The sequence below is a fragment of the Sturnira hondurensis genome, unplaced genomic scaffold (genome assembly GCF_014824575.4).
Source record: "Sturnira hondurensis isolate 20B ecotype Veracruz unplaced genomic scaffold, ASM1482457v3 Scaffold0007401, whole genome shotgun sequence".
Classification (NCBI taxonomy): domain Eukaryota; kingdom Metazoa; phylum Chordata; class Mammalia; order Chiroptera; family Phyllostomidae; genus Sturnira; species Sturnira hondurensis.
In genome coordinates, this window is record NW_028080032.1 from 1,998,003 (window position 1) to 2,070,091 (window position 72,089).

General features: G+C 37.5%; 1 long non-coding RNA gene across 1 annotated transcript; it reads right to left on the reverse strand.

Annotated features, from left to right (window-relative positions):
* Positions 1–5,585: 5,585 nt before the first annotated feature.
* LOC118990865 (uncharacterized) lies at positions 5,586–37,594 on the reverse strand. Its single transcript, XR_005067303.1, has 2 exons — positions 37,422–37,594; positions 5,586–9,916 (listed from the first exon to the last, which is right to left on the reverse strand). It is a non-coding gene; the product is annotated as an uncharacterized LOC118990865 (long non-coding RNA).
* Between the last annotated feature and the right edge of the window lie 34,495 nt (positions 37,595–72,089).

The window sequence follows — 72,089 nt, forward strand, 5'->3', positions numbered from 1 at the left end:
TGTTCTGATTGCCTTTTTTTCTTCCTTGTGTTCCAAATCATTGATGTGATTCTTGGCTTCATCCCCTCCACTGTTGGTTCCCTGTAGATTTTTCTTTTCTTTTTTTAAAGCATATTTTATTGATTATGCTATTACAGTTGTTGCAGTTGTTTTATCTCTATTATCTCCCTTCCTCCCTGCACCCCCTACCCTTCAGCATTCCTTCACCCCTTCCTGCATGTCCATGGGTGGTACATATAAGTTCTTTGGTTTCTGTATTTCCTATACTATTCTTAATCTCTTCCTGTCTATTTTATGCCTATCAATTATGCTTCTTATTCCCTGTACCTATTTCCCCCCATTTCCCCCTTCCCTCCTCTCCCCACTGATAACCCTCCATGTGATTGCTATTTCTGTGACTCTGTTCCTGTTCTTATTGTTTGATTACTTTTTGTTTTTGTTTTTCAGGTTCAGATGTTGATAGCTGTTTGTTTTCATTTTACTGTTAATAGAGTTTTTCTTATAATCATCTATTTCTTAGGTAAGTCCCTTTAACATTTCATATAATAAGGGCTTGATAATGATGAACTCCTTTAACTTGACCTTATCTGGGAAGCACTTCATCTGCCCTTCCATTCTAAATGATAGCTTTGCTGGATATAGCAATCTTGGCTGTAGGTCCTTGCCTTTCATGACTTCGAATGCTTTTTTCCAGCCCCTTCTTATCCGTAAGGTTTCTATTGAGAAACCAGCTGATAGTCTTATGGTCACTCCTCTGTAGATAAATCTCTCCTTTCCTTTTTGTTTTTAAGATTCTCTCCTTATCTTTAATCTCAGGTAACTTAATTATAATGTGTCTTGGTGTATTCCTCCTAGGGTCTAAGTTCTTTGGGATTCTCTGGGCTTTATGGGAACTTGCTGGTAGTCTGTTTCCTTCACCAGACTCCAGAAGTTTTCCCTCATTACTTGTTCACATAAGTTTTCAATTTCTTACTCTTCCTCTTCTCCTTCTGGCATCCCTATGACTCATTATTGGAGCACTTAAAGTCATCCCAGAGGTTCCTAAGCTTCTCATTTTTTTTGAATTCTTGTTTATTCATTATGTTCTAGTGAGATGTTTATTTCTTCCTTTTGCTCCAAAGTATTGATTTCAGTCCCTGTTTCCTTCCCTTCACTATTGGTTCCCTGTACATTTTTCTTTATTTCACTTTGTGTAACCTTCATGTCTTCCCTCATTTTGTGACTGAAATCAATCAATTCTGTGAACATCCTGATTACCAGTGTTTTGAATTCTGCATCAAATAGGTTGTTTATCTCCTCATCACTTAGATTTTTTACTGGAGTTTTGATCTGTTATTTTATTTGGGCCATATTTCTTTGTCTTGGTGCACCCATTACATAGTAAGGGGCAGGGCCTTAGTATTCATCAGGGTGGGGCAACCCATGTTGCTGCGTTGTGGTGCTCTATGTGAAGGAGGGGTCAGAGAGGGTACAGTGCCACTTCATCAGCTCTTAGCCAGCTTTCAGTCACTTCCCCCACTACCTTCAAGGAAACTAGGCCCTTTCAGGTGCTCATTCCCAGGCAGGTGGATTTGCATACGTTCTAGGACCCCGTGAATCTCTCCAATGAACTCTTCTATGAGGCTGAGAGTCTCCGTAGCCTTTGCAACCTCTACAGGATTTTACTGCTAGGGGATTTTAATCTTTAGTTTTCAGGTCAACCAGACCCAGCCTCACCCTCACAGGTTTCTAATTTTTAATGCAGAGAAAACTTTTTTGATAAGTGATGCTGGGATAACTGGATATCAGTATGTAAAAAAATAAAGTTGGTTCTTTACTTCACATCTTTTATAATAAATTAACTCAAAATAGTTCAAAAACTTAAGTATAAAAGATAAAACTCTTAGCTAACAACATAGGAGTAACTCTTTATAACTTAGATCAGTCAATGGTTTCTTAGCTATGACACCTAAAGTAAAAGTAACCAAAGGGAAAATAGACTTCTGGCCAAGATGGAGGTGTAGATAGATACACTGTGCCTCCTCACACAACCAAAATAAGGACAACAAAAAATTTAAAAACAAAAAACAACCAGAACTGCCAGAAAATTGAACTCTATGGAAGTCAGAAAACCAAGGAATTAAAGGAAGAAACATTAGTTCAGACCAGTAGGAGGTGTGGAGATAGGCAGTTGGGCAGAAAGGACCCATGGCAAGGTGGTGCCTGGAGGAATAAGCAGTCACACATTTGCATCAGATAAACCAGGAGGAACAGCTGGGGAGTGAGACAGCCCACACAAACCAGGGTTCCACTGCAGGGAAATAAAGCCTCACAACCTCTGACTGAAAAAATCTTGTGGTTGTTGAGGCAGTGGGAGAAACTCCAAGCCTCACAGAAGAGTTCACTGGAGAGATCCACAGGGTCCTAGAACATACACAAACACACCCACATGGGAATCAGCACCAGAAGCCCAACTTGCTTGTGGGTAGTAGAGGAAGTGACTGAAAGCCAGCAAGGAGATGAGAGTGGAGCAAGTGGCCTTGTTCCCTCTTGTACCCCTCCCCCACATACAGCGTCACAAGGTAGCAGCTGGGTTGCTCAGCCCTGGTGAATACCTAAGGCTCCTCCCCTTATTACATAACAAGTGTACAAAGACAAAAAAATATATATATGGCCCAAATGAAAGAACAGATCAAAGCTCCAGAAAAAATACAACTAAGCAATGAAGACATAACCAACCTGTCAGTTGCATAGTTCAAAACACTGGTAATCAGGATGCTCACAGAATTGGTTGCATATGGTCACAGAATAGAGGAAAAAGTGAAGGCTATGAAAAGTGAAATAAAAGAAAATGTACAGGGAACCAACAGTGACAGGAAGAAAACCAGGACTCAAATCAATGGTTTGGAGCAGAAAGAAGAAATAAACATTCAATCAGAACAGAATAAAAAAACGGGCCAAGATGGAGGTGTAGGTAGACAGTGTGCCTCCTTGCACAACCAAAAGAAGGACAACAATAATTTAAAAACAAAAAACAACCAGAACTGACAGAAAATTGAACTGTATGGAAGTCCGACAACCAAGTAGTTAAAGAAGATGCATTCATCTAGACTAGTAGGAGGGGTGGAGTCAGGCAGCCAGAGTGGAGAGGGCTCACAGCAAAGTGGTAGCTAGCAGACCCAGTAAAGTAGAGGATCGTGGAAGGGGGTGCAGTGTGCAAGGCAGCTGGAGGACTAGGCAGTCCCACCTTTGCACACAGATAAATCAGGTGAAACAAAAGGGGAGAGGGGTGGACCATACAACCAGGGGTCCCAACATGGGGAAATGAAGTCTCAAACTACTGATTGAAAACATCTGTGGGGTTTGAGGTACCTGGAGAAACTCCCAGCTTCACAGGACAGTTTGTTGGAGAGACCCACAGGGTCCTAGAATGTACATAAACCCACCCACATGGGAATCAACACCAGAAGGGCCCAATTTGATTGTGGGAAGTGGGGGAAGTGTCTGAAATCTAGCAGAGAGCAGAGCAAGCGCCATTGTTCCCTTTCGGACCCCTCCTCCACCTACAGCATCACAATGCAGCGACGGGGGTTACCCCTCTTGGGTTGGACACCTGAGACTCCACCCCTCACTACATAATAGTCACATTAAGACAAAAAAATTGTCCCAAATTAAAGAACAGATCAAAACTCCAGAACAAATATAACTAAGTGATGAAGACATAACTAATCTATCATATGCACAGTTCATAACATTGGTAATCAGGAGGCTCATGGAATTGGTTGAATTTCATTGAGAATCAGAAGAAAAAATGAAGGCTATGCTAAGTGAAATAAAGGAAAATGTACAGGGAACCAAAAATGATGGGATGGAAACTGGGACTCAATCAATGGTGTGGACCAGAAGGAAGAAAGAAACATCCAACCAGAAAAAAATGAAGAAACAAAAATTTTTAAAAATGAAGAGAGGCTTAGGAACCTGGAGGACATCTTTAAATGTCCCAACATCTGAATTATACGGGTACTAGAAGGAGAAGAGGAAGAGCAACAAGTGGAAAAGGTATTTGAACAAATAATAAAGAAAAACTTCTCCAATCTGACAAAGGAAATAGACTTCCAAGAAATCCAGGAAGCTCAGAGAGTCCCAAAGAAGTTGGACCCAAGGAAAAACACACCAAGGCACATCGTAATTACATTACCCAAGATTAAAGCTAAGGAGAGAATCTTAAAAGCAGCAAGAGAAAAGGAGACAGTTACCTCCAAAGGTGTTCCCATAAGACTATCAGCTGATGTCTCAAAGGAAAGCTTGCAGGCAAGAAGGGGCTGTAAAGAAGTATTAGAAGTCATGAAAGGGAAGGACCTACATCCAAGATCATAACAAAGCTATCATTTAGGATAGAAGGGCAGATAAAGTGCTTCCCAGATAAGGTGAAGCTAAGGAGTTCATCATCACCAAGCTCTTATTATATGAAATGTTAAAGGGACTTATCTGTGAAAATATGAACAGTAAAATCACAACAAAGTCACAACTATCAACAACAGAACCTAAAAACAAAAACAAAAAGCAACTAAGCAAACAACTAGAACAGGAACAGAATCACAGAAATGGAGATCACATGGAGGGTTATCAGCAGGGAAGGGGAGGAAGGGATGAGGTACAAGATACAAGGAATGAATAGCATAAATGGTATGTACCAAGTGGGGGGGCGTTAAGAATACTATAGGAAATGTAGAAGCCAAAGAACTTATATGTACGACCCATGGACATGAACTAAGCGAGGGGTGGGGAGGGGGGAGGGATGAGGGTGGGAGGAATGTGCAGGGGAGAAGAGAATAAAGGGTGGAAAATGAGACAACTGTAATAGGATAATCAATAAAATATATTTTAAAAAAGAAAAATAGATGAATTTGTTTTAGTAAAAAATTTCAAAATGTATGAATCAAAGGACATCATTTAAAAAGTAAAAACACAACCCATGAACTTAGAAGAAAATATTTGCAAATGATATATCTGATAAATTTACAGTATCCAGGATTATATAAACACCTCCTATAACTCAACAACAAAAGACAAGTGACTCAATTAAAAAATGGACAGAGGATTTTGATTATCTTCTCCAAAAAACATGTTCAAGAAGAAATGTTGAAGAAGAAAGAAAAGTTTGTTTTAAAGAAATGTTCAAGAAGCACAGGAAAAGAACGTCATTAATTATTAAGGAATGCAAATCAAAATTATAATAAAATACAACTTCATACTTACTAGGATTTCTATAATCAAAAATATGAACAAAAACAAGTGGTGGTGAGGCTGTGGAAAAATTGAAACCCTTAAACCTTAATGAGAAGAATGTAAAATGATACAGCCACTTTGGAAAAGTTTACACTTTCTCAAAACCTTAAACATAGAGCTATCATATGATCCAGCAATTTCACACCTAGTTTTATACCCAAGGAAATTGAAACATGTGTTAACATGAAAACTTCTATACAAATTCTACATAAGTGTTGAGAATAGCTGAAAGATACAAACAATCCAAATATGATATACCTATAAAATAAAATACTCAGTTGTGAAAAGGAATAAAGTACTGATACATGGCACAAGACAGATACATCATGCATAATTTATTTTGAGTGAAAGAAGCCAGAAACCGAAGTCAAATCTTATAGGATTCTTCTTACATAAAATGATCAGAATAGGCAAATCCATGTTGACAACAGGTTAGTAGTTGTCTAAGGGTCAGGGAGGAGGGAATAAAAAGTGACTCCTCATGGGTCCAGGATTTCTTGTTTTCACTTCTCAATTACGTTTGGCATATAGTATTTTATTAGTTGCAGGTGTACAAGAGTGATGAGACCTGTATTAGCTTACAAACTGATCATCCCAATAAGTGTGCTTTCTATCTGACACCATACATAGTGATTACAGTATTATTGACTACATTCCCTATATTTTACACCCCCCATGACTGGCTTTATGACTGGATTTTTTTTTTTGGAGTGTTGAAAATATTCTGGAACCAGATAGTTTTGATGATTGTGCATTTCAGACGAGATCGGGCATGTTCAGGGTGGTGTGGCCATAGACTGAATTGTACACTTTAAATGGTTAAATTTGATGGCATGTGAATTATAAAAATGCAAGATTGGATTGTGGCCCAGAATTCTCATTTTCTTAAAGCTCTCAGGTGATGCTATGCACCTGGTTCACAAACCATACCTGGTATAACCAGAGTTTAGAGACTTCTTTCTGAGATCTGGGTGCGGCATACTTCTGCAAGTAGTATTAGCAGTGTAGTTGTATTTTGCTGGAAAGAGACATCACTCTTGTATCGTCTGTGTTAAAGTGGTAACTGAGCAACAGATATTGGGTTAATGTGTGACGTACATTCTCACAAGAGACATCGTTCTACCTCCTTAAGATGGTGTGTATATCACACATCTTATCACCCCACCCACCCCTACTCCCTTAGGGGCAGAGTGGGCTCTAGTGGAACAAACATCAGGGATGCTAAATCGGAGAAACTAGACAGTAGGTTGAGAACTATATCAAGCTGGGACCCACCAGGAAAACAGAGTCCATTCAAAGCATTTAACACAGGGGAAATTTTACTGGGAATTTTTTGCATAGCCGATGAGTGAATAAGATGACAAATGGAACAGTGAGACACCCTAGATTTTAGTAACAGTAGGAACCCCCTAACATGCCTTGGCTGTTAAAGAAAGAGCCTGTATTAACAAATTCCATGGGCCAGATCATACCCAGGAAATTGGAAACCGTGAGTCTATCTCACTCTCTGGCATGTCAGGAGCGGGAAACAGACACAGCTAGAGGCTGTGAGTCTGCATTTGCGTTGGCTCCACATTTCATCCTGAAGCCTAAGCTAAAGCTGAAGAAGAGAGGTTACTTGGGATGTGTCCTCTTCATAGAGGATCACAATTGCCAAGAAGACAAGTGCAACATTCAGATTAATGTGATGTCTGCTAACTTTGTTTAAACAAGTCACGTGGCCAAGCCCAGAGAATCCAAGATGTTCACTCTGTCAACCCTAATGCCGTGGCAGAAGGGTGTATTTATAATTTAATTAGAAGAAAATGAAGAATTGTGAGTTTTTAATCTACGAAGCCATCGAGACTATTTTCTTTCTAGCCTCTCTTCTATGTTCTGTTCAGCCTTCTGTCCCTTGCGAAATCAATTTCATTTAAGTCAGATTTTCATAAATTGTCATTGTCCTTCTGTCAGAAAACACTGGGTGGGAAAAAAGAGGGTCACAACCCTTCTCCTCTTTGAATGACTCCACCTCAGTGTCAGTCCAGAGCAATGACTAATGACAGAGAATCAAAAAATCCCCAATGGTTTCCATGTGTTCATACAGGAACAGAGCAGAGCAGTTACTTAACATAGTTTGGGGAGGGCCTTTGTTTGTAGGGTAGAGCAATAAGCATGTTGGTTTCTTTCCTAATTTGTTCTTCAGCCACAGCCAGTGAGATTTTCATTAAGGGGCTCTAATTCCACTTTGAAGTTTTTGTCTGCAAATTTTGATAAATAATCTCAGTTTCAAAGCTATTTTAGTTGCCTCTAACCCTTTAATAATTAAATATTCTTCATTCCACCTACATACCAGAAAGAGGTATTGTTTTTCTCTGTGTTTGAACATTTTGACCTGTGCAAAATTATCTCAGGGTGCACAGTAGAAGCCATGATGCTCCAATCTATATGCCCTTGGCCAATGTCTGGCCAATTCACTGCAGCCCTATGTACACCCATCCCCTCTACCTCAACCAGCTGCACGTATCTGCTTGCTTCTCTGTCTGTATGCAGGGCAACCTGGAAGTACCATAGGGTTGTGCCCGGGAGGAACCTTCAATATGTGAGGAACTGGAGCCTGGGCATAGACACCCAGCTCCAGTCACTCAGTGGTGCACGTGATCAGAAAGACTGAGATCTGCTCTTGTACACACACTGCCTTTCCTTCCCTGCTTTACTCCCCACTCCCTTGCAGCACTCACTTCCTGGGGTCACCACCCAAATAAACTACTTGTACCATGCCCTTGCCTCAGGGTCAGCTTTTGGAGAAACTAAAACTAGGGGTATAAGTATTAAAGCCTGAGAGGTTTCCCTAAAATTCACAAAACTCAGAGCACCTAAAGAGATAAAACAATTTATATGCAGATAAGAAGTAGCTGGCAGACGGAATTGTTTTGTGAAGGCTGGCAAGTTAAAATAAGTAGTAACCAAATACCAAAAACATGAATAGGAAGGAAACCTCCCACCCAGGTGTTGGTCTTTGTTTGAAGCAGAGGGAAGGTGAAGTTTGGTTCTTAGCAAGGGCAATGCCCCAGAGGCCCTGGTGTCTTCTGATCTCTAATTTGTGTCTCTTGCTGGCTGCCCCTTGGTCTGAGTGCCCCTTTCTCCAAAAAAGATGGATATGATCCTGTGCTCATTATTTCCAGAGCAGACAGACTCGCATTTGGTTCGTGTACTACTAAGAGAGTGGTCTCAGTCATTCTCTTGTGCCCCAGATCACCTCCTCTGGCCCCCCTGTTTACAGTAGCCAGTTTGATGACTTCACTTGGCAATACCCATCTCTTGCTTTCTGTCCTGGAACTTCTCTTTTGCCATCTCTTAAGATGCCTTCTGGAAATCATTCAACTGTTTCAAAGCATGGATTAGATACAATCCTAGAAGTTCAAGGTCATGAACACCCTGCAGAGAAATTCTTGACCAAAGGGAGAAGAAAGCTGATGGATAATTTCTCTTGTTTGTCCTTCTGGTGGACAACGTGGAGGTGTATTCTTATGCAGCTTTTCAGAGCACCCCCTGGAGGATTGAGCCAAAATTGCCCATGGTGTTTAGCTGGACAACTCGATGTCTTCCAGCAGTTTGGGATGAAGTGCTCAAGGTAAACTTTCTGCACACATATGCTGTGTCCCGGTCAGTTCTCCAGGGAACCAAGTACAGCTGAGTTCCACATTCCAGAATGTCAAGCTTCCTTTGTTTCTCCTTTCCCAAAGACTCTTCACAGACCTTTCCAGCCCAGTAGCTCTTCTGTCGCTGTCGGGGTTCTCACCTTGGATTCCCATGAACAAGAGTGTGAATGTCTGAAAAATTGGAATTTTGCTGCTGATTAGCTACTCTTAAATAATTAGCCATTTGTAAAAATATGAACAAATACTTAAGATCCTAACTTCTGGACCTTCTTGTTGAATTTCGAGAATTCTGATAAGCTCATTCCTCTGCTGATGGTCCTCCATTAATTTTCCACAATTTCTTTGAAATGTACAGCATTTATACTTGTGGATTAAGGTTTGGTGGGTTCATTGACTCAGAAAAATATTAATATTCATGGCATTTGGGAAAGCACTATTGAGAATACAAAGCAGCTGAGGAGAAATTGCTAGAATTTAGGGATAATTTGAAGATGAATTAGGAATACTTGACAAATAACCAAAGCAAGTAAAATACAGAATATAGTAAGTGTGGCAAGCTTTGACAAGGCGTTATGGTGAAGAGAGAAATCACATACAGTCAAACCTGTAAGATAGCAAGCAGAACCTTTGTACTGTTTCTCAGTGAGCTAGTGAGGGATGATGCTTCTCCTGGACCACACTGAGACCAGCAGAGGCAATGGCAAAAAATGTTCTGATTGGCTAAGGCAGTTTTGAAGGAACATTTTTAAATTAAATCTGTGAAACATTTTGGTGAGTCTGTACAGTTAAAGCTCCAAAGGCATTTCAACAAGTTTTAGTGCTCTGCCATCAAATAGCTTGTTTATCCTTTCCACAATTGAGTTTTTAGAGTTATAAAATGTATCTTTTCTGAAGTCGTAATGTCATAATGCATGAGTTTTTGAAGAATTCCAACTCTTCGTGCCTCCTGGGTATTCTGCTCATTTATGAGAACTTCATTGCTATTCATGTGTAGATGGTAGTTTGACCTAGAAAGAACAAAACATTAAAAATAATGATTACATAATCCATGCCATCCTTAATGAAGTATTTATTATTTTCTGAGAGCTACAGATGTTATATTGCTAACAGATTGTTCACATATTAATTATGTCTCCAAATAGGATATTTGTTAGCTTGAAACTCTTAAGCAAATTCTGTTTGTTTCTTTAAATTAAAAAGGTTGGTATTAGAATATGTTAATGACATTTTTGTTCCTATAAAATGAAGAGCTAAACTAGCTGAGATGTAAGACCACCCTGACACAGAGCATGGTCTGCAAACCAGCAGCATCCATGCCACCTCTGGGCTTTTAGAAATGCAGAACCCTGGGCCCCAGCCCAGAACTACTGTCTCAGAATCTGAATTTAACAAGATGTCTAGTATTCATAAGAACTTTAAATTTTAAAAGACTCTGAAGCACTCTTTTCTACAACTATAATTTTACGAGTTTTAAGAACTAACTTTGGCTTTAATTGCAGTAATACCTGACACACAGGATACTCTTGAGACACCTGGTGACTGAGGTATTTGGGTTTTAGGAAACATAAGTATATTTTGAAATATTAATTTCTAGTAAAGATTTTCTGCTCCTCCTAAAAAACAGCCCAGTTCTGAAGGATCTTTCATTACAATAGTGCTTCTTTCATGTATCGATCATTTATGTACTACTGAATCTCTAGGAAAGTTGGGTTTTAGAAACTTAGAACCACCTTAGTAGTCACTTATCGAACGTATCTCGTGGGATGAATAACATGTTTTATATTTGCCCAAATGGTAAATGTCCAAGTAGTATATTCAGTTATATTAAAAAATATGATGAAATTCTATGCTGTTTTTTTAAAATATGTTTTATTTATTTATTTTTAGAGAGAGGAGATGGGAAAGAGAAAGAGTGGGAGAGAAACATCAATGTGTGGTGGCTTTTCATGTGTCCCCTACTGGGGACCTGGCCTACAACCCAGGCATGTGTCCTGACTAGGAATTAAACCACGATCCTTTGCTTCACAGGCCTGCGCTCAATCCACTGAGCTACACCAGCCAGGGCTTATGCTGTTTCTTTTTTTTTAATTTTTTTCTACGCATTGAACTGAGTAAAGAATGGCATCATTACTCCAGGGTTTGGGAGGTAAACCCAGCCTGAGGCACAATTGGTAAAGATGTGGATTGACATAGACTCTTTGGAGGACATATCTACAACTTTTCAGTGTGCATACATTCTGAAAGAAAAGTTTCACTTTAGAAATTTATAGCTACATTCCCATGTGTTTATAGAAAAATCTGTACTAGAATGTTCACTGAACCATTTTACATAAACATGAAAACTGGAAATTACCTGAATGCCTATTAATACTAGTAAAGAGATACATTGCTGTCCAAGATATGTAATTAGATTCAAGTACTTATACAGATTACAAAGACACATTTAGATGAGCTATAGATATAGGTATATGCATAGACAATGCTTGAAAGAATAAATAGCAAGCTTATCACAATGGCTGCCTCTGGGAAATGGCATGGTGAAAAAAATGGAAGACTAACTTTTCAGTTATTTATTGTTTGATTAAAAAGTAAATCTATACTTTAGAAATAATGATTGTTTTTCTTTTGAATATCTTCCTGCTCGCCAAAAATTATATACAGTTAGATTAAAAATATAGCCTTATGACACTGGCTGTTGTGGCTCAGTGGATTGAGTACCAGCCTGTGAATCAAAGGGTTGCCAGTTCAATTCCCAGTCAGGGAACATGCCTGAGTTGCAGGCAGGGTTCCAGTTGGGGGCATGCAAGAGGCAACCACATATCGATGTTTTTCTCCCTCTCTTTCCCTCTCTCTAAAAATAAATAAACAAGATCCTTTTTTTAAAGAAGATAGGCTTATAAGTTTTACAGTGTGTGCAAGCTAAATAAATTAAAAATAAAAAAAATTCAAAAAGAGTTACTCAGGAAAAGATTTCTTAGCAATTCTCAGCTACAGGGTTCTGAGAAATCTTAATTCTGAATTAATAAGTTTTCTACTTTTAGTTTAAGATATTTTGTTATATGAACAACACTTAAACTCACTTAGATATTTTTATCTTTTAAGGCACCTAGCATATTTTAAAAAAATGAATAAATGACCAAATTAGATGAAATATTTGGATATATTTTCAACATTTACTTCCAAATACCATTTGAGTGGTATTATCTATCATTCAACCCCTCAGTTTCCCTCTGTGATTGTACATGTAAACTGTGAAAACCACATCAGAGCCCAAATATGAGACCCACTAGAAATGTCAGCCCGAGGCCTGTTCCTCCCCCTCTGTGACTCAGGCCCTGAGAGAAGAGCCTCACTATTTCTTCCACCGTCAAGAAATAGTCACACCTGAATGAAAGCAGTGAGTTCAGCAAACTGTGCATGTTTATGCTTAGGAAACATTTGTCAGTGTCGCTTTCCATATTTGCTATGATTATGAGACAAATTGCATCTCACCGTCCCAAAGTAACAAATAAAAGAATATACAAAATAATATTAAATAAAACATTCATTGTACAAGCAATAGCCTATATAGAAAACCTCCTTCCTTCCTTCCTTCTTTCCAATTGAGCTATGATATTAGTTTCTGGAGTACAACGTAATTGCAGATTTTTTCACAGATAAGCCACAAGCTTATCTGTGGGGGTCAAAGCCGTGATGAAACTATAAAATAGTTTCACTTTTCAAAACACTAGCCAGTGTCTATCTCTAGCAGAGCGCCTATTAAATTGACAGGTATCTAATACATGACTGTTGATTAAAAAGATAAATGAAGAAGTATATAGTGCAATTTGGGAGAAAACCCTTGATTAGCATTCAAGGGAATCACACTCCATGTTGGAATAAGTTATTAAAACCTTATTTTAAATACAGTACACTTATAGGGCATTTATTATTCCTATTGGGTAGGAAGAAAAGCTGCACTAGTTATTATGGCAGACAGATTATCCTGAGGCGGTGCAATTCATTCTTTTCCAATATTAAATACTTTGTTTCTCTAATTACTTATTTGGAACCCAAATGTGCTCATATATATCCATGTGCTAGATAAAATGAGGAGTGAGCTGGCATACTAAAACCTGTGGCTCTCTTCAATAAAACTTAATGAGAAAATCTAATTAATACTCATAATAAGGAACAATTATTTCCTTTAGAAAGATAATCACCTTGACACATTAAAAGTATTTTAGTTGACTAATATTTAGGGTTGACCAAGCAAAGCCAGGTACCATTACCATCACTGCAATCCAAAATTGAACACATGTACCAAAGTTTATAATGTGACCAAATGGTTTGATCTAAAAACATTGAAGTATTTAATTTCCAATACATTTATCCCAATCTTTAAAAAATTTTATAACATTCTATGGGCTGCAAATTTCTGGCCCTGGCCTGGCCCTTGAAGGTCCTGTTGTTTAAGGGGAGGAGACAGGGGCATAAATACTGTTACAATATAAAATCAGTGGTATGCTCAGTGGTATGAAAGAACAACATGAACTCACAGTGACAGTAGAGATTTAGAGATTTGTTGGGCCTGGAGTCAGCAGGAAAACCTTTACTAAATTGGAGGTATTTTAGTTTGAAACTTGTTTGTAGTTTGTCCAGTAAAGAAAAGAGGACATGAATAAATGAGTAAAGAAATGTCCTGCCCAGATAAAACAGCAAGAGCAAAGTTAAGGAGGAGAAAACACTCCCTGTGTGAAAATCGGAAATAGGACACAAATCATGTATTATTTATCAATGTCAAGTTACTGACAAGCTATATGGTACCTGTGTGTCTTCTTTTAAATGTACTTTCAAATAGAAAAAAGAAAAGAAATTGCATTTCATTCAGTTAACTTGCTTCTTTCTGACTGAGGAACATGCCTTTCTAATCTACTGTAGAAGGAAAAACAGGTTTGCATTAGTAATTATCCTGTTGCTGTGATAAGTGTGTCCAAAACAGTGATACCAGGTCAAAGAGTGCTAATGCTCAATTGAATTAAATAGCTCCCATTGGGATATTACTCCCAAAATAAATTTCAGTAAACATTGAAAAACAAACAAACATAGTGATTTTTAGAACAAGAAATTCTGAGTGACGGCCAATAGGGTGCACGGGGAAGTGTACTAAAAATGAGGCTGTTGATTAACGCCGGAGCAGGCCAGCTTGGATGTTCTGAGAAACTCCTTGACCAACCCTGGGTCCATTTTCGTGCAAGAACATTGTTATGGGTTCTCCCATTCCTTGCTTAGCTCGGCTGCTGACCCATTGCCAGTTGCCTTTTCCGTTGCACTAGACCTAGTGCCCATCCCTTGCTTCCAGATAAAACTTGTTCAGAATCTTCCCATACTTTCCACCCAGCACCATACCCCTGACTCCTTAATCTCCACCCTATACACCCTGTTTGCCGTTGTCCCTTTTATTCTTTTTGTTGTTTTTCCATTTGTGGTAATATAAAAAAATACAAACTCATTTCCCAGAAAACCCAGATTAAAAAAAATGTGGATATGACTAGAAAATTCAGACAGTTCAGAAAGAGATGACATGAACAGTGAAATTCTGTCCTTTCTCTACAGATCTCTTCCCTCAAAGGATGTGTTATTGTTAATTTCTTGTGATTTCCTTCCAGGAAAACTAATGTGTAAATATGCTTTATTCTCTCACTGGGGTAAATTTTATCAATTCTATTTTCTAAGGCCATGCTCAATGTCACCAAAAAATTCAGTATATTTGCAATTTGAAAAATTGCAAAAATTGCAAAAAAGTACTTTCTTTGAGTAGTTTTAAGTTTTTCTTGTTTTTTGTTACTTGTCTTCAAATTTTAATATTGTTTTTCTTTCTTTCTCTCTTTCTTTCTTTCAATTTGCTTCATCAGTAAGTTACCTATTCTATTACTTTGCTTTTCAACTTAATCTACTTTTCTTTCTTTCCAGTTCATCAATTTTGTTATCTTTATTTCCTTACTTTTCTTTGGGTTTACTTTGTTATTGTTTTCTAATGTTTGGTTTTGAGTAGTTAGTTCTTTGTTTTCATTCTTTACTTTTAGTTATGTAGCTGTATAAGGCTATGTATTTTTCTGTGCTTTCAGGTTTTAATGTTTTTTTGCTTTAATTATAATAACTTTCTAGATACTCTGCAACTATAATTTCTTTTTTTTCCAATTTTTTAATTTAATTATTTTTCAAATACAGTTTTCTGTCTATTACTCCCATCCCATCCTACCCCCGTGCTCCCCCCTCCCTCCCATTTCCACCCTTCTCACTTGTTGTCCATGTATCCTTTATATATGTTCCTCTAAATCCCTCCCCTATTTCCCCTGAAATTCCCTCCCCTCTCCCCTCTGGTCACTGTCAGCCTGTTCTCTATTTCAGTGTCTTTGGTTATATTTTGCTTGCTTGTTTGTTTTGTTGTTTAGTTTCCTGTTAAAGGTGAAATCATATGGTATTTGTCCTTCAACACCTGGCTTATTTCACTCAGCATAATGCTTTCCAGTTCCATCCATGTTGTTGCAAAAGGTAGGAGCTCCTTCTTTCTTTCTGCAGCATAAAATTCCATTGTGTATATGTACCATAGTTTTTTGATCCATTCATTTACTGACGGGCACCTAGGTTGCTTCCAACTCTTGGCTATTGTAAATTGTGCTGCTATGAACATTGGGGTGCATAGGTTCTTTGGGATTGGTGTTTTAGGGTTCTTAGGATACAATCCCAGCAGTGGAATTGCTGGGTCAAAAGGCAAGTCCAATTTTAGTTTTCTGAGAAAATTCCATACTGTTTTCCATAATGGTTGTACCAGTCTGCAATCCCACCAACAGTGGACCAGAGTCCCCTTTTCCCCACACCCTCTCCAACATTTGTTGTTTATTGCTTTGTTTATGATAGCCATTCTCACCGGTGTAAAGTGGTATCTCATTGTAGTTTTAATTTGCATCTCTCTGATAGCTAGTGATATTGAGCATCTTTTCATGTGTCTCTGGATCCTCTGTATGTCCTCCTTGCAGAAGTGTCTGTTCAAGTCCTTTCCCCATTTTTTAATTGGGTTAGTTGTCTTCTTAGAGTGAAGTCGTGTGAGTTCTTTGTATATTTTGGAGATTAAACCTTTGTCTGAGGTATCATTGGCAAATATGTTTTCCCATACAGTTGGTTGTCTTTTTATTTTAATGCTGTTTTCTTTAGCTGTGCAGAAGCTTTTTATTTTGATGAGATCCCATTTCTTTATTCTTTCCTTTATATTCCTTCTGCAACTATAATTTCATTATTTCTTTGATCCCAGATATCTTATGGGAGGAAAACTTAAAATTTGCTAGGTAGTTGCAGTTTTTCCCTTTGATTTGGTTATTATTTTTTTGGCTTACTTCATGTGCATATGTGTACATCTAGAATGTAGTCTACTATTTCTACTTTCTTTTCTAATACATGGAAAATTTTATATATGAGGGATTAAAATAAAATACTTTATTTTTTATAAAAATGTGCTACTTAATATATTTTTTATGACTTCAAATCAATTTTTGTTCAGAACTTAAAATTCTTACATATGTATAGCTATTTTTCTAGCATTTTTATAGTTTATGATTCTTTTTTTGTTATGATGTTTACTGGTTAATATTTTTTGCTATCTTATTTAGGTAATTTTTTTGCTGTGAATTAGACTTTTAACCTTTATGTGTTTTGTCTTTTTTAAGCTTCTCTTCTCTGATACTAATATTATACCCTCAACTTTATATTAATATTTTACTGGTCTGATTTGTTTATTCTTTAAAAGTTTGCCCTTTTAGTATTCCTTTATTTTCTATTTCTGTGTTTTATACAATATGTATTTGTTGCTATTTACTCAATCCATGGTAAATGATTTTTATTCACTTTAATTTTGACATTTTTAAGAGAAGAGATATTTTTAGATTTTTTTGTCATCTTGATATCTTTTCTGCTTTCTTTCTTTTTTTAAAAAAAAATTATTTATTTATCTTTAGAGGGGAAGAGAAGGAATGAGCGAGAGAAACATCAGTGTATGGTTGCCTCTCATGTGTCCCCTGCTGGGAACTGGCCTGCAGCCCAGGCATGTGCCCTGACTGGGAATGGAACTGCGATCCTCTGGTTCACAGGCCTGTGCTCATCTTTTCTGCTTTCAGTATTATAAATTCAATTCAACTAGCTTTAAATTTGTAAACTAATATTCATTTTACTAGACTTTTTTTAGATTTGGACTTTTGGAAAAATTATTTTGATACTTCTTTGCCAGTGGCAGATTCAGTCACAGAGTTGTCTCAGGTAAAGGACAAAAAGACATTAATTACACAGGACTTTCTGAGAAAATTGCTTAAGCCATTGATTCTTCTTAAAATCAATGGGAGTTTGAGGAAATCTAGCATGAGAATAGTTACTGTGAAAAAAACAAACAAAGCAAAAAAATACTTAGATCTAAAAGAATGCATTTCAACATTAGTTAGAGTAACCCAGAAGTAGTGACTAGAAATACTGAGTAGACATTCCCAAGAATACTAAGTAGGTATTACTGCTCAAAAATTTATGGGTCAGCTGGTTGGGTCTTCTGGTCTCAGTGTGCTCCCTCATCCTTCTGTGGCCAGGTGCAGGTCAGGTATGTTGTTCTGCTGATCTCAGGTGGGCCCTCTCATGTTTGGGGGTCTGTGGCTGAAGATTGGTCTGGTGTGGCCTGCACTAGGACAGTTGGGCTCTGCTGTATATGTACTCTCAGCCTCCAACAGTCTTACCAGGGCTTATTCCCAAGGTGCTGGCAGGACTCCAAAACAGAGAGTGAAGTTTGAGGTACCATGAGTTCCAGGCTGGCTCACTCTCACTTCTTACACATTCTATTGGCCTAGTCAAGTCCCAAGGCCAGCCCAGATTTAAGAGGTAGGAAAACAGATGCAGACACATGCTGAAGAGAATAGTTATGAAGTCACCATGCGAAGAGCACTCAGGGTCAAAGAATCGAAATACTTTGGCAATCAATGCTCCATATGTTACTACTTAGGATTAAAATCCTTTGCATTCATACTTTCCACTTTGTGCACTCCGGGCTTTCTTAGAGTCTTCAGTATTCTTCATTAGAAGACTATTTCATCACACACAAAAATGAAATGATGTCTATTGTGCAACAATTCATTTGGGGACTCTCATAATGTGCTGTCCTGTGCCCTGAGGTCAGCATTTCCATTTTGAAGTTTTGAGCTTTTTCAAATTCTGGAAATATTTAAAATGTTTATGTGACAACATAAGAACTTTCCATGAATCTATAGTTTTTAGACTAAAAATAATTGGAGAAAATAAATATTTATTTATGTATTGGCATTTAAAAACACTAGTACAAATGTAAAAAGATGGATTTTTTAAAAGATTTTATGTATTTATCTTTACAGGGGGAGGGAAGGACAGAAGGAGAGAAATGTCAATGTATGGTTGCCTCTCGTGAGTCCCCTGCTGGGAACTGGCCTGCAACCCAGGCATGTGCCCTGACTGGGAATTGAACCGCGATCGTGTGGTTCGCAGGCTTGCACTCAATCCACTGAGCTACGCCAGCCAGGGCAAAAGATGGATTTTATACAGCTGCTGGTAGATCTTATTATAGTCATGTCTATATGCACATATTATGCTTTTTCTCTGAATGATTAATTATATACCTGAGATTTGTGAGCACACAAATACAGCCCCATGACTCCGTGAAAGTTCTGTTTATATTATTTTTCTCAGTCATACTACTAGAACTCTCCAGTTAAATAAACTGAGATGTAAACTGCACAACCCCAAGAAACAAGAGATTTTTAAAATATATTTGCCTAAATTTAGCAGGTCTACTTCAGAAACATAAATTTTGTTTTAAAAGAAATCTGTAATTTGGTCCTTTTGAACTTGTAATAACTAACAATGACATCAAATCATAGTGTCAGAGATATTACTTAGTAAAACTGCTAGAGATAAAAATTTGAAGTAAAAAAAAATTATCCAGAATGCATACATCATTATTTTTTCTTATTCAGCAAACCATTCACATGTAAAGTGAAATGGGGAATTCAGGCATTCTCAAATACTTCGAGTGCTACTTGATTGAATTTTAGTTACCCTGAGAGGTATATTGGGATAATTATTACATATGATGAAAAGAGGGTAAAGTTACTTGCTCCGATAAGTTATCTCCTTTGTGATCAAATCTATTAGCTAATATGAAATGGAAATTTTGAAACAATTATAGTATCTCATATTATTAAAACCAAATTTAAATAATTAGCTAATTGATCATCTTTAATACAATCTATTTCTGTCAGTGGTCTTTAAGAACAATTAAAATAGGAATGCTATTAGCTATTTATCCATAAATGAAAAATTTTGCTCTGCTCTTAATGATTCCTGGCTACTAATTAAAGACATATTAAGTTAATTAAATAAACACAATGAAATAAAGCTAAAACCCAAAGAGACTGTAGTCTAGACAAATTATAAATAAGGATATCTATTTTCTGGTAAATATTTTGAATTGTATTTCCATATTTAATCTCATTTAATCAATACAACAACCTATTGGTCAGTTTGGGCAAGTTTTATTAAATAAACTGTGTACTTGTAAGTTTACATGACTGCCCAAGTTCAAGCTAGTCTATGGTGGACCCAGGATGTCGCCCACCCCAAAACGCCTGCTCTCTCTACCATAGCAGCACTGACATCTGGCCCTATTTGTGTACACTTTAGGAAGTTGAGACACAAGCAATGTAAATGGAATTAGAAAAAAGAAGTCAAAGAACACACAATTAAACAATTTCCCACCCTGAAAAATGCCACTGAAAGGATGGATTCAGCTTCTAAAAACTATTTTCCAGCAAATAAGCCCAATCTGTTTCATTGAAGTCATGGAAAATCTCAAAAAGTAAAGCATATGGATTTCAAATCCTATATTAAACTTCACCCTGTCAAAGTTAAGCTTGCACTTTATTTTATAAAAAATAAGAACCAATTAATAATAATATTGGTAATGGTATTGATTATAAAGTTTTGTATTCTCTTATGCCTTGTGGGCATATTAAGTTACTGTTCAGCACCTACTCACTCTCCTTATGACCTCCATGGAAGGAGTGCACTTCTTTGCCCTAGTGATGTCATGTCACTTTCTTTGGCCAAAGGAATGTAACCCAAAGTGACAGAATAATAGTGTGCTAACGCCAAGCCTACATCTTAAAAGTCAACACAAGTGTCCCTCTGCCCTTGTGCTCATGCCTTTGCCATGAGAAGATCATGCCTCAAATAGCTTCCAGTCCAAGGAGGATGAGGGACTTGTGGACCAGACATAGACCCAACATGCAGCTCAGAGCTCAGCACAGCCATGCCCAGCCTAGATCAGCTGAATCTCAGCCAGACCATCATAGAATCATTGGTATAAGTGGGTGAAAGGCCAAGACTAATGGAGGTATTCACATCACTCTTCTCCAGTGAGTGGGAGCTATAGCAAATCTTTAAGCTTACAGACAAGTGCCCACATTACATCTTACTAAGATTATTCTTGCATTCATGTGCAGGAAAAATAAAAACATGATTTCAGTTTGGTGCCAGGACTAACATGTAATGAAGCAATATGAAAATTAGCTAGAACTACGTGGAGAACTCCATGTTGGAAATTTGTCCAAAGGAAATAACAAACCTAAACCTCTGGAAATATGGTTGCCACCTATTTGGGGATTTTTTGCATAAGAACAAGCATACAGAGAAGTTTGTAGTTGTTTTCTATTGTCCTTAACTTTGGTCTCTCTTGGTAGGAGTCTTCAGATAAGGCCATCAATTCATTGTTACACTTTCTTAAAAGTATGTGAATGGCCTTCCTAAGAATTAATTACATCTGAACATCAAATGAATTTTTGACTTATCTGGTTCAAGACTGAAAGCAAATTGAATAAATGTGCTGTTATGAATTGCTTTCAAATCATATAAGAACTAGCAGTACTTATTTGTAGGATTTCTATGCTGGGGTCACCAATCTTAAATTCTTCATTATGAAAAGCTAGCTAACTACTTGGGACAGGCCATAGTTATTAGTGTCAGATAGAAACCAAATAATCACTGTCTAATAAAGGTAATTCAATGGTAGAGAGCCTAAGGCAGTCATTTTAAATCCTGCGCATACATTATAATCGCCTGGGAATATTTACTTAAAAACATATCCTCTGGTGAGGATTTAAAAAATTCCATGATTTTAAAAAAATATACCAGGGTATTAAAAAATACCCCAGACCAAAAAATTGCCATTTTTAAAAGCTTTTCTGGGTGATTTTACTGTGCTATTGGAGTTGAAAGAGGTCATGTATGTTTTATACAATTTTTAAAAAGCCAAATAATCTCAATAGTTTACCTACACAAAATGCCCATGAAAAGCATCATTCCTTATAGCCTAACCAGTTCAGTGTCATTAAGTATATACACATTGTTTTGTTACTATCACCCCCATCCATCCACAGAACTCTTTTCATTATGCAAAACTGAAACTCTGTACCCATTAAATCATAAATCTCCACTGCTCACATGGCCAGTTTCTGTTAACTACCATATCACTTTCTGTCTCTATAAATTTTACAATTCCAGATACCTCATATAAGCAGAATCATACAATATTTGTCCTTTTGTGAATATATTCTTTCACATAACATAATATACTCACAGTTTATCCATGATGCAGCATATGTAAGAATTTCTTTACTTTTTAAGACTTAATAATATTTCACGGTATGGATATTCTACATTTTATTTATGTATCCAACTGTCAATGGACATTCTACACTTTGGCTGTTGTGCGTAATACTGTCTTGAACATGAGTGTACGACTATCTCTTTGAGATATTCCTGCTTTCAATTCTTTTGGGTATATACCCAGGAGTGGAACTGCTGGATCATATGGTAGTTCTAGTTTTCCTTTTTTAAGGCATCAGCATACTGTTTTATATAGCAGCTGCACCATTTTACATTTCCACCAACAGTACACACGAGATTAAATTTCTCAATATCTTGACTAACACTTGTTATGTTTTGGTTTTAATAGTAGTCATTCAAGAGATCCAAGATGGCAATGGAGTGAGTAGAAGCTACATTAACCTCCTCCCAGGACCAACTGGAATTACAACTAAATTATAGAAAAATCATCCTGAATAACCAACCAAACACTAGGTAGAGAGAAGCCTTATATCCAAGGACTTGCGGAAGAAGCAACACCACCACGACAAGACTGGTAAGAGCTGTAGAGGCATGAGAGGGCTGGATAGGCTCCCAAGGGTGGCAACTGAAGTTCTGGAGGGATATTTCAACAGTTGGGGAGTTCTCCCTAGAAGTGTGGGTCATAAACCCCAAGCTGGGCTTCCAGACCTAGAGCGCCAGAACTGAAAAAGGAACCCAAACAACACTTAGCTGTGAAAAGCAGTGGGAGAGAAGGGAAGAGATGCAGAGATCTTAAAGAGCCAATGCACAAAATCTTATTAGCAGCCACTTACTCTGGGCTTGGCAGAGTGAGGGCAGAGTGGACTAGAGCCATGAGAGGAGAGTCTGGGGTTGGTGGCTCTGTGGAGAGAGTTAAAGGGTCAGCTACAAGGACCCCTGTGCTGAGTCAATCCCCATACTGCAGAAGCCATCTTTCTTGGACAGAGTACTTCCCTTCTTGCAGCATCAACCTGGAAGGAAGTAGTAGCACAACTGGCAGGGACTGCTTTCTCCCCATGCTGTGGAGCTTAAGCCCAGCTTCTGAGGAGTACAGCTGGAAGAACTTTCAGTGATTAAGCCTAATAGAAAGCCTGCAGGTGAAGGCAGATCACTGCGAGCTTTGAGACTTTACCTGACCCTCCCTCAGGCCCATTGCTGGTAAAAGCTGACTTTGGTGTTCAGCTTGTTTCTTTCTGCTGAAATACACTCAGGGCCAACAGAGGGAGCCACAAGCTGTAGATCACTGATATCGCCAACAGGTTGCCCAGGGCCAGATGCAGGCAGTATCTGACATAGGCCAGACATAGGCAGTATGAGAGTCTTTGCAGATCTACCTAATACACAAAAGAAACAAAAACAAAGAGGTAGCCAGAATGGGAAGACAAAGAAACAGGCCCAAAATAAAAGAATGAGAAAATTTTTCAGAAGAAGAGCTACCAATTTTGCTATGTATAATACACACCCAGGTTTTTGTGCCAATTATACACGAGCACAAATAATGGGCAATTATTATACTCATAAAATGTAATCATTATATCCATGTATAATGCTCATCCTTATTTTTCCCTCAAAAATTTGATCAAAATTGCACATTATATATGATAAATTAATTGTAAGCAAGCAATTTATCAGATATACATGATATTACTTTCTATTTAAAGTAATGATTATAAGGATGTTCAACTGCATTTAAAAAGACATAGAAACCATAAAAAGGACTGATCAGAAATACAGAATGCAATAATGCAATATCTGAAATAAATAATACACTGGAAAGAACAAAGTAGGTTCAATGAAGCAGAGAATCGAATGAGCCATTTGGAACACAAAGTAGAAAAAACACCCAAGCAGATGATCAAAAAAGAAAAAATAATTTTAAAAATGAGGAGAATTTAAGGGACCCTTTGGGACAATGTGAAGTATAACAAGATCAGTATCACAAAGATACCAGAAGAAGAAGAGAGTGAGCAAGGGATCCAGACCTATTTGAGGGCTTCCAGCCAAGATGGAGGCATAGGTAGATATTCATGTGCTTGCACAACAAAAACAAGGGTAACAACCAATTTTTTTTTAAAAAAAACAAATAACCAGAACTGCCAGAAAATTGAACTGTATGGAAATCTGACAACCAAGGAGTTAAAGAAGGAACATTCATTCAGACTGATAGGAGGGGTGGAGATGGGCAGCTGGGATAGAGAGGACATGTGGCTGCAAGATCAGAGGACCCACATTCATGTGTAGATAAACCAAGAGGAAAACTGGAGAGTGAGACAGACCAGCAACACAGGGTTCTGGTGCAGGAAAAGAAAGCTTCAAAACCTCTAGCTGTAAAAACCTGTGGGGGTTGTAGCAGAGGAAAAAATTGCTAGTTTCACAGAAGGGTTCATTGGAGGGGCCCACAGGGTCCTAGAACATACACAAGCCTACCCACCTGGGAAGCACACCAGAAGGAAATATTCACCTTGTTTGTGGGTAGCAGGGAAAATGACTAAAAGAAGGGTAAGAGCTGAGCAAGGGGCATGGTTCCCTCTCTGGCACCTCCTCCATATACAGCACCATAACACAGAAAAGTGGGCTCCCCTGCCCTGGCAAATACCTAAGGTTCCATCTCTTAGAACATAACAGGAGTGCCAAAACAAAGAAAAATGGCCCAAATGAAAGAACAGATCAAAACTCCAGAAAAAAGTACTAAGCAATGAGGAGATAGCCAACCTATCAGATGCAGAGTTCAAAACACTGGTAATCAGTATGCTCACAGAAATGATTGAGTACCACAAAATAAAGGAAGAAGGGAAAGCTATAAAAAATTAAATAAAGAAAAATATACAGAAACCCAACAGTGTAGGGAAGGAAACTAGTGCTCAAATCAATGATTTGGAACAAAAGAAAGAAATAAACATTTACCTGGAACAGAATGAAGGAAAAAGAATTCAATAAAATGATGAGAGGCTTATGAGTGCCTGGAACAACTTTAAACATTCTAGCATCTGAATCATAGGGGTGCCAGAAGGAGAAGAAAAGTAAGAAACTGAAAACTTATTTGAAAAAATAATGAAAGAAAACCTCACCAAGGAACCTCTGGTGAAGGAAATAGACATACAGGTCCAGGAAGCTCAGAGAGTCCCAAACAAGTTGGACCCAAAGAGGGCCACACCAAGACACATCATAATTAAATTGACAAAAGTTAAAGATAAAGAGAATCTTAAAAGCAGCAAGGGAAAAGTAGAGAGTTACCTACACAGGAGTTCCTGTAAGATTATCAGCTTATTTCTCAAAACAACAACAACAACAACAAAACCTTATGAGCAAGAAGGGGCTGGAAAGAAATATTCAAAGTCATGAAAGACAAGGACCCACAGCTGAGATTACTCTATCCAGCAAAGCTATTGTTTAAAATTGAAGGGTATCTCTTCTTGGCCTTTTGGCCAAGATAAAGTATAAAATTGAAGGGCAGATGAACTGCTTCCCAGATAAGGTACAGCTAAAGAAGTTCATTGTCACTGAGCCCTTATGATATGGAATGTTAAAGGAATTTATCTTAAAAAAAACAAGATCAAAACTATGAGCAGTATAGACAACAAACTCACATCTATCAACACCTGAACCTAAAAAAAAAGAAAAAAACGAAAACAAAAACACACTAAGCAAATAGTTAAAACAGGAACAGAATCACAGAAATGAAGATCACATGGAGGGGTATTAGCAGGGAGGGGGAGAATAAGGGACAAGGTACAGGGAATAAGAAACAGGAATGGTAGGTACAAAACAGACAGGGTGAGGTTAAGAATAGTATAGGAAATGGAGAAGCCAAAGAACTTGTATGTACAACCCATGGACATGAACTAAGAGGGAGGAATACTGGAGAGAAGGAGGTACAGGGTGGAGGGGAATAAAAGGGAGAAAAAATGGAACAATTGTAATAGCATAATCAATAAAATATACTTAAAAAACCTATTTGAAGAAATAGTGACAAACAACTTCCCTACCCTGGTGAAGAAAAAAGACACACAAGTCCAGGAAAGTTCAGAGAGACCCAAACAAGAAGGACCCAAAGAAGCCCACACTAAGACACATCATAATTAAAATAGCAAAGCTTAAAGACAAGGAGGGAATCTTACAGACTGGAATAGAAAAGCAGTTAGTTAACTACAAGGGACTTTCCCTTAGATTGTCATCTGTTTTCTCAACAGAAACATTTCAGGCCAGAAGGGATTGACATGAAATATAAAAGGTGATGAAAAGCAAGAACCTACAACAAAGGTTATTATACCCAGCAAAGCTATCATTTAAAAATTGAAGGAGAAATAAAGAGCTTCCCAGACAAGAAAAGTCTAAAGGAATTTCTTACCACCAAACTAATGTTGCAATATATGTCAAAGGGCTTCCTTTAAGAAAAAGAAAAAGTAAAGGAAAAAAAGAAACAGAGGAAAATATTTTTAAATGCAATGGCAATAAATGCATATCTATCAATAATCACTTTAAATGTAATAGGCTTAAAGACTCCAATCAAAGACATAGGGTAGCTGAATGGATAAGAAAACAACACCCACATATATGTTTTCTCCAAGAGACACACCTCACAGTGAAAGGTACACACAGACTGAAAGTAAAGGGATGCAAAAAGATATTTCATGAGAAGGGAAGAAAAGAAGTTGGGATAGCAATACTTACACCTGACAAAATAGACTTTAAAACCAAGGCTATAGTAAGAGACAAAGAACACTACATAATGATTAAGGGAGTAAAAAAATAAGAGGATATAATGCTAGTAAACATTCATGCACCCAACATAGGAGCACCAAATATGTAAAGCAAATATTGATGGACATAAAGGGAGAGATTGACAGAAAGATAGTCTTAGTAGGTGATTTTAATACCTCATTGATTTCAATGGATAGTTCTTCCAGGCAATCAAAACAAGATAGCAACCTTGAATGCCACATTAGATCAATTGCATTTAATTGATATCTGCAAAGTATTTCACCACAAAGCAGCAGAATATAAATTCTTTTACACATGGAATATTTTATAGGATAGACCATATGTTAGGACACAAAACAAGTCTCATTAAATTTAAGAAGATTGAAATCACTTCAAGCATCTTCTCTGACCACAATGCTATGAAACTAGAAATCAATCACAAGAAAACTGAGAAATGGAAAAAAATGACATGTTATTAAACAGTAAATGAGTCATCAAAGAGATCAAAGGAAAACTTAAAAGATACCTTGGAATACATGAAAATGAAAACACAACAATCCAAAATCTGTGGGATGCAGGCAAAACAGTGCTAAGAGGGAAGTTCATAGAATTACAGGTCTATCTCAAGAATCAAGGAAAGGCTCAAATAGAACCTACTTTATACTTAAAGGGACTTGAAAAAGAACAACAAACAAAGCCCAGAGTAGGGGGAAATAATAAAGATCAGAGGAGAAATAAATGAAATAGAGTTTAAAATGTACAAACATCAATGAATCCAAGAGGTGGTTCTTTGAAAAGATAAGAAAGATTGACAAACCTTTAAACAAACTCATCAAGAAAAAAAAGAAGAGAAACAAATAAATAAAATCAGAAATGAAAAAGCAGAAATAACAACTGACAAAAGAAATAAGAAAAACTGTAAAAAAATAGCATGAACAACTATATGCCAACAAATTGGACAATCTGGACAAAATGGATAAATTCCTAGAAACATATAATCTTCCAGAATTAAATCAGGAAAAATCAGAGAATCTGAATAGACAGATTATACCTAGTGAAACTGAAGCAGTAATCAAATACTCCCAACAAACTAAAGCCCTGGACAAAATGGCTTCACAGGTGAATTTTACCAAACATTCCAAGAAGAACTAATACTTCCTCTCAAACTATTCCCCAAAAATTCAAGAGGAGGGAATACTCCCAAGCTCATTTGTCAAGGCCAGTGTTATTCTAATTTCAAAATCAGGTAAAGACACTACAAAAGAAAATTATTGGCCAGTATTTTTGATGAACGTTGATGCTCATATCCTCAAAAACAACTAGCAAACTGAATACAGCAATAGATGAAAAAGATTATACACCATGATCAAGTGGGATTTACTCTGAATTTGCAAGAGTTGATACAACATTCACAAATTAATAAATGTAATATGTCACATAAACAAAATGAAGGATAAAAGCCACATGATCATATCAATACATACAGAAAAAGCAACTGATAAAATTTAGCACCCATCTACAATAAAAACTCTCAGAAAAGTGGGGATTAGGGAACATACTTAAACATAATAAAGTCCATATATGACAGACCCACTGCCAGAATCATACTCAAAGGGCAAAAACTACAAGTTTTCCCCTTAAGATCAAGACCAAGGCAGCAATGGCCATTTTTACCCCTCTTATTCAACACAGTACTGGAAGTCCTAGCCACAGCAATCAGACAAGAAATAAAATGCATCCAAATTGGAAAGGGAGAAGCAAAACTGTCATTATTTGCAGATGACAAGATTCCACAAAGAAACTACTAGAACTGATAAATAAATTCAGCAAAGTAGCAGGATACAGAATTAGTATCCAGAAATCTGTTGCATTTTTATATGCTACTAATGAACTATCAGAAAGGGAAATTAAGAACACAATAACATTCACAATTGCTACAGAAATAAATATCTATAAATAAATTTAATCAAGGATATAAAAGACCTGTACTCAGAAAATTCTAAGACGCTGAAGAAAGAAATTGAGGAACGTACAAATAAATGGAAGCACATACTGTATTTGTGGATTTGGGCTAATTAACATCACTAAAATTTCCATACTACCCAAACAATTTATAGATTCAATGCAATTCCTACCAAGATATCACTGATGTATTTCACAGAAGTAGAACAAATATATCAAAAATTTATATAGAACTACAAAGGACCCTAAATAGCAACAGCAATCTTGAGAAAGAACAACGTTTGAAAAAATTGTGCCACCTATACTATATCAAACTATACTACAAGGCCATAAGGGAACAAAACAAATCAAAACAGTATAGTACTGGCATAAAAACAGAAACTTAGATCAATGGAACAGAATAGAAAGCTCAAAGATAAATCCTTGACTTTATATTTAATTAATATTTGACAGAGGAAGCAAGCACATACAATGGGCTAAAGATAGTTTATTCAATAAATAATGTTTGGAAAATTCTATGGGTATCTGCAAAAAAATGAAATGAGCCTTCTGATATACAAGAGTAAACTGAAGTCTTTAACCCAATTTACACAAGAGTAAATTGAAATTGGGTTAAAGGCTTAAATGTTAGACTAGATATCATAAAAATCCTAGAGGAAAACACAGGCAGTAACATCTCCAATGTCACTCATAGCAATATATATATATATATATATATATATATATATATATATATTCTTAGGCAAGGGAAACAAAAGAAAAGAATAAACAAATGGGACTACGTGAAACTAAAAGGTTTTTGCACAGCCAAGGAAATCATCAAAAAAGCAAAAAGATAAGTCACTGAATGCAAAAACATATTCATTGATAGATCTGATAAGGGGTTAATATCTAAAACTTATAAAGAACTTATAAAACCAAACACCAGAAAAACCCATACAATTCAATTTAAAAAAAAAAGAGCAATGGTCCTGAATAGACACTTCTCCAAAAGGACATGCATACAGATGGTCAACACACATTTGAAAAGATGCTCAATGTCACTATCATCAGAGAAATGCAAATTAAAACCACAATACAATATCATCTCACACCTGTCAGAGTGGCTATCATCAATAAATCAAAAAACAACAAGTGCTGGTGAGGATGTGGAGAAATTGGAACACTTTTGCACCATTGGTGTGAATGCAGATTGGGCCAGCCACTTGGAAAGTAGTATGGAGTTACCTCAAAAAATTAACAATGGAACTGCTTTATGACCCAGAAATTTCACTTCTGGGAATTTATGTGAAAAAATCTGAAACACTAAGTTGACAGAATATAAGCACCCATATGTTCGTTGAAGCATTATTTACAATAGCCAAGATTTGGAAGCAGCCTAAGTGCCCATCAGTAGATGAGTAGATAAAAGAACAACGGTACATTTACACAATGGAGTACTACTTGACTATAAAAAAGTAAGGAAATGTTACCCTTTGTGACACCATGGATAGACCTGGAGAACATTATGCTAAGTGAAACAAATCCTTCAGAGAAAGACAAATACATTATGATTTCATTTATATGTGAAATCTAATGAACTGAAAAACTGAAAAAACAAAGAAAACAGGCAGTTTTATAGATAGAGAGGAGTTTGACAGCTTGGGGTGGGAACTGTTGGGGTGGAGGGATCCAGCAAAAAAGGAAAATGGGCTCATGGACAGGAACAACGGTGTAATGATTACAGGGGACTAGGGGTACATGGAGGTGGAAGAGAATATAAGGGTGATACATACTAATAAAAATTCAATAAAACTTTAAATAAATAAAAAATAAGAAATATATCGAGCCATTAAAAATAAATTTTAAAAATGTTTCTTTTAAAAAATAGTAGCCATGCTAATGAATGAAAGGTGGCATCTCATTGTTTTGATTTGCATTTTCCTTATAATTATTGATGTAACGCATCTTGTCATGTACTATTTGTATAAATTTTTAAATTTATTTTTAAAATATATTTTATTGATTATGCCATTACAAGTGTCCCATTTCCCCCCCTTCATTCCCATCCATCCTGCACATCTTCTCCCCCCATTCCCCCCTTTAGTTCATGTCCATGTGCCACAAGTTCTTTCGCTTCTACATTTCCCATATTATTCTTGCCCTCCCTCCCATCTATTTTCTATCTACCATCTATGCTACTTTTTCTCTGTACCTTCTCCCCCCTTATTCTCCTCCCACTCTCCTGTTGTTAACCCTCCTTGTTGTCTCCATTTCTATGGTTCTGCTCCTGATCTAGTTGTCTGCTTAGTTTGCTTTTGTTTTAGGTGTGGTTGTTAATAACTGTGAGTTTTCTGTCCTATCACTGTTCATATTTTTCCCTTCTTTTCCTTAAATAAGTCTTTTTAACATTTCATATAATAAGGGCTTGATGATGATGAACTCCTTGAACTTGACCTTACCTGAGAAGGGCTTTTATCTGCCCTTCCATGCTAAATGAAAGCTTTGCTGGATAGAGCTATCTTGGATGTAGGTCCTTGCATTTCACAACTTGGAATACTTCTTTCCAGCCCCCTCTTGCCTGCAAGGTCTCTTTTGAGAACTCAGCTGACAGTCTGATGGGAACTCCTTTGTAGGTGACTGTCCCCTTACCTCTTGCTGCTTCTAGAATTCTCTTCTTCATTTTAATCTTGGGTAATGTAATTATGATCTGCCTTGGTGTGTTCCTCCTTGAGTCCACCTTCTTTGGGACTCTGAAATTCCTGGATTTTCTGGAAGTCTATTTCCTTTGCCAGATTGGGGAAGTTCTCCTTTATTATTTGTTCAGGTAACTTTTCCACTTGTTGCTCTTCCTCTTCCCCTTCTGGTACCCCTATAATTCGGATGTTGAACTGTTTAAAGATGTTCCGGAGGTTCCTAAGCCTCTCCTCAATTTTTTGAATTCTTGTTTCCTCATTCTTTTCTGTTTGGTTGTTTATTTCTTCCTTCTGGTCCTCTCCCTTGATCTGAGTCCCAGTTTCCTTTCCATCACTATTGGTTTCCTGTGCATTTCCCTTCATTTCAATTAGTTTAGCCTTCATTTGTTCCTCTAATTTGTGACTAAAATCAACCAGTTCAGTGAGCATCCTGATCACCAGTATTTTGAACTGTGCATCTGATAGGTTGGCTATCTCTTGGTCACTCAGAAGTATTGGCTCTGGGACTTTGAGCTGTTCTTTTGCTTGAGCCATAATGTTTTGGTCTGTGTGCACCTGTTACTTCTGAGGGGTGGAGGCTTAGGTGGAGGACCAGTGTGGGTCAGCCCAGTCACTGGGTTGTGACTGGGGACGGGGTCAGTGAGGGAGCTGTGGCATTTTTTCCACTCTCTCTCTCTGATTTCGGTCCCCTCTGCTGCTTCCCACAAGAAAATTGGGCCCTTCAGGTGGGTGGGCTTGTGTACATTCTAGGACCCTGTGGGTCTCCCCAATGAACTCTCCTGTGGGGCTAGGAGCCTCTACCGGGACCTCAGCCCCCAAAAGTTTTTCCAATTGGTGCTTTTAGGCTTTATTGCCTGTTGCTGGGGCACTGGGTTGCGCGGTCTCTCTCACTGACCGTTTTTAAACCTGCCTGGTTTATCTGCATGCCAATGTGTGTCTGCGGTCAGCCAGCCTCCTTGCAAGCCTCACTGAGTTTCTGTCTGCACCTGCCTGGGTTGCCAATCACTGCCTCTTCTGGCTGGGACCCCTCTCCACCACAGCCGCCACCAACTCTACCCCTCTTTTTGGTCTGGATGAGTGGTTTGTTTTTGTCGGACTTGAGTACAATTTACTTTTCTGTCTGTTTGGTTGTGTTTTGTTTCTAAATCTTTGTTGTTTTTAAATTTGGTTGTGCAAGAAGGCACAGTGTTTCCACCTATGCCTCCATCTTGGCTGGAAGTCCTATTTATATACATTTTTAAAGAAATGTCTATTAACTTTTTTGCCCTTTTATAATCAGGTTTGGATTTGTTTTCGTTTTTGAGTTTATATGCAAAAAATTTATATATTTTGCATATAAACATCTTATGAGATACATTATGTACAAATATATTCTACCATCTCTTGGGTTGCTTATGCAGTTTGGGGGTTGTGTTCCTTGATGCACAGTTTTTAATTTTGGTGTGGCATAGTTTATATATTTTCACTATTTTTGCCTGTATCTTTGGTGCCACATTCAAGAAATTATTGCTAAACAGTGCATTTACTTTTAGCAAAGTTTTTCTTCTAAGGCACAAAGATGATTTACAATGCAAATCAGTTGAATAACTTGAATTAATTTGCTCATTCAAAACACAGGATATTAATGAATAAAATGAACATTGGAAAGTTCTGAGGTTTTATTGAAACTTTAACTTTTGAAAAAGTATTAAATTTGTTTAACTGGTTGATTACTTTGCCTGAGGTTTCTCATTAATGTCTAGTTCATGGATTTTTTCAAAGAGAAACACAATGGGAAACTTTTGAAGTCTAATGCCAAGTATTGTGTCTTTGTTTTGCCAAACTGTCTAGTACAGTGGGTAGTGCAAAGCATCTACTCATTTAACCCTCAAAATAATAAAACATTAGCCCAACAGTAGCTATTATTTATGCCATGTATTCATTTAATGGGTGAACATATTGAGATCCTGAAGGAAAAGTATTCTAAGTAATCAATACTGAATACAGAGGAGAAGCACTGCTTGCAGATACAACAAAAACGCATGGGCTTAGAAGTCTGGACAGTCTGTCCGAACCACTGGGGTACCAGACACCTGTGGAATGCAGGTGTGCGTATGATGTCACTCATTCATTGTGAGCAGGTGTTACAATAAGAACACGGGGATATATTTTGGTCTCCAAGAAAATTTACTTCCAGCCCTGGCTGGTGTGGCTCAGTGGATTGAATGGTGGCCTAAGAACCAAAAGGTCACTGGTTTGATTCCCAGTGAGGGCACATACCTGGGTTGTGGGCAGGGCCCCCAGTTGGGGGCGTGTGAGTGGCAATTGATGTCCCTCACACATGGCTGTTTGTCTCTTTCTCCCTCCCTCCCCTTCTCTCTAAAAATAAATAAATAGAATCTTTTTTTAAAAAAAGAAAATGTACTTCAGGAGTTTTTCCCTCAATTCTATAAATGCTTCTGAAAACTATGACCTTGTCCCATGGGTACTCCCATATTTCATGCATCCCTGAATTATTAGCAAGACATTTTGAGAGACAATTTGCAATTCTGTGCAAATTGCCATCTTGGCTGACCAAGTTTTGTAAAGTCATAAAATGACTTTACAACTCATTTTATTGTGTAAAGTTTATAGTATTTTGACACCTAAAGAAGCCTTCTAAGTCATTGGGTTTATATCCTCTTCTTTTTAAAAGGAGGCTTAGAAAGACAGTCATTTGACACAAATAAACACTCCAAAGAGGTGTGGCTAAGATCCTAATTGGACTCCCAGATCCAAAAGCTTATACATTGTTAGAAATATCACCAGAAGCAAGAATAAAAGAGGTACAATAGGTATGCATTCCAGGTTTTGAGTTCCCTCCTTGTCTTGCAGGTTCTGAAAGGTTGCTCTCCCTCAGCCGTCCACAAAGCCAGAACATCTTTGATGTCTAGTACTCTAACCCTCCAAGCCTAGTACCAAAGCCATGGGACCTTCCCCTCATAGCCCTGGGTCCACTTGAGCAGGTTCCACTGTCCTCAGAAACAGGATGATGAACCCTTTTTCAATTTTCCTCACTTTTAGCTACCTTTGATAAAGGGAGCTTTATTCTGTAAAGATTAACATACTCGAAGTGTTGCTGTTTTCTGTGTTCACATAAAATTATATTGAAGAGATTGCCAATTTTCCAAAATGTTTAAATTCATCTGACCTTCCAAATAACAACATCCACTGGAAAATTATTGGACATCTGTACAGGTCACCTGGGGTTGAATTAAATTTTCATATGCTATCACCCAGTGAAACTGGGTCAGTGCATTAGAATTGCATTTTAATAGTTATGAATGTGCTAATAGTTGTGGATTTAATAACATGCTGTTCCTCAGAGCAAATTGGCAACACTCTCAGATTTCAAGAAGCTCATAAGAAATGAATTTTAAAATTCCTGATTAACAAATACGTATAAGAAGTCAGAAAAGACAAATTAAGAATATCCTCTTACAGTGTATAATAAAACCTAGATTATTTTAGGAGTTATGATCATAAATGGGGCCTATTTGCACTGCAAAGGGCAACATTGTTTCATGATGTGAGTAGCAACTAGAAATTCAGAAGAAGAGAAGTTTCTCTTCTGAGAATTTTTTATTCCAGTGAAGTCACTGTACTTAGTCAACTGTTTTCTAGATTGCTTAATCAGGCAAAACCAGGACAGGGAAATGGAAGTTGTAGGGACTTAAATTTGTATTGGGTATTATACAGAGCTTCTTTAACAACAGGCTCCCTGTACAGCTCATGAAAAATGCTTGTGCAAAAATGGGACAGCCATCTTTCAGAGATACTGAGGAAGGTATTTCTTAATTGGGTGAGAAGGGCACTCGAAGACTTTCAAGGTCTTTTTTTAATTTGAAGACGATGCTGCTACGTTATGTAAAATGAAGCGAAAAGGAATCTTAACTGAATCTGTCTGGTAAATAATATGTCTTAGAAATGAATTCTCACCTAAGAGCATTTAGAATTTATTAGAACTAAATCCAGGTTTTCTGGAACCCATCCATGGAACAGTCACGGCTTTGGATGTGAAAAGGACCTGAAGGGAGCTGCAGAAGCCTGGTGGGGCACATCACCCTAAGGCTCTGCGGAGCTGGCAGGTGCTCTGAAGGCAGCTGTAAGACGAGCACATGGTGGAGGTTGAGCAAAGCTCAAAGACACTCAAAATATAAAGCAGTTTTGGTTCCTTTTCTTACCAAATCATTACCATTGACCCTAATTTTTTTACATTAGAAACAGACAGGAGATAAGAGAGGTCTAGGACAAATGGCAAAGAACTGTGCAAGAAATCTTTTGTTGGGGTACAGCTATAGCCCTGGATGGTAGCATAGTCAAGTACAGATGTTTCTCAGGTATCCAAACACTTTTGCAAGGCAAGATTTTATGTTTGATCATACCCAAGGCTTGCATATCATGCCCCTTCATCCTTTGTCTATACTTCTCCCTCTTACCCTTGCCCCTTCTTTCTACTCAGGACGTGTTCTTTTGTCACTACTTAATCAAAATTGATCTAAGCTGTGTCCTCATCCTGGGTCTTCTAGATAAGTCAATAAGCTAATTAAAATTTAAAGACCAACCCCCCCAATCTGTGTAATTATTCCATATTTGCATAATAGTTGAGTTTTCTTAGAAATGAAAGAACCATTTCAGAAAATAGTGCTTCTGTAATTGTAATTCCATGCAGGTGGTCAGCAGTTATGGGCAATGGTTTATGGTCTGGTGTAGTTATATAACTCACATGCCACAAAATGGGTCACCCGCTCTACATCTGGGTATAAATTTGGAAAGCACATGATGGTGAATTATCTTAAAATTCCTTACTACCATCTGTGCTCATTCAACAAAATGTATTCATTTCTTCCCTGGAGAGTTGTACAGAAGCAACATTGTACTCAAACAAATGCCATGGCTAAAACATGTATAACATTATTGTATGAAAGTTAGTTCTTCACTTTCTAAAAGCTTAAGTATTTTCTTCTTTATCGTGCTTTGGTTTATTTTTTATTTTTGACACATTTTCCTATTTCTTTTTCAGCTTTATTAATTAGAAATTATACTTATTCAAGGTATACAACTTGTTATATATAACTGTATACCATATTTTTTTATTATAAGACCCCCCAATTGGGGGGAAATAATGGTTGTTAATGCTGCTGTTGAGTTCTGTTTACATTTACATTGGTGAAATATTATGTTATTTTTGTTATTAAATATTTTACCACATTTTTGCTTCAAATTTTTTCCATATTCCTCACCTAAAACCTAGGTGCATCTTATAGTCCAAAATATGGTATATTTAAAGTATACAACTTGATGTTTTTATACAAATATACATTGTGAAGTAATCATTGCAAGGTAATTAACATATCTATCACCTCATATTGTTAGCACTTTTTTGTGTGGTGAGAACACTTACAATCAACTAAAAGTTTAAGTATTTATAGTCCATGGAATTAAGCTTATTATTTTCCTATTGAGTAAAATTTTGCTACTTTTTTCACAAGGAATTCATTTAAGTGTTACCTTACATAGAGACTAAGTTTTTAGTTTTTTGGAAATAAATACTTCAAAGAGTTATGATGTCAAAAATCCTCTAGGCACTGGAGATGAAATATGAGGACAAGGGCTTGGCTGTAAGAAGTAGTAATCACAATGACTATAATAGAATCAACTTACCAGAGTCTTCTGCAAGTTAACCAAACATTGTTCCTATGAAAAATGTATTTATGTACTATAAAAATATAAAATTATATCATAAAAACCCAAACACAGAACACCTATTACTGTCACCTATCTGACCATAACCAAGACAAAACTGATTCATTTGCTTTCCTGAACCAGCAATGAAACAGAAATAAGGTACCAGGTGATTCCAAACGAGTCCAGTTTCCAGCTCTGAAGTATCACTATTAGATCTCCCTGAATTTTTTTCCCTCACAATCTCCAGTTATCACAGCACACTAAACCAAAGAGAGTAAATCTCCTTCCTACCATTTCACATGCTCAAACATTGTTTTTGCTCCAAGGACTGTTTTGAAAATTTGCTGACCAGTGGAGGACAAATACTGATTACCTTTGCTACTTGGAGTCCAGGAATAAACAGCAACCTGTAGGTGGAAAGAACATCCATATTCTCATACTTTCTCTTCTACTAAGGCTATAGCCAAACTGCTTAAGAGAAGAGTGAAGCAGAAGGTTCAACCTTTTGACCCCGTGTCTAACCATTGCTCAGGAGAGATAATAACATGGGTAGGACTCCCTGTTTTTCTGAATAAATGATACTTTGAGCTGAAAACAAGAACTATTGTAGTCCCTATAGAGGCCACCAAGTCCATTTTTGAAAAATGGAAGATAGTGATCAAAAGCATTAGTTTATTCTTCTCTTCTAACATCAAACATGCATATTACGTGCATTATCTCATTCACAAAAGGGAGAATTAAACTAAATATTTCACATGCTTACCTTAAACATCTCTCCTATAGAATAAAGATACTGGTTGGTCCAAATTCATTGATGAATAAATAATATTGTGCACAAATTTCTTTTGTTTAGTAAAAGTACCACTGAGGAGTGCTGAACACAGAGTTAATGGAAGCAGAAGCTTATACGATTTGGGGGAAGGATGTCTTTTTAAAAAGGTATCTTTCAGTCGGTTGGATCCAGTGTTCCAGCAAGTCTTCCCATGGGTCTCCTCTGCTCCAGAGAGCTCATCACTTTTTAGGAGAAAAAACCACTTTCTTTGGGCAAGAATGCCCTTTCTCTTGAGGCTGGAAAATGAACAGGAACCCTTCCAGAGTGGACTTTCTGTATATTGCCTGCAAATGGCTTCCCAGGAGCATGGATAGAAGAATCCATTACCCAGATTCTGCCCTTGTTGATGTCACAGATTTTCTCCCTCTCCGTTTTGAAAATACAGAGAAGGGCTAAGATAAAAAAACCTGTGGCTGCTATGAAGTAAACAGCATACAGGATAACAAAAAAGGCTAAAGCAAGCATGAGATCCACAACAAAAATGATCAGCTTTACCAACATGTCTAAATTTCTCCTTGTTCACAGAAGGTACTTTAAAAATCACAAAGGCACCCACAGTGCAATTATGTCTTTTTAAGATGTGGGCAGGAAAACAGACATTTCCAGACATGCTAAAGTATGTTGCAATTCTTCCCAGTAGCTACCAGGAAGGCTGTACAATATAATGCAATTTTTGATTTCCCAACTAATACAAAACGGTGACTAAAGGTGAAGCGTGGGGTATTGCTCCACCATAACTACTCTGGTGGAGAGAAGTCCAGGGGCTTATTTTGTTCCCTAACTGTGTAACTGATTCACTTGGATTAGAATTTTCAAAGGGTAGGAACACACTAATGTTATGCATTTATAACATGGAAGGCTACTATAGAAATCTGATATTTTTTTGAAAATTAAAATATACTAGTCTAGTATGAAAATAAAAATGAAGCCACTTCAGGGGGGTGAGATGGGAGCCCCCGGGGTGCCTGTGGGGTTGTTCCCCAGGAGGGTGTCCCCCCTGGGGTGCCCTGTGGTTGGAAAAAAAAGCCATTTCAAACATGCAAAGACTCTAAAAGTTTGCCTCATTTGCATGTGTTTGAAAAAATGCTAGAAGGTATAATCCAATAAAATATCTTATTTGTTAAAAGAGGATTATTTGGTGTATAAAATTTAACCATAGAGAAATTAATTAATTAGCTAGTTAATTAATTAACCCCAGAATAACTGCTCAGCAGCAGACATACAGGTAATAAATTCACATTGGAAAAGGAAGTTAGTGAGCTACCAGAGATATTCTTTAAGAAAACAGTTGCTTTCCTGTATTAAATGGTATGGTTAAAAAGCATGGTGATCTAAAAACAAGATACCCAGGATATTTCTTAGTTAACAGGGTAAATGAAAAGTAATAAGAGAATGCAAGAACATAAAGTTGAGTAATAAAGGCATGGTCCTCAAATGAAGCAAACAAACTGAAGCATGATTCTGAATAAGCGATGAACTATGAAACATGAAAATCTATTTATTCTTAATATTCAGAAGCTTTACTCTAAGTAGCAGATCAGGAATATGAGACTGTATTACCAAAGGGTTGAATGATACTGCTTGATTTCACAATGAGTTTCTCCAAAAGCTTAATATTCTAAATGCTACCTACTAGTATTATATTTTTAAGTACCAAACACACACAAAAACTATTATAATGGTAGAACAGACTACATAGGTTATAAACCTTGACAATTTCAAAGTAATGGAAATAGTTACAAAAGTTTGGAGGCATAGTGAGGGAAATGGAAAGAGTGAGGGTATACTGATTTCTATATCTTGCATCACTGAATTCAAGGGATACTGTCAAATATCAGTGTAAGAAATGAAAATAAGGTATAGTTTTGCAAATAATACAGAGGACCTATGCAAGATCTAAATACATGAATTTTAAAAGATTGGTGAGATAGAATGTGTTTAAGAGGGTTTTAAATTCTTCATTTTCATGGTAGGAAATCAATAGATACTATTTAAAATTGCTAAACAAACTAGAGGCATATTATCTAGACCTGTGATGTCTGATATGATAGCCACTAGCCACATGTGGCTATTAAAAATTAAAATTTAGTCTGAATTGATATGTGCTCTAAGTATGAAATACACTTAACATTAAAAACATATATAAATATCTCCATATTTGACTATATGCAATAGTCAATATCTCCAATATTGACTATATACAAAATGATAACATCTTTATATATGAGATCAAATAAAGTATATCATTAAAATAATTTTCACCTGTTTCTTTTTACTTTTGAAATGTGACTATTAGACTAATTAAATGTGGCTCACATTATATTTCTATTGGACAGCATTGGTCTAAAATTTTAGAGCTAATCACCAAGAGACCCCAAACCAAAGAATGTTAAAAATAGTTTCTCTGGAGGGTAGGGCAGATGTGCAGGAGGGAAGACATATTTTCATTTTGTCTCATTTTGTATGGACTCAATTTTTATTACCACATCCATTATTTTTAATATTTTGAATAAACAATTAATAAAATACAAATAAAAGACTGCACAATAAGTAAAAATGCCGATACATTTTTCAAAAGTGAATTCAGTGAGTGGATTGGAGACAAAAATCAAAAAAGAAAGTGAAGAGAGTAATATAGAAAAAATGTGGCCCAGGCTGTTGTAGCTCAGTGGTATTGATTGATATTTCTCTCTCTCTCTCTCTCTCTCTCCTTCCCTTCCCCTCTAAGATAAATAAATAAAATCTTTTAAAAAAAGAAAAAACTGTGAAAACTATATACCTCTTTTTAAAAAATGTCTTATATTTTATTTATCTATCTTTAGAGGGGAAGGGAAGGAGAGAAGGAGAGAAATATAATGTATGGTTGCCTCTTGTGAGTCCCCCGCTGGGAACTGGCCTGCAACCCAGGCACGTGCACTGACTGGGAATCGAACTGCGATCATGTGGTTCGCAGGCCTGCACTCAATCCACTGAGCTACACCAGCCGGGGCTAAAAACTATATACCTCTTAAATATGAGATAAGAATGAGAGGAATAGTAAGTAATTATAAGTGGCGAGGGATGCTAAAATTATAAAATGTATCATATTGACCAATAGTTCATCTTTCAGTTTAAAATTTAACTTTACTAATCATTGGGTAACTTTATACAGATTAGATAAAATAATAAACATGAAATAACTAGTAGATTATGGAATTTTGATGGTTGATACAGCTGTATCTAGCTTTATATTTAAGTAATACATTTTGACAAAGACATAGACTTGTTGTGAGTGCTTCCTTTAATTTTTTAAAGTATATTTTATTGATTATGCTATTACAGTTTTCCCAGTTTTCTCCCTTTATCCGCCCTCCACCCTGTACTCCCCAGCCCTCCAGCTGCCCCACCGTCAGTTCATGTCCATGGTTGTACATATATAAGTCCTTTGAGTTCTCTGTTTCCTATACCATTTTTGACCTCTCCCCATCTATTTTATGCCTGCCAATTATGCTTCTTCTTCCCTGTACCTTCACCTCCATTCCTTCCTTTCCACCTCCCCACTGAAAACCCTCCATGTGATGTCCATTTCTGATTCTGTTCCTGTTCTACTTGTTTGCTTAGCTTTTGTTTTCATTGTTTTTGTTTTCTCTTAGGTTCATTTGTTGATAGTTGTGAGTTTGCTGTCCATTCACTGTTCATATTTTTATCTTCTTTTTCTTAGATAAGTCCCTTTAACATTTCATACAATAAGGGCTTCGTGAAGACGAACTCCTTTGACTCGATCTTATCTGGGAAGCACTTTATCTGCCCTTCCATTCTAAATGAAAGCTTTGCTGGATAGAGTAATCTTGGATGTAGGTCCTTGCCTTTCATGACTTTAAATACTTCTTTCCAGTCCCTTCTTCCCTGTAAGGTTTCTTTTGAGAAATCCACAGATAGCCTTATGGGCACTCGCTGCTTTAAGATTCTCTCCTTATTTTTAATCTCGGGTAACTTAATGATGATGTGCCTTGGTCTGTTCTTCTTTTGGTCCAACTTTTTTGGGACTTTCTGGCCTTCCTGGACTTCCTGGAAGTCTATTTTCTTCACCAGATTAAGAAAGTTTTCATTCATTATTTGTTCAAATAAGTTTTCAATTTCTTGCTCTTCCTATTCTTCTTCTGGCACCCCTTAATTAGGGTATTGGAATGTTTTGAGTTGTCAAAGAAGTTTGTAAGTCTCTCTTCACTTTTTTTAATTCTTGTTTCTTCATCCTGTTCTGGCTGTATGTTTATTTCTTCCTTTTCTTCCATATCATTGATTTGCATCCTGGTTTCCTTCCTGTCACTCTTGATTCCCTGAATATTTCACTTTATTTCATTTTTGGTATCTTTCTTTTGTTCTTTCATTTTTTGACCAAGCTCAATCAGTTCTGTGAGCCTTTTGATTACCAGGGCTTTAAAGTCTCCATCAGATAGGTTGGCTATCTCCTCATCATTTCACTCTCTTTCTGAAGTTTTGCTCTGTTCCTTCATTTTGGCCCTATTTCTTTGTTCAGGGTCCTAGTTAAGTTCTGTTATAAGGGGGCGGGGCCTAAGTATTCACTGGGCAGGACAACCTGCCTTGCTGTGCTGTGGCATCACCTGTGGGAAAGGGGCCAGAGAGAGAACAATGCAGCTTGCCTGCTCTTCTCTGGTGCACTTTTCAATAGACTCTCATGTGAGACTGGGAGTTTCTCCCACCTCAGCAACCTCTGTAGTCCACAGCCCACTTTGAGTCTTAGTGTCCCCTTAAAGCAGCCCCTCCTACACAGCCCACCACCTTGCTGGATTTCTCTCTGTCCGCCACCTTACTGGTCTGTTTGTTCTATTTGACTATTTCTTTAATTTCATGGTTGTTGGACTTCCATGCAGTTTGGTTTTCTGGCACTTCTGGTTGTTTATTGATTTTAGTTTGTTGTCCCCCTTTTGGTTGTGTGAAGAAACGACACCTCCATCACAGCTAAAACTCGTTAAGTGCTTCCTTTTAAAAGAAGCTTGTCCTTAACTAAAGGAAATGACAAAGAACTTTGGGATCAGGCACCCTTAAATATTATCTTGTAAATTCAATCCTTTGAGTTTATAAAGCTGCTAGAGAAGTAACATCATCAGGGAAAGAATTCAGATTCTCTCTTATGATTGCAATTAAAGAAAATGTACTAAAATTAAAGTTGCATACATTATTTAATAAAATAAAGTGCATATTCAATTTTTTTCAAACATTATATAAAGTTTAATTAATTTTAGTAATAATTACAAAAATATGAGTTTGGTCTTTCCTTCATGATAAACAGTATATTTTCAGAAGTCATGTTAAGAAAGAAACTTCTTTGTTCCCTTAAGAATTTCTTCCATCAAAAATGCCTAAAAAATTTTCAGAGGGGTAGACAGAAATGTAACATAAGTATGAACCAATTATCCTTTTGGATCATTGCTTTTAAATTGTCTCCACTGTGTAATTTTACAAAAGAGAGGACTATATCCCACTTTTATTTTTGGTTGTCTTTAATTTCCCATTAGAACATCTTTTCATAGGCTAAAATTTTGTTTTCTTTGAAATATGCATTCAATGGTTTATGCTAGCAGATTAAATTTGTTGTGTGGAGGTACTGAGATTTGTTAGTAAATTCTTTTTCTATACATATTTTATTGATTATGCCCTTATAGTTCCATTTCCCCCCCTTCATTCCCATCCATCCTGCACACCCCTCCCCCTACCTGCCCCCTTTAGTTCATGTCTATGTGTCTTCTACATTTCCCATATTATTCTTGCCCTCCCCCCATCTATTTTCTATCTACCATCTATGCTACTTTTTCTCTGTACCTTCTCCCCCCTTCTCCTCCTCTCACTCTCCTGTTGTTAACCCTCCTTGTGGTCTCCATTTCTGTGGTTCTTTTCCTGATCTAGTTGTCTGCTTAGTTTGCTTTTGTTTTAGGTGTGGTTGTTAATAACTGTGAATTTTCTGTCCTTTCACTGTTTATATTTTTATCTTCTTCTTAAATAAGTCCTTTTAACATTTCATATAATAAGGGCTTGGTGATTATGAACTCCTTGAACTTGACCTTACCGGAGAAGTGCTTTTATCTGCCCTTCCATTCTAAATGAAAGCTTTGCTGGATAGAGCTATCTTGGATGTAGGTCCTTACATTTCACAACTTGGAATACTTCTTTCCAGCCCCTTCTTGCCTGTAAGGTCTCTTTTGAGAACTCAGCTGACAGTTTTGTAGGTTACTGTCTCCTTATCTCTTGCTGCTTCTAGAATTCTCTTCTTCATTTTGTTGTTCTTTGGTGTGTTCCTCCTTGGGTCCACCTTCTTTGGGACTCTCTGAACTTCCTGGACTTCCTAGAAGTCTATTTCCTTTGCCAGATTGGGGAAGTTCTCCTTTATTATTTGTTCAAATAAGCTTTCCACTTGTTGCTCTTCCTCTTCCCCTTCTGGTACCCTTATAATTCAGATGTTGGAATGTTTAAAGATGTCCTGGAGGTTCATAAGCCTCTCCTCATTTTTTTTGAATTCTTGTTTCTTCATTCTTTTCTGTTTGGTTGTTTCTTTCTTCCTTCTGGTCCACTCCATTGATTTTAATCCCAGTTTTTTTCTATCATTATTGGTTCCCTGTGCATTTTGCTTCCTTTCACTTAGTGTAGCCTTCATTTTTTTCATCTAATTTGCAACTAAAATCAACCAGTTCAGTGAGCATCCTGATCACCAGTGTTTTGAACTGTGTATGTGATAGGTTGGCTGTCTCTTGGTTGCTTAGAAGTATTGGCTCTGGGGCTTTGAGCTATTCTTCTGCTTGATTTGTAATGTTTTGATCTGATCATGCTTATTGCATATGGGGGTGGAGCCTTAGGTGTTCACCACGTGGGGCAACCCAAGTTGCTGAGTTTCTATGCTTTATGTGGGGTCAGAGAAGAAGCGATGGCACTTGTTCCTCTCTCTCAGATTTTGGACTCCTCTACTGCTTCCCACAAGCAAATTGGGCCCTTCTGGTGCTGGTTCCCTGGTGGGTAGGCTTGTGTACATTCTAGGACCCTGTGGGTCTCTCCAACAAACTCTCCTGTGAGGGTGGGAGCCTCTCTCTGCACCTTAACCCTCGAAGGTTTTTCCAATCGGTGCTTTTAGGCTTTATTTCCCATTGCTGGGGCCCTGGGTTGCACAGTCTGTCTCACTCACTATTTTTAAACCTGCCTGGTGTATCTGAACACAAATGTGTGTTTGTGGTCAGCCAGCCACCTTGTGCGCCTTACTGGGTTTTCGTCCCTGTGCCTGCCCAGGTCCACTAAACACCACCTTTTCCTGCTGGGACCCCTCTCTGCCAACTGCCGACTCTGCCCCCTTACTGGTCTGGATGAATGGTTTGTTGTTGTCAGACATCGGTACAGTTCCATTTTCTGTCTGTTTTGGTTGTATTTTTGTTTCTAAATCTTTGTTGTCCTTAAATTTGGTTGTGCAAGGAGGTACAGTATTTCCACCTATGCCTCCATCTTGGCTGGAAGTCCTTTTTGGTAAATTCTAATAAAGATTATTTACTGTATTTGCCATCTATAATGTGCACACACATTTTTGTGCACATTGTATATGGGATTATGCCCTCATTATACCCATGTATAATCTGCATCCTTATTTTTTCCCTCAAAAATTTGGACAAAAAAAGTGTGCATTATACACAGCAAAATATGATATTTTAGTTCGTAGGCCAGGGCTCAATCCACTGAGCCACACCAGCCAGATCTAAAATATAGTATTTTAGAAAAATAGGTTTTGGCAGGAAAAGTGAGTTTAAAGCATTAGAGAATAAAAGGTTTCAACATAAGGAGGAACACAGAAAGACTGAGCTCAGAGATGATTATAGCAAGCCTTACCTTCCTTCCAGGCTTAAAACAGATGTGCCTCAGTCGTGTGAGACCCTGCGAGCATCAGTTGGGACTGTGGCTTTTCATGTCTCTCAGTGAGAAAACTAAAAAATTTTATGTTTAATTCTCACCCAAGTATATGTTTATTAATTATTTTTAGAGAGGGAAAAGGGAGAGAGAAAGTGAAACATAGATGTGAGAAACAGGGATAGGTTGCCTCCCATCCATACCCTGGCCAGGGATCAAACTTGCAACCTAGGTACATGGCCTGACCAGGAATTGAACCCACAACCTTCTGGTGTGTGGGATGATATTCCATCTGGTCAAGGCAAAACTAAGAGGAATTAGTTTTGCCTGTAGAAAACTGAGCCTGAAAACTGTAGACTGATTTCAGGCTCAGGATTAAAAAACAGGGGAATTCTTTCATCAAACACATGAATCCTTGGTTCTTATCCTAAAATATGATTAGATCTAGAGCTAGTTATAATAGAGATCAGTGCTTTCATATGTAAAGAGGTTTGCTGACATAGATTTTTATTAATGGATGGCTTTTTTCTTTATGCAAGTTACAGTAGATCTTAATTATAAGCACCAAAGATCACATTCAACTTTTCATACTAATGTCCCACAAATTCATCTCCAATTACTTAAAATACATTTCAAACCAGCAACAACTAAAGTTTCAACCCATGTAAAACTATTGCAGTGACTCCTGGAGTTAAATCATACATTTAATATTCCTTACCTTTCAGACCATCAAATCCCTAAGACTCACTATAAATCTCTCTACTTCTACCCCATAATGACTTGGGCAGGAAAATTCTGAGTAAAACGGTGCTGCGACTTGATTTATGTACATCTGGACTTTGAACCCATTGGTTTTCCAGCACTCTATCAATCTTTATAAAGTCCTGGTAACATACCTGAAAAGAACTGCAATGCACTGAGTTAAAAACGAGGCCTGGATTTTTGTCAGTGTTACAAAACAAGAAGCTGTGTGACCTGGCCCTTGCTGTGTAGCTGGTGGTGGAGGACTGGTGGCACTTTGGGCTCAGTAGCCCCCTGGGCTCTGCTACTTACCCCTTACGTCAACTTCCACATCCCAAAATGACAGCTGCCGAGAAAGGTTCAGAGTGCTTCAATTCTTGAACTTCCTCAGTATTTCTTTTATGAGGTTGAGTTGAAACTGGTAGAGCTTACTTGCATTTTTACCCTATTAATTTATTCAAATAGAAAGCTCCCTGAACTTAATGTAATATAATTCACTAAGTCTCATGATTCCATTATTATTCCTAATATTAGATGACCCTTCCTTCCCATAAAAGGATCAAAGTTTCTAGGCCTGTTAACATCAGACTTGGCCATGTGACTTGCTTTGGGCAGTTAATGTAAGCTAACATCATTAGCTATCTTGCCTATCTCAAAAAGTTGCCAAGACTATCAATCAAGTGCTGAGAAAGAGCTTTATAGAGCTTATGAAGCATTGTTTTGTTGTCTTTTATTGTTCACTTTGCTGTACAACATGATTCATTTTGCCTTGATTGCAATTCTTTGAGAGATAGCAATAATTTAGGATGTTTAATGGATTTTCTTAATGAGACCAGTTCCTTTTAATAAGACCATTGGACTTAAAAACAATTCGCCTCCACAAATCAGTCTTAAAATGCATGTCAAAGGTGGTAAAATTTCACAATTCGGTTGATTGTGAAATTTTTAATTTTTAATTCCAAAGTGACTTTCTTTTTATACCCGGACTTCTTTTTAAACCATGGAGACTGATTTCACAAAATTAACACTAAGATGATGAATTCACCACAGATTAAGAAAGGAAAAAAAAATCATTCTCCACGCACAAAACAATACTTTAAAGATTCTTGGCTGTTTATTAACAACCCATATGGTTCCTTGGCTGATGTTCCTTTTGAGGAATATTTTGAATTTTACCGAACTTTATTGCAAAGTATTTGTTGCTTTAGTTTAGGAACTCGAGATTATTTCATTCTAACCTTTTCCCAAAAGATTACTGTGGAATCATTCTACTATATGTTGTAGAAATCAGATGCTCTCTGAGGAGTTTTACTCTCCTCTGTTTTCAAAGGCCTTTGCTCCATTGGGTATTATTATCCATGTGGGTTGAGATGTCTGTTCAAGTAAGTTAAGAAATATCAGACGTCTATCGAGTAGATAGCCTGCCTTGCAATAGCCACAGGGAAAGGACATGTTGGCCATAGCTTCGGTCTGAGACATTTAACTTGAGCGCTTCAACTCACCCTAAGTGATGGCTCAAGCTCAAGCAGGAGAAGCCAAGAAATGACACTGCCATTTGTTGAAGAATTCAGAAGCGAGGGGTGTTTTTGTCTTGAGTTCTTTCTGACAAATGTTTTCCTCAAAAACGTTCTTCCCCTTGTGTTTCTGGGCACTACACATAGCAATAGCACCACCTATTGGCCTATGCTATCGGTTTTATTTGCTGTGATGAAGATTTTGTCGCGACTCGCTTGAAACGTAGGAAGAATTCAGCTTACAGCTTCACTTTTTTATCATCTACCTTGTTTCTACTGAGCAGCTTTTTTTGCGCAGTTTTATGCTTAATTCCATAGCTTACCAGTATTAGAAAGAAAATTCAAGATAAGCTGTTTGTTAGCTCCTAAACTCTCTCCTTCGAATAAGTTGTATGAGTACCATAAATAACAATTTTATTCGTGTTTCTATTATAGTATAGTGTGAATAAATGAGCCATCTTAGGAGGCGCATAAAGTTAACTGTTTAATGACACTGGCTAATTAACTAACCTAATTCAGTTTTTATTTTCGTAACCGCAAGTATTGTTTCTTCTGCAGATATAGACATCATAAACCTAGAGTTATGAGTTTACATTAACTTCTTGTTTAAATGGAACTAGAGAGTGCATTTGGTACATGTGTGTGATAGCATCTTGAGAGGACTTTATGAATATGTCACTCATTTAAAGATCACATTTTCAGAAAACATGAAAATTCTACTTTATTTCTATTTTTGCTGAATTGTGAAATTGACCAGACAAAATATAAGTCAAAATTCTTTTGAAGCTCAGTGTAAAGATCCCCATGCCAAGACTGACTTCTAAAGGAATAATCAAAGTAACCACTAGTAGTCTTACCATAGCTTCCTGATGTTTGGCAAATGACTTGCACACAATAAGGGATTCATAAATATTTTTAAAATAAGAGAAGGGAAGAGAGAATGAGTACAAGGATTATCAGACCATAGTGCATGTAGGTCAGGTTCAAAGCAGAGACTGAGACATCTATGTGATATACCACAGAAGAACTCTTTGGGAAAAACCGACAACAAAGGGGATAAAGCAGGATCACAAGGATGTGGTCATAAGTAAGGTCTAGCCTCAACCAAATCCCATGGGAGAGCTCTGGAGTATAGGACACATCACAAATTTGTATTTCCCTATCCAAGTCAGTCACTGGCTGTAAATTCATCCCCAGTTGCCTAGGGGGAGACATAACTTCCCTGGCAAGATATCTCTTAACACACTGAGATCAATTCTTTGGAGAAGGAGTAGCTGCTAGCCATTAGCCTCTAATATTCACAGCAGCTGAGGGGTGGGCACTTTGGCTCATCTGGGGCATCTGGGTAAAAGGTAGCCAGGTGGGACTCTAAAGGTATGCTCCCAGAGTGTCATTTTGGACTTAGTTTTATGTTTAATTGCATTCAATGTTCACCATCAACCATTTTATTTAACTTTCTATTTCTGAGGTTTCTAATTTTTATTCAACTCTGGATTGGACTTCATTTTCAAAAATTCCCTTTTTAAAAAAGGGTTCGTGGGCATGACAGCTTGTATATGACAAGGACTGTCCAGAAAATATCCAGCCACATACTATGAAAAATAGAGATACTTGTTGAAGATACAAGAAACATTGCTTCACCCCCTTCAAAATTGGCACCTTCCCAATAAAAAAACACAGTTAACACGGTCTTGATGTTGCTGTGAATTTGCCACACCTTTGCCACATTTTCTTCAGGTGTGAAGAACAAAGCAACTTCCATTGGGACGACTGAGGCTTCATTTCCGGCTCTATAGCCACAGACCCATGGTTCATCTTCAGTTATGACCTTCATGAGGAAGTCTAGTTCATTGGTAGCAGTTTCAATCAAGTCACTAGCAACTGCAGCACAGTGTTCCTTCTGTTCTGGTAGCAGAAGCCATGGAACAAATTTTGCCATGACGTGTTTCATGCCAAGGTCCTGCACCATTGTCTCGGACACAATACTTTTGGGAACCCTCAGATCAGTTTCTAGTTCCCCCACTGTCAGTCGCTGATCTTTGTTGATTGCAGCCTGTACACGTTCAACATCCTCAGGTGTTCTGCTTGTTTCAGGCCTTCCAGAACATGCATCACTTTCAACAGATTCTCCACCATCTTTGAAGTGTTTGTGCCACACTTTTATTTGTGCTGCACTCATTACATCATCCCCAAAAGCCTTCTGAATCATCTGAATAGTTTCCACAGAGGAATGTCCAAACTTAATGCAAAATTTGATGCAGATTTGTTGCTCTACTCACTCAGTCACTTCGAATGCGACGCCACACAGTACACACGCTCACTCAGTGGTGTCTACTGCCCACACTGACTAGTACAGTGAAGTCGTCATTGTTCACACATGTGCATTCCAGTCCACTCTCCTTGGCTGCCAGGTTATATTGATGCCATGCAAACTGTTCTCTATATTAACTGACTAGCCTTTTTCTGGATAGAACTTGTATTTGAAATGTTTGTTTTGTCTTTATACTTGAAGGACAATTTAGAGTGTATAAAAGTTTTCAGTCCTACTCTCTTCTTCTTAGTCTTACTTTAGTCTTCTGTTATTGATATTTACTGAAAAAAGTATAAATAAACTTTTTTCCTTGAATGTCACTTACTTTTCCTGCTGTGATTTTCATGTGATTTTTTTATCCTTGAACTTCTGTAATCTTATCAGCATATGAGTTTGTGTCTTTGTGTCCTATATACTGTGCCAAGTCTCCTTCCTATCTTTGAGTGGTGGGTATATAACGCAATATACAGATGACATATTATAGAAGTATACACTCAAAGCTATATAATTTTATTAATCAATGTTACCCCAGTAAGTTTAATAATTTTTAAAAAGCAAAGATGAAACTACTACAGAGTAATATTGAATGTAAACTGTAATTAAAAAATAAAAAAAGTAAACAAAGGAAAAAAAAGTTGGTTCCTTGACTGGTGTGGCTCAGTGGGTTGGACATTGTCTCACAAACTGAAAGGTCACTGGTTCAATTCCCAGTCAGGGCACATGCCTAGATTGTGGACCAGGACTCTAGTTGGAGCTGTGCAAGAGACAACCAAAAGATGTTTCTCTTGCACATGGATATTTCTCTCCCTCTTTCTACTTCCTCTCTCCTCTCTCTAAAAATAAATAAATAAAATTTACACATCAGAAAACTTACCCGTATAAAGTGTACAATTTAATTTTAATTTGTCAGTACATTCAGGTTATTATATAACAAAAGAGAAGTTTTATACCTATTAGCCATTACTGACCATTGGTCCTCCTCACAACAAGTCCCTGACAACCACTAATCTGCTGTTTGTACAAGTTTGCTTCTCCTGGATGTTTCATATAAATGGAATCATACAATATAGGGTCTTTTATGTCTGGCTTTGTTCATGCTAGCATAATGTTTTCAAGGATAATCCATGTTGTAACACATGGTAGTACTTTATTGCCAGATAATACTTCATTGTGTGGGTGTACCACATTTTATTCATCCACTTATCTTCTGATAAACATTTGGGTTGTTCCCATTTTTGGCCTATTGTAAATAATGATGCTATGAACATCTGTGTGCATACTTTTGTGTGGACATGTTTTCAAGTCTATTAGGTTCTCTTTTTCTCTTTATAGGTGGAACATTTCCCCCTCTGTTTATCATTCTTTCTGTGGTGTGTTTCAAGAGGGATGTGAAATAAAAATTCTTTTACTCTTCTATCATTAATCAGAAATTCTCTTATCTAAACCTCAGATATAAAAACCAAAGCCCAAAGAGCTCACTTATATAAATTGCTCAGGGGCATCAGCCAATTATCAATATAACTGAGAATAAAAGTTTCTTTGACTTCATGAGTGTACTTTGTTATAATTTTCTCTTATGTTTCCATAATACCTTGATTCATTTTTTCTAAATACTCCAATTAGCTTTTGGTGCATAATAAAATACTTCAGTACTTAGTGATATAAAATACTTAGTGATATAAAATATCAAACATTTATTGTTTTTCATAAATCTTTCACAGCTGGGGAGTTCTGCTGATCTGAGTTGGTCTTGGTGGGCTTATTCATCTCAGTTAGCTCCTGACCTACTAAATAACTTGTTGAGTATTGCTGTGATCCTTAACCCATCCAGGGTCTTGGCTGGAATGATTTATTGTAGCTTCTCATGGACTCTCATTGTAAAACACAGTAGCCTCATGCCAAAGGCAGGGTTCCAAAAGAAAAAGAAGGATGTAAGTTCTCCTGAGGTGCAGACCTGGCACACCATCACTTTTGTGCTACGTTGTTCCACACAGGGCACTCCAGCTGTGCCCCCTCTAACCTCCTGTGTGCTGTGTGTGCCTCCTGTTGTAGCTGAGCCTTGATTGTTGTTGGCACGTCAATGGGAGGGATTTATCCCCAGGCTGAATGGCTACGGTGACTGGCTGTGACCAGTCAGCTGTGTAGGGGATCGGCTGTGCAGGGTCCCACCCCACAGAACAGAACTTACTTCACTGGGGCTCTGGTGCCTTCTGAGTCTTCCCCTTGAGTATGGTGCTATGGAGGTGGTTGGGTGGTGTTTCAATATGGTCCAAAGCTGTCTACTCTGTGCATTGGCTCTAGAGTCCCACCCCCCCAGAAGGTACAGGCCAAGGTCAGCTACTGCCTGTGTTCTCCTTAGGCCACCCAGCATGAGTAACAAAGCAATCATCAGATGGCTGCTACTTATGCTGGGTTTGGAGGTACCCAGGAGAGACCAAGCTACATACCAAGTCAGGCTGCTGCTAGTGCCAGGCCTGGGGCCACTTAGCAAAAGTATGGGGCATGCTGAGGTCAGATGCTGCTTGTTTGAGAGATTTTATAAGTCTGATGTGTGAGCCAAGACAAGCTATAGAAAAAGCACTGGAAACGGGTTAGGTAGACCAACAAGTTTAATGGGGTGAGGTCTCAGGGAATCACCAGAGTGAGTAAACAGTGATAGCCAAGCTGATGGAGACTCAAATGTGGTACCTGCCTGCCATCTCTGTGGGGTGGAGGGCTCATCAAAGGAACAATGGCCTCTGCCAGCACTTCTTTCTGAGAGTAAGTTGCCCACCCTCTAAGATTTCACACTGATGCCAGACACTTCAGTTACTTCTTGTATGTCCCTGGTGCCCTTCAAGCCACTATCCCAGCACTGGAGCTCAGAAGAATCAATCTGAGGTGGTTCATCCATGGGCCCTATAAGAGAAATTGCTTGGGACTCCAAAAGCCCTCCATGACACTAAGCCTCAATTTTCACTGGCTTTTACAGCCATGAGTTTTGGGGACTTATTTTCCCCCAACACTAGAACTCTGGACTGGGAGCCTGATGTGGGGCTAGGACCTCTTACTCCTCAGGGGGGACATCCACAGCCAAGATAGACCTCCTAATTTTTATCTGCTACACATGAGTTTGGGACCAGCTTGCTCTGTATCTCTGCACCTCCTACCAGTCTCGATGTGGCTTCTTTAAATTGCTAGTTGTAGGACTTTATTTGGCTAGATTTCAGCTCATTATGAATGATGGTTATTCTGTAGTTCTAATTTCAATATGCTTGTGGGAGGATGCAAATCTACACTTTAAGTCTAATTTTATTTTATATTCCACTCCTAAAAAGAATTTGAAGTGACATATTTTAATGATACAAAATAGGTCATTATGAGTAAATATTGGAAAGAATGGAGGAACCATTTTATAATAGCAACGTTCCAGAAACCTGATACATTGTAGTTGCTTTAGCAATTATGGCAAATAGGGAAACAAAACTAGAGATCTCATTTTTAGAGAAACTCTTGTAAGAGGAGTTTATATGGCTTCTTACATAAAGAACATCACAGCATGTAATAGATGTCATCTATAAACATGGTTTTATAGAATAAGTAGAAACATGTTTCATGTGGCCATTTCTCAAACTGACTTTCAATTAAACCCAAGGTATTAAACCCTAGCTTAATAATGACTTTTCTGTGGAGAGCTAAGCTAAAATAGTCTAGGAGTGCTTGTTTCTGGTATACCAACTCAACATAATGATAGAGTTTCAGGGATGTAGGCTAACAACAAATTTTCACTTTCCTGAAAATTTTGCTCACAAGTGTTTGCAAACATACTTGCTACTGGAAGGTTTCCAAGATCAACAGATTCAACACTGAACTTACTCAGATGTGCCAGAAGTATATGTTTTTATCACTGACTGAAATGTGATCCACAATAAAGTTTATGTACAGATCACTAGGAGATAATGCTAACACATTTTTGTGAAAAGAAATTTCATGATAAAGAGCTCACTGCAAAATACAAGAACATTGAGAAAATGATTCTAAGGTATATTTACCCAGAAATGTCTTCTCACATTGTGTCACAATGTCTAACTTGTATGTTTTTTATGGGTAAAGTTTGTTCTTATATTTTAATTTCTTTATATTTCCCATCATTTAATAAAGAAATCAATGAATCCAGGTTGAATGAATAAATGAGTGAATGAAGACATAGGGAAGTAGGAATTTGCTAGAGTGGGACCACTGTTCATGGTAGAGATCTGTGGAACTGGGAAGGTGGATGTGTTGGCTATTTTATTCCTCCCCGCCCATTCCCTGTCTCCTCTCCTCTGTTCTGTGCCCCAGGAGGCTGATGGCTTCCAGTGGGATTACCTGCTTCTCTTGTAATTGGGTGCCCTTTTGGATTTGGCCAATGAGAAGCTCTGTGGGAGAGCACAGTGAGAAAAGAGCTCAGAGCATTTATTTCATACCCTCTGTCAGCTTTCAGTTTTCATTTCTGGAAATGTCTGAGTCTATCGATAATTGCATATAGCATCCATCTGGCAGCCCATCTTCCATGGCTCCATTGGTCACATCAACACTGCCCCACATCCTTTCAAATCTATGGGTGATAGCAGCTTTCCACTCTTGCTAGTCTCTGCTCATCTCATCCTTCCTCAGTGGTTCTTTTAATGATGCCCATACCTTTATAAATAGTCCCTCCATTGATTATCTGAAAAAAAATGCTGTTTCCTGCTAGGACACTGACTTACAGAGTAGAAGCTACTGTATTATAATTAAATAGAAATATACAATAGATTATTTGTAAGTAAGGGGAAATAGCAATGAGGTTAGATATTATTTTAAGATTATATAATCTGGTTGTCTGTTTAGAAAATGAAGATATATCTCAGAATATTTGCTTGGCCACCATAGAAGTGAAATGTAGGTAGAAGGCAAGATTTAGATATTGCAATAAAAAGATTAGTAGGAATAAAGATGAAAGCCAGCACCAACCTGGATATGAAAAGTGGTGTGTGTGTGTGAATTAGAGTAGGCGAAAAGGCAAGAAAATCTCGTTTTTGTTTTTTCTGAAAAATATGTTTAAGGAGCTACTGGATTTTAAGGTAGGTGTCAGAGAAAAAAACAATTGAACCACTGTTTAAATTTTGTAACTCATGACAAGAGATTCGGTGATAAATAGCCAATGAGAATTAACTGGCAAGATGGTGATTGTAAAGACAGTGTTAGCGTTTTTCTCACCAGCCAAAATGTAGCTGCTTTTTTCCTCTCCTGGAGCTGCCACTACTAAGCCTATCAAAACCATCATTTGGAAGTACTATGAAGTAGACAATTTTTTTATAACTTACCAACTTCATTTTTTCATAAAATGCTTCAGTCAACAGATCAAATTAATTGAGGGCTATAGAAGAGAAAGGCCTTACCATGAAACCACCATGTCTTTAGTAGAGTCTTGATCTTTTCTGTGTGCTCTGCTCTCTCTCCTCATTGAACTTTCCTTCCTTCCCAGGATTCTAGTTAAGATTAAGTGAGACAATGTTACACCAAAGCCTCCAACACTGTTCTTGGGCCAGAGAGGGCAACCAGTAATTTTCTCATTTGTTGGGAAATGAGTTTTCACCCAGCCTCTGTCCTATTATCTATGAGCTTCTGATCAAGTTACTTAATCTCTGAGAATTTCAGTTCTTCATCTGAAAAATGGGAGAATATTATAGCACCCAACTGTGACAAGATATGTAATCCACATAGAATGAATGCTATGCCCTTTTCAGCCTCAGTCTCCTCATTAGGATAATTTTGATTCCATTGAATTGTTGACCAGGAATAAATGAGATAATACATGTGAGCTTCCACACATTCTCAATGCATGCCCTTCTTACCTCATTCCCCCAACCCTTGCAATTTTCATCCACAAGTGACAATTTGTATGCCACGTGGAGGAGGCAGTGGGAGGAAAGTTCTTGCCTAGCTAAACTGAGACTAGTAAGCCCATAAGGCTAAGTGACTAAGTGACAGTTCATTTGGCCCATACAAAGAATTTTTATAAGAGGACACAGGCAAAATGGAAGGCACAAAGATGGGGAATGTATAAGACCATATTTCAGAGCAATCACAATCTAAGGCTTTTTCTCAGAAAAGGGGGTGATAACTAGGGATGATGGCTAAAGCCAAATTGCAGGTGGTAACCTTGAATGAAAGGCAAAAATAGTTTTGTTTTTATTTTCATTCAACAATGTGGATCCATGGAAGGCTCTTAAGAAAACCAGAGGTAGGCTGTTGGATTTAGACAGGAAGCCAGACATGAAGACAGATCCTGTGGACCCTACATTTTGAATGAAATCATTCTTAGTTTATTCATGAGAATGAGGATATAACAAGTGACATCCACTGAGTCTAACAAACATACGTAGGGAGAGAAAAGATTATTTTACCAACTATTGTGTCCACAAAGCCAACATTAAAAGTTATATTGGAGTGACTTACCCGTATGTCACAGAAGAGGTTTTATAGGTTGCTTTGCAGGTTATTCTCCATTTGCCTACCCCTTCACACAACCAGATTCATTTTCTGCCCTCCTGCGCCCTACTTTATGCCATGGGCCAAAGGGTAATAATTCCTATTAACTTTCTGCTCTGGTCTTCATTGTCCTCTGGCTTCTGGTTGGATTTTGGAGGCAGCAGCAGGACATAGGATGGTCAGAGAAATGAGAGTAATTAAGATATTCATTTCTCTGGTTCCCTCCCTAATTTTGTCATGTTTGTGGCAGTGGTTGTCAAAGAGCCCCTGTACTCATTCTGGTTCATTAGCACTACTTTGTCCCTTTGTCCTTTCAGGCCCAGGCCCAATGTAATCACAGCTTTCCACCATTGCTAGTATCCTGAGTGTTGTAACCACCCTGTGGGTTCCATTAACCCCACCCGCACCTCTGTAAGTCACTTGAACCATCTATATTGCATTCTGTTTCCCAGCAGGATCTTGAACGTGTTGCTAAGCCGTGGTTGAAACACCGTGAGATTTGAGAAAGTCTCCAGGGACTTCTGTATCCCGGCCCTGGCCTTAGTGCCAGAACATTCAGCACCAATGATTCCCTCTCATCCCCACTTCCCCACATCTTAGCTATCTCACTAAATGTTTCCACCACTTACCCAGTTGTTCAAACCCAACTGAATCATTTTATGTTATTCCATTTCTCTCAACTTTCACCCCCTATCCAATCTATCACAAAGTCTTGCCACTTCTTTCTCCAAAGTATATCCTGAATCTGCCCACTTCTCTGCATCTCCACTGCTAACAACTTAAGCCAAGACCTGTATCATTTCAGTGGTTTCTTAACTGTTCTCCCTACTCCCTCTTTCCAATTCATTTTCTCCCCAGCAGATACAGTGATAATATTTTACAAGTAAATTAGACTACATCACACTCCTGCATCCTTTAAAGGTTTATGTTGCTCTTATATTAACTCCCAAGTCTTACTTAGCATGAATGAAAATCCCTGCATTATCTGGCCCCTTGGGTAACAGCTCTTACTCCCTTGCCTTTTTCTTACTGGGATATAACCATCCAGGTTTTCACTCCATGCTTACGACACACCACACTTATGCTCTCAGGGCATTTTCACTTGTCGCTTTCTCTCCCAAAATCTCCACCCACAGTTTGCACATGTTTTCATCTCATCATTCAAATCTCTGCTTAAATGCTTTCTTCTCAGGGAGTCTCTCCTTCATTATAAATTATTGTTCCTTCTGTGTTACTATCACATCATGTGTATATTTTCCTTACCGTCTGAAATTCTTGTGGGTGTTTTCTGAAAATCTTTTTTTTCTAAGTTTACTCCTTGCCTTTCCCAGGACCTCTAGAATTCAAACTCCAAGGTAGCTGAGGTCTTCATCTCATTTTCCTCTGCACTGGTAGTGCCTAGAAAAGAGCCCAGACATCACAAATGATATAAAATATTGTTTGAATGAGTGAATGAGCAAACATCTTATCTATTGAGATAAAACAAAAAAGAAAACTCAAATGATCAATCAACAGTTGGAAAGAAGCCAAAAAAAAAAAAGGAAAGGACATTTCCATTCATTCAACAGAAAAAATTAAAAAAATGCCAAAACCAAGTCTTGACCAAGTATTTAAAAAAACAAAACTTTTAAGCATTACCTTGAAAATGTCAAGTGGTACACTCATTTTAGAGGGCAATTTGGCAGCATAAAATTGAAAATGTGCTTAACATTTGACTTAAAAATTCCACTTGTAAGAATCCACATTAGCTTGCATATTTTCATAAGCACATGTTATGAGAGTGTTTATTGTAATGAGAGTGTTTATAGTGCTTTTGTATTAACATAAAAATTAAAGCAACTAAGTGTTTATTAATGAAAGAGTAAATAAAATGTGACATATTCATATGATGGAAATATGATACAGCAATCAGAAAAGATGACTGTTAGGTGTATGCATGTAAAAGCATAAATATGTAAAAATCAAATAGTTATATCTCCAAAATATAATTTAAAGTCAACAATAGAAAGATGCACTTTTTGGTATCGCTTATGTAAATAAAAAACACAGTTATTGTCCAAGGTCTAAAATATGGAGTAGAAATAAACTCACCATCTGTTATTATTACCTTTGGGGAAGAGTATAGGGATGGGGACCCAGAGGATTTCTCATGTAAAGGGACTGTGTTTATAATGTTTTATTTGATTCTGAAAGTAAATATAACTAAATATTAACAATTGTTAATTCTGGATAATGACCATATGAGAGTTTTTCCCATTTAAAAAATCATATTCAATAACTTTTAATTTCTAAAATAAAATCAAATAATTTAAATGATGTCAATTATATATCCCTAGGACAAGGAATATAAAGGAAAGAATAAACAAATGGGGCTATATCAAATTAAAAAGCTCCTGCACAGCTAAAGAAAACATCAACAAGATGAAAAGGTATCCAACTGTATGGGAAAACATAATTGCCAATGATAGTTTGGACTAGGGTTTGGTCTCCAAAATATATAAAGAACTCACATGACTCTACTCCAGGAAGACAAATGACCCAATTAAAAATTGGGCGAAGGACCTGAACAGACATTCCTCCAAGGAAGACATACAGAGACACATGAAAAAGGTCCAGCATCACTAGCCATCAGAGATGCAAATTAAAGTCACAATGATATTACTTCACATCAGCCAGAATGGCCATCATTAACAAATCAGCAAACAATAAGTAGTAGAGAGGCTGTGGAGAAAAGGGAGCCCTAGTGCACTGTCAGTGGGAATGCAGACTGGTGCAATCGCTGTGGAAAACAGTATAGAATTTCCTCAAAAACATAAAGATGGTACTCCCTTTTGATCCAGCTATCCCACTGCTGGGATTATACCCCAAGAATCCTGTCACCAGTTCCAATGAATGTACGCACCCCGATGTTCATAGCGGCACAATTTACAATAGCCAAGTGCCAGAAACAGCTTAAGTAACACCCATCAGTAAATGAGTGGATCAAAACACTGTGGTGCATTTACACAATGGAATACTACACAGCAGAAAGAAAGACGGAACCCCTCCCTATCCTTCTGGACAGCATGGATGGAACTGGAGAGGATTATGCTGAAAATAAGCCAGGCAGTGAAAGACAAACACAATATGACCTCACCTATAAGTGGAACCTAAACAACAAAACAAACCAGCGAGCAAAATAGAACCAGAGGCATGGAAATAAAAACGAACTGACAGTGATCAGAGAGGTGGGGGGAGGAGGATAAAAGGGAAAGAAGGGCATGGGGTAAGTCAAGGAATATGAATAGAGGACTCATGGGCAAAGACAATGGTGAGGGGAGCGACTGTGGGAGTGATGGAGGCAGGGCAGGGGAGAGCAATGGAGAAAAACTCAGGACAACTGTAACTGAACAACAATAAAAAAATACCAGAAAAATAATGTCAATTATTTGGAAGTGGGAGTAACTGGGAAAGACCGTCAGAGGGTTGCAGAGGCTGAGAAAATAGCTGAGTCAGGCTGCTGACTGCAGAAAGGGGATGCTATTAGGATCTATGCCTGGAGGCCCTCTGCTGGCTGCAGCAGTGCACCCATTACCTTCCATTGCAAGTTTTGGCTGCAAAGAATTCACAGTTGTCCACTCTTTAAAAGAACTGCCTCATCCTGCAGTCCCTGAACTCTGCTGCAGAGGACCTGAGGCCTGGCCTCACTCAGTTGTTAGCCTTTTCTCAAGACCTGAGTGAATGCTGTTGGTATGACCATGGGCATTTTTATCTCAACGAATTTATTGTTTTCCTGTACTTAATATAATGTCAGTGGACTTTTCCTGGAACAAACCTAACCCAGTAAGTTGGGGGAGGGAAGAGAATTAGTTTTAAAGTAGTTCAAAATGATGAAAAATAAATTTTACACCAAAGAAGGAAAAGATTTCTTAATCTTACAGTATGTCCCCAGTTGATCCAATTGGCTAAGTTTCTTAATATGAAACAAACACACCCATCCCACAATTGTAATGGCAACAAAAAATGTAGAATGACAAGAACCAGGACAAGGCTGCACATGTAGTTGTATGAATCCATTCCCCCTAAAATGGGTGAGAGATCCCTCATCATCCAGGATTGAAGAGCTGAAGTCTGAAAGTGAGCTGGTACCTCTTTGCATGTTGCCAAGGATAGGCCCAGCCCACCTGTACCCAGGTGGAGAAAAGCTGTGTCCACAGGTTCCTCACCTTGCTGCCTGGGAAACCATAGTAGCAACCATATGAAGAAGTCCTTGCTTCTGCCTAGATTCATAATTATTTTTTATATAATTTAAAGGACTAGATAGAATTGGATGGGTTTTCCAGTTCCACCATTGACTAGCTAGTGTGGGCCATGAGTAAATTACTTAAACTTCTTTGGTCTTCCATTTTTCTTGCATGTGAAATAATTGTTGGAAGGCTTCAGTGAACCCGTGCATTACATGAGTCTATATAAGGCACATAGTCAATGTCAGTGCCTTTTTTCCTGAGTTAATGCAAGCTTGGCTTGGCCCTAAGAAACGCCTGCCACTCTGGCCAGCTTTCACCTTTGTGCCAGAAGGAATGGGCTGCAGTGAATCCAGAGATTTCCCCAGCACAACACCCATCCTTTCACACTCACAAACTTCTAGCTTTGCGCATGCTGCCAACAGCCTCTATGACCCCTCAAATGCAGCACGATAGGAGCAGAGGCTGGAGCGAGGCTACAGTCTGGGTTTCTTTTAAAGAAACCAAAACACTTAATATCTTAAAAACATTTGAATGTGCTTCACCATTCAAGAACTTATCATTGCTTTTTCTTCCATCTGTATGTAAAGTAGCACAATTACCATGGCTTATCACCAGCAGAGGTTCGAAATAAAGTCTTGGAAAGAAGTCTAATTCCCTTTGCTTTCTCAGCCTTTACCAGAGCAGCTGCATATTTGCTTGATATAATATAATACATTTGGTGCCCAAAAAACTGGTAGATGTTATCACATACCATTTCAGGATATTGTTTCATTAGTGGATCAAGTAGAGAATTGACTGTTTCTGTCCCAATTACTCACCCACATCTTTACTCCAAATTTATTTTTTCTTCCTGTTTACTCCTTTGTGGGAAATATTTTGACATTTCAACCTCTTAGCAAAGATGGTGATTGAATATACACATTTGCTCTTTTTCTCCCTCCAAAGGCCTACTAGCAAAGCAGTAAAGTTATTTTTTTTTAAGAGAGTAAAAACTACTAGTAAGTATAAAGGACAAGAGAGGCAACTACACCACAAAATGTTGGAAACTGGAAACTGGACGGATGACAGGAACTTGATTAGCAAACCAAACAAAGCTCAATTATAAATCTGAAGTGAGGGAAGATGAGAAGCAATCCAATTAACACCCTCAGTGACCTCCAGCAGGCTGTGAAATTAGCAGAATTGGGTGAAGTGGGTAGGAAGAAGGGGACAAGACAGGGATTGATTGGGAGTCTCTTAAGGAGGGTTTATTTCAAGACCCTGTTGTCCACTTTATGTACTTACACAATTGCCCTTTTGCATGCTGGTAAAATATAAGTATTTAAGTTTTGGGAGAGGGTCATTGAGAGGTCTCTGGACTGGGAAGGGCTCCAGGCACAGTTGAGAGTAGGATAGATGTCATAGTGAAATCAGTGAAGTTCGGGGCTTCTGCTGGCATTGACAGACCACAAAGGAAGTGTGCCCATGTAGGCAATGGCTCCTAACCCTACTGGCCCTTCTATTCCTACCCTGATCCCTTGCTTCACCATTAGGGTGAGCACTGTGAAGATTCAGCCCTTCTGTTCAGGCTCTACCAAGTCCCCACAAACTACCCTCTAGCTCATCCCTTGGTTTTGAGTGGGGGACTTACACTGGTGTGTGGAATGAGTAACCCTAAGAAAGGCAGATTGAGAGAAGTCCACACGGCCCCTGGAGGCAGGTTTGAGATGATTTGGACATAAATTCTGAAGCACAGTCTAGGAATGAGTGGCAGGTCCTCCTGACCTGGGGGAAAGGCACTCCAAAAAAGGTCTGGAGCAATGCCCTTTAAAGAATATTGAAAAAAAGAAGAAGAAGAAAAGAATATTGTCCTGGCTAAAGCGATCAGTGGTTCTGTACTGAGTTTAGTACTGAAAGTCCACATCCCAGGAAGGTCCTCAGTCCTGGACAAACAGTGATGGTTGGTAACCCTGCCGGGCTTAAGTGTGGTACTGTATTTATATACTCAAGTCTCTTCCCACTTATTTAGTTCCCAGAGTGCTGTCAGCAGGGCCTATGTCTTCCAGGCAGGAAATTAGAAGTCTCCCTTTGGGGAATGCGACCTGCCCAACAAGAAAGGACTAAAGACTTTGACATTAATGATTTCCTCAGAGAACTCCCTTAGATGCCTCTACAGTAATGCCCACCCACTAGCTCAGAGCATCCAATCAGCTCTTTAGGGACCTAGGCTTAACTATAAGCAGACAGCAAAGGGTCAATAGACATTAAGAAATCCTTAGCATAAAAGATTAAGACCAAAAAAACAGGAAAAAATAAAAGGTTCTTCAGAAGGTAACATGTTTTGCCAGGAGAAGAAATGTTAAAACATCTAATTAATATCTTCAGAATCATAGAAGAAGATTTTGCATATATGAACAAAAGAATGAGATGTTATACAAAGATATGTTCAGATAAGAAAAAGAGCTCTTAGAAATTAAAATCTGAGAATTTCTACACAAAAGGAAGACTATTAGAGATAGAAAGTAAGATAAAAAAAGAAAAGGGAAGATAGAGTAACAGTCCAGAAGGCCTAAAAGTCCAAAAAAAAAAAAGGAACTTCAGACAGAGAAATCAGGGGCCAAAGAAAAGGAAACCATAGTTCAAAAAATTCCTCAAGCTGGACAGACATTAATTTGCAGATTAAAAGAGCCCAGCAAATGTCAAGCACAATGAATGAAAATATGCCTGTGCCAAAATACTAGAGTAATGCCAAAGAAGGGACAAAAAGAAGATACCACATGAAGAAAAAGTCACAAAGAATAAATTTGAGAATGGTCTTGAACTTCTCATAACTAACACTAGAATCTATAGACAAGAGGGGAATGTCTTCACAATTCCAAAGGAAATTTATTTTCATTCTAGAATTCTATACCATGGCAATGTGTGGCTGACTCAGTGTGAGGACAGAACATTTTCAAACACACAGATGTCTACAATTGTTCTTCAGCAAGCTATTGGAAGATATGTGTCACAAAAGCAAATAAATAAATCAAGAAAAAATTACAGGTTTTAAGAAACATAGAATCTAATACAGAAAAGAGATAAAGAGAATCACCACAGGGATGTTGATTCACAAGGCACAGGACAAGTCTCGTGCTCTGGCATAAGAGCATGCCAGAAGGCTTTGGGAGTAATTTATTTGAGAAAATGAAATTATTGGAATAATAATATATCTGAATATTAAAGAAGAGACAAAAGTAATTGCAGAGAATTTGGGGCTGAGTTGCAAGAAAAAATCCATGAAGAATTAAGGAAACAAGCAAAAACAGACAATTATTAATTATAAACAAAATTAAAAGTTTTCAAGAAATAAAAAGTCATTATACTATATCACATAGATCAGCCATGGATAGCATTTGTGTAATATTTATATATTGTTCTAACTCAAGTTGGGATGTAACTATCTTAAGAGGGTGCAGAGAGGGACAAGATGCCTTTGGTGGGGGATAAGATAGCAGGGAAATAAAGAAGAAATCATCATTTCTTACAATAGGGAGAGAAGTGATAATGACCAATGTGGAAAATTAAAAGGAAACAATAACCACACAATTTTAAGCAATGTGGATATCCAGAACAAAAGAATAGCATAAAAGCTTGAAAATACTTGCCTGTTGGAAGAGACCAATGACAGCAGAGATATGGAAAACTGTCATTTTTCACAACAAACATTGGGGAACTATTTTATTCTTTAAATTGTGTACATGTGTAACATCAAATTACCCTTCAAAGAAAAAGAACAGGAAATTCTAAGTTATTTACTAGCTTCCTTTTATTTTGTACTTTCTACTTAAAGATTTTCATACAACAATTTAAATGTCTTTATTTAAATGGATTCAATCATACTGATTAAAATAACTTACAGGAGACCATAGTGATCCTGTTTTAGCTTTAGGTTATATTTAGTTTATTAAACTGAAAGGAATCCAATAATGTGGGTTTTGATTTTCATTAGGGAAGTACAGCATTTTTTAATGAAGTGAGAAGTTTAATTAGCTTTGTGTTCATGAGCAAAATAAAATGAAAAGTTTATTTATTTAGAATTCTTCTTGAGCCATAATGTTTTGATCTGTTTGTGCCTGTTAGGTATGAGGGGCAAAGGCTTAGGTGTTCACCAGGGCCGGGCAACCCAGTTGCTGTATGTGGGGGCGGGGTCAGAGATGGAACAACGGCATTTGTTCCACTCTCGAATTTTGGTCCCCTCTGCCACTTTCCACAAGCAAATTGGGCCCTTCTGGCGTTGGTTCCTGGTTGGGTGGGTCTGTGTACGTTCTAGGACCCTGTGGTCTTCCAACAAACTCTCCTGTGAAGCTAGGAGCATCTTCCGGCACCTCAAACCCCAAAAGTTTTTCCAGTTGGTGCTTTTAGGCTTTATTTCCCATCACTGGGGCCCTGGGTTGCATGGTCTGTCTCACTGCCCATTTTTTGCCTGGTTTATCTGTGCAGGAATGTGTGTCCACGGTCAGCCATCCCACCTTGCACGCCTCACTGGGTCTGTTCATTTCCTCCCTGCACCTGGCCCTGCTAACCGCTGCCTTTTCCTCCCAGGACCCCTCTCTGCCAGCTGCCAACTCTGCCCCTCTTACCAGTATGGAAGAATGGTTTGTCATTGTCAGACTTCTGTACAGTTCAATTTTCTGTCTGTTCTGGTTGTTTTTTTGTTTCTAAATCTTTGTTCAGGACCTATCTTTACATTGAGATTTTCCTCAAAATAATATAAGCATAAAAATGAGGGGGAGGAAACTAAGAAATAAAACCGTAATTATGAAATCAAATTGGATCAAGTTTTCTTTACCTGAGAGGAAAATATGTATTTGGGTCAACATTTATTTCTAGAGGGTATGTTTATTTATATTGAAGAATTCTAGGGGAATGAGTGAAATCCTATCTGGAAGAATATAACGTTTTACACAATGAAAGTAAGGAATCCCATTAAAGCTTGCTTTCCCTCTGTTGCACAAAAGACAGCATTGGAAGCATATTTTGTCCACATTAAACCCTGTGAACAGAGTGCTAAGTTACATTTTTAAGGCATGATCCCACTTTTTTTAAAGGTTTTATTTATTTATCTTTAGAGGGGAAGGGAGGAAGAGAGAAAGGAGAGAAACATCAATGTGTGCTTGCTTCTTGCATGTCCTCCACTGCAGACCTGGCCTGCAACCCAGGCACATGCCCTGACTGGTAATCAAACCGGCGACCCCTTGCTTTGCCGACCAGCACTCAATCCCCTGAGCCACTCTAGCTAGGGCCATGATACCATCTTGAATAAAATGGTGTTCAGAATTTATCTAGATATTATGGGGAAATAGTAGAATGCTATGAACAAATTATATCAGTGAGTAACTAAGGGCTAAAGTTTCAGGTGACAGCTATAGCCAAGAAAGCTTTTCTCCTGCTGTCCTATCATGATTGAAACCCTCTCTTTCAACTGCAGACTTCCCACCCTCATTTTAGCAGGCCGTGAAACTTCCCTTGTATCACTGAAATACACTCTAAATGGGGGTTTCTTTAAAGACCACCTAGAAGGTAGAGCTTCTGTAAAATGCTGCTGATTGGTCCAATTTGCATTTATGTATGTGGTCCAGAGAGAAACTAGGTCTATGTGGCTTTGAATGGTTTACTCAGAATTGCCTTATTTCCTATGGGTCAAAGTGGCAAAAAGAGTTGAGACTCTCCTCAGCTTTCTCTCCGCAAATTCTCTCTGAAGTTAGGATGGCCGTGTCATGTATCACTCACACTGAAACACTTTCTAGAATTAAAAAGAGTGCTACTAATGATTATACTCCAAGTAAATTGAGTCTGTTGGGGCAAGGAATAAGGCAGATGGGAATACCAAAGAAAGATCAACGACTCTAGAATCCCTTGTTTGCAATGAATTGTCACGAATCTATCTACCGGCCATCAAGGTATCAACATTCCACTAATAACACGCTGATGGATGTTGCTCTGGTTTACAGATGCTGACTGTTACTAGTATGTGATTGCAATTGATGTCAGGCTTAACCCTTGCAAGTTAGTGAAATATATTATGTACATATTTTTATACATCTTAATTTTCTATTTTTCTAAAGAAGAACATTTTTGGCTATTCTTAAATTCTACAAGATTAATTAAAAATAAATTGTTCCCCACTTCCTTTTTCTACTTGTATATGAAGCTGTGGCTAGGAAATATCATGAATTAACCAAAGGATTTTAAAAAATCTCTTTACTTCCTTCTCTGTATTTGCATTCCTTTACATTGTATATTCAAACACCTCATCTGGTTTTCTTTTACAGACCAAGGAGAATTGAAGTATTAAAAAGTCCATTTCAAAGCCCTGGCTGGTGTAGCTCAGTGGATTGAGCGCGGGCCTGCGAACCAGACGATCCCGGTTTGATTCCCAGTCAGGGCACATGCCTGGGTTGCAAACCGGTTCCTTGCAGGCTAACTACCAGCAGGGGACGCACGAAGGGCAACCATACATTGATGTTTCTCTCCCTCTCTCCTTCCCCTCTAAAAATAAATAAATAAATAAAATCTTAAAAAAAAAAAGTCCATTTCAAATGTCAACAGAAAATTCTTTTCCTTTCTCTTCATTGATCCCAGGCCTTTTCAAGCCTGGACATCCAAAATATATTTACATACTTTATTTCTATTTTCTGGAATGAAATAACTTGAGTTTAATACTAATATAATATAATCTTAATACAGAAATAAAACCTAAAATTGTAGCATTACAGGAAGCTACTGTTCTTGTAACAATTTGCTGCTCTACGACAATCCCAAACATGGTGCTGTTGAGACACATTAATCAATCAAATATTTCTTGAGTAACCCACATGTCAGCTGACCTAATAGTACAGGGTGTCGTGGCCTGCTCTCGGTGAGTGGGGCATCACGTGAAAAGGTGGTTGGTCACAAAAAACAAAAAAGAATATAATGTTTTATTTTTTGTTTGTTTGTTTTTGAGGTCAGACCAATGGTTTGCTTCAGAAGATTTTGTCATGGTGCACCTACAGAGAGAGCAATATAATGTTTTAATTTTGAACTCTCCTTTGGTTGTGATAGTTATCTGTCTCTAATTTACATACTTTTGTATGTCCTTCTAGTTTAGACATTAAGTTGTTAAGAGGGTTCTTTCTCTAGTTTTATACGTATGGGCTAGAAACTACCTAGTATATCTTAAACTCTAAATGATTTGACAGCTCTTCTAATCAGTTTCAGGGTAAAGATTTGTGCAAAACAAAACCGAAGATTCCTCTCTGAAAATATATTCTCAGTTTTATATTGCCCACATGGGCTTTGATGAGAGCAAGGCATTTGCCTATAATGATAATAGACAATGTCATTTCCAGAGACATCAGAGTTTGGTAACTTAAAGGAACAAATGGCCCTGAAGTTGAATTATATGATTTTCACTCCCAATAAATACTCAGGGCCAAAAATAAACCATGGCAAGCTGCAGGAAAATCAGGCAGCTTGGATAAATCAAAAATAAGTACAGCTTTATTCGCTATTTTTATTATTAATTTTAAATGTTAGCACATCTTAGGTCAGGAAGGAGCCAAAAAATTCCGCCTTTTATTAGGATTTTTATTTTAGCTCTTTTGGGTAAGTTTCTGACAAGATTTTATTACATTGGACTTTAGCAGCAGCATTCGTTAGCACAGAACGTGTATTGCCAACTCGAAACAGAAAGCTATATAATGGGCAAGATTGTTTGTGTCAGAGACAGGCACTAGGAGTAGTAAAGGGTAATTAATTCAACTTGGAAGTTTTCATGATTATCAGACAGACAAATCTCAGATGATTTCCTAGGCAACTTTGTAAGCCTCGGGGATATTCTGTGATGATAATCTTGGAAATTATTGTTGACAGCATTTGAAATGAGGTGTTTAAGGAATGGCATACCAGTTTGAATGACTCTTGACAGCATTTTCCTTGGTACATCATCCCTTTTTTAAGTTGTAAGAGCATTGTAGGTTGAAAGGTATTCAAACAAGCTAAAACTAGGCGAGGAAAAAACAAAATCTGTCTCTCTAATCCCATTATCCTGAAGTCGTTGGTGTTAACATTACAGCGTGGATTATTCCAGAATCATTTCACATACACAAACACACACACTGAATCAGCAATGTAGGTATATACCAAAATTTTTTTGTAGAGAACTGGAGATGGATAAAGTACATATATATTTTTTTATTTTTCAAAAATAAGATCTTTCTATTGTTCTGCAACTTGTTTTTTTTACATTTACTAATTGTCATGAGCCTCTTCTATGTCAGTCCTTACAGATATACTTTTATAAATCTGTATGAAATTTCTTAATGTTATTGTACAATTTTAACTTTGCCTTTATGATGGACATTTACATTATTTCTAATTATTTGATATTAAACCAGGACACAATAAACTCTGTATATATCTTTCTCAAAGTATTTTTAAAGGTCAGATTGCCAGATAAGTACTGTTAGATCAAAGATTTTTAGATATTGATTGGTAATAACAAGTTTATGAAAGGGATACCTTCATAAATTTATTTTCTCACCATAGGTCAGTAGGTCAATGAGAGTTCCTTTTTTCTGCCAATATTTGATACTATTTCTTATTTCAATGAATCTAATTTTTTATTAAAATGTATAAAATTATCTCTGATTGCTAATGAGAAAGAACATTCTTTTATAGTATATAAGATGCTTTTATTTCTCTTTCTGTGAATTATTTTTGATATCAGTCCATTATCCTATCCTTATTAATTCATAGAAATTTTGCATATTAAAAATTCTGGTAAGAACTATGTGTTGGAAGTCATTTAACTTTCATTCCAACCTTCCAGCATATGGCAAAAACTTTATTTCCCTGACTTTCTGGAAACCTGGGTGCAAACATCATTTAGGAGCCACCAATCAGATGCATTTACAGAGTGCTTTGTTCAGAAAAGGGGGAAGAAAGCAGCAGGGCCCAGGACACTTATTTCACAGATGTGAGTTGGGGTGGAGGTGGTATGGTGTTGGGACCAATGGTTGTGATGTCAAATTTCTAATCTGTGTTTAGCTTCTTGATCAATCTGCCTCCTTAATTAATGAAGACAGCACTCCTGAGTTAGACAAATGTCGCCTGGATTTGTCTTAGCGTAGCAGAAGATTCTGGGTTTCGTAGCTTCCTGCAGGAGCCATGAAGTCAGTTTTCCAGATCGTACCTGGGGCAGAGTGATTTTTGAAGCTGGAATGAACTTCTCTGTGTGCGTAGTTCTCTCTTTTTTTCTTTTTTTGGGAGGGGGTCTATATGTTGATTTTGTTTGCATCCTAGTCCCTGTATTAGATTCTGTTCAGTCCAAAGAAGCTTGTGTAGATTTTTTTGTCTATAGCTGAAAACTAACATTATAGAAATAGTATCTGTTTTAAACTGTTATATGTATTTTCTCTACTCTGTAACTTATAAGTTTGTACTCACTTTATAGTTTTAAAATATTTAATAAAGTCAAATCTAGTCATCTTACCTTTATGAATTTGGGGTTTTGAGTCATATGCAGGAAGACCTTCTTGAACCCCAGCATATTGTACTGTGTTTCCTTATGTTTCTGCCTTTATGACTAAAAATTTATTTCACCTAAATTTTACTTCTTAGGGCATGTGTAAGTAACTGATTTTATTTTCTTTCCCAAAATGGGTGGATAACTTATACAATAGTAGTGTAGTTATACCCTAACTTTCACCCACTGAGTTAAAATAATAATTTCTCATTTATCATGAATTTATTTTTGAGTTCTTTTCCATTATGTTATTTTTCTATTTCTGATCAAACACCATACTGTTTCCTTATAATTTTAAATATAGTTTAAATTTCTTAATTTAATTATAATAAGAGATAATAAGCATAAGTTTAAGTAACTGGTCAAGTATCTAGACTAGCAAGAAGCAGAACTCAGTGTCTGAAAGTTCCCTGGGGTCAACTCTACATTTTATCCGTATTTGTATTTATGACCACAGCAATGGCAACTGGCATATGACAAATACTTTTTGAGTGAACAAATCAAACATTCAACTTCTTTCATATAAATGGCACAAAATTATAAAACTAACAATCTGATTATTGTTAACAACTATTTTATAGCATGTTTTATATAAAGTTCATATCAATTTCACATGATCTTTGATTCAATCACCCATGCATTCAAAAATAGAGGTTACAAAAACTTTATGTGCAAATTTCACAAATAATGTTAATACTAAAACCCCAAAGAACCAATAGTAGAACAAAACAAACTATAGTCTGTCAAAGAAAATGAAAATACAAAAATTGTTAGATTCCTCAAAATTTGGAGTGTTGTGTGTACTGTTAGCAAAAAGTTTTGAAGATAATTTAGTAATGAAAATGACTATGATATGTTAGACAAAAAAAAAACCAAACAGAATATATTGTTATATAAGAAATCCTTTTTCCTGTATCCAGCCTTGTTTTAAAGGGAGTCTATGGAGGCATTACTGAAAAATTTTGTATGCATATGCAAAAGCAGTAGAAACTTGGAAAATAATGGACTATTTTTATTGTGGAGGTGATAAGACTATGTATAATATTTTGGTTTATTTTTATTTTAATTAATGCTAATTTAATAGTGCCTTTACCAAAAACAAATAGTTCTATAAGCCCATTCAAAGGCATTGGTTAAAAAACTTTTTCAGTGACAGACAATGTCATGGCTGGAGTCCCATAGAAAATAAAGCCTGAGGCAAAATGTGCTAATGCTTTGTGGTGGATTGTAAAAACGTTCCCAGCTCTCTGCTCCTTTTCATGTTAATATATTTACAATGTGTCTCCATGACTCCCTTCATGTCCTCCACCTCTCAAATCTGGATGAGGTTTGGGATGGGTTTTGCCCAGTGCAATGTAGTGAGTGATGATGTGGCAGTGCTGTTTGGGCTTAGAGAGGCCCTGCATGCTTCCACTTGCCTTCTTGCAGCACTGCTCAGCTGCGATGAGAACAGTGGGGCCAGCTTGCTGGAGGATGAGGTGCACGTGGAGCAGTATTGAGCTAGTCTAGATTAACCAACTAACTCTTAGTCAGTCTAGCAACTGACTAAACTGAAGCCAGCACCTGAGCCCAGCCCAAACAGCCAATCTACAGAGTGACCTAAATAAATGCATGTTGTTTTAAGCCACTAAATTTTGGGGGTATTTTGTTGTATAGCAAAAGCTAACCCTTCCGAAGGAAGAAAAAAGGAATTTATCTGCCAGCCACTTTTGCCTCCCATCTCTTATTGATCCAAATTTGCTCCACTGAGAATTAATACCCATGCATTTCTGGATTGTGTTATACGGTCCTGGTAGTCGCTCCAGAAAAGCTTGAGCTCATGAAAGTCAGGATAGCAGCATCTTGGGTGAATGTAGACTGATTTAAAGAAATGTCCTCCATTCTTTGCTTGGCCTTATATCCATATAC